This window comes from Pleurodeles waltl, chromosome 9, assembly GCF_031143425.1.
Source record: "Pleurodeles waltl isolate 20211129_DDA chromosome 9, aPleWal1.hap1.20221129, whole genome shotgun sequence".
Classification (NCBI taxonomy): domain Eukaryota; kingdom Metazoa; phylum Chordata; class Amphibia; order Caudata; family Salamandridae; genus Pleurodeles; species Pleurodeles waltl.
Genome location: NC_090448.1, coordinates 411,021,350 through 411,093,438, shown reverse-complemented (window position 1 = coordinate 411,093,438; position 72,089 = coordinate 411,021,350). Strand labels below are relative to the sequence as shown.

General features: G+C 44.0%; 1 long non-coding RNA gene across 1 annotated transcript; it reads right to left on the bottom strand.

Moving 5' to 3' along the window:
• Nucleotides 1-30,308: 30,308 nt before the first annotated feature.
• LOC138259428 (uncharacterized) lies at nt 30,309-63,366 on the bottom strand. Its single transcript, XR_011198728.1, has 4 exons — nt 63,099-63,366; nt 36,130-36,219; nt 35,720-35,806; nt 30,309-30,922 (listed from the first exon to the last, which is right to left on the bottom strand). It is a non-coding gene; the product is annotated as an uncharacterized lncRNA (long non-coding RNA).
• Nucleotides 63,367-72,089: the final 8,723 nt, after the last annotated feature.

Genomic DNA, 72,089 nt, shown 5'->3' with positions numbered 1-72,089 from the left:
GTCTAGTAATGGGCAGGCTAGGAAGTTTCTTTCCTGAATCTTTTCCTGGGGGAGTCCCTGGACCAGATTGGGAACCATTAGCTACTTTTTCAACAGATGGGGCACTTCTTGCCTTATCTTGTTCTCTAAGCATGTTAAGTAACAATTCCAAGGAAGGATTCTTCCCTACACTCAAACCTCTCTCTATGCAGAGACTCCTTGCTCCTTTCCAGCTAAGGTGATCATTTGCAAGTTTGGACAGATCAACATTTTGGCCTGTGCCAGACATTTTTAGAGAGAGTTAAAGTGATAGAAAAAGATAAAAAGTTTGTCAGAGCTTTAAGAAAGACAGAGAAAAAAAACTTTTAAAACTTTTTCGAACTTTTTAGAAAGTTAGAAGTACTTTTCAGCACTTAGAAAAGAGTGAAAAGAGGAAATGCAAAACTTTTTGGCTATGTGTATATACACTGACCTTGTTTTGTATATTTTTCTCTTATGAAAAGTACAATGACAAGAGTGGTAAGTAGTCTCAAAGCACTTATCCCACCGCTGCACAACCAATGTAGGAGGCTGGACTGGCTTGTAGTGAGTACCAAGGGGTACTTGCACCTTGCACCAGGCCCAGTTATCCCTTATTAGTGTATAGGGTGTCTAGCAGCTTAGGCTGATAGATAATGGTAGCTTAGCAGAGCAGCTTAGGCTGAACTAGGAGACGTGTGAAGCTACTACAGTACCACTTAGTGTCATATGCACAATATCATAAGAAAACACAATACACAGTTATACTAAAAATAAAGGTACTTTATTTTTATGACAATATGCCAAAGTATCTTAGAGTGTACCCTCAGTGAGAGGATAGGAAATATACACAAGATATATATATACACAATACCAAAAATATGCAGTAAAGTCTTAGAAAACAGTGCAAACAATGTATAGTTACAATAGGATGCAATGGGGAAACATAGGGATAGGGGCAACACAAACCATATACTCCAAAAGTGGAATGCGAACCACGAATGGACCCCAAACCTATGTGACCTTGTAGAGGGTCGCTGGGACTATTAGAAAATAGTGAGAGTTAGAAAATTAGCCCTCCCCAAGACCCTGAAAAGTGAGTGCAAAGTGCACTAAAGTTCCCCTAAAGACAAAGAAGTCGTGTTAGAGGAATAATGCAGGAAAGACACAAACCAACAATGCAACAATGCTGGATTTCCAATCTGGGGTACCTGTGGAACAAGGGGACCAAGTCCAAAAGTCACAAGCAAGTCGGGGGATGGGCAGATGCCCAGGAAATGCCAGCTGCGGGTGCAAAGAAGCTTCTACTGGACAGAAGAAGCTGCGGTTTCTGCAGGAATGCAAAGGGCTAGAGATTTTCCCTTTGGAGAACGGATCCCTCTCGCCTTGTGGAGTCGTGCAGAAGTGTTTTCCCGCCGAAAGAACGCCAACAAGCCTTGCTAGCTGCAAATCGTGCGGTTAGCGTTTTTGGACGCTGCTGTGGCCCAGGAGGGACCAGGAGGTCACAAATTGGACCAGGAGGTAGAGGGGACGTCGAGCAAGACAAGGAGCCCTCTTAGCAGCAGGTAGCTCCCGGAGAAGTGCCAGAAACAGGCACTACGAGGATGCGTGAAACGGTGCTCACCCGAAGTCGCACAAAGGAGTCCCACGTCGCCGGAGACCAACTTAGAAAGTCGTGCAATGCAGGTTAGAGTGCCGTGGACCCAGGCTTGGCTGTGCACAAAGGATTTCCGACGGAAGTGCACAGGGGCCAGAGTAGCTGCAAAAGTCGCGGTTCCCAGCAATGCAGTCTAGCGAGGTGAGGCAAGGACTTACCTCCACCAAACTTGGACTGAAGAGTCACTGGACTGTGGGGGTCACTTGGACAGAGTTGCTGGATTCGAGGGACCTCGCTCGTCATGCTGAGAGGAGACCCAAGGGACCGGTAATGCAGCTTTTTGGTGCCTGCGGTTGCAGGGGGAAGATTCCGTCGACCCACAGGAGATTTCTTCGGAGCTTCTAGTGCAGAGAGGAGGCAGACTACCCCCACAGCATGCACCACCAGGAAAACAGTCGAGAAGGCGGCAGGATCAGCGTTACAGAGTTGCAGTAGTCGTCTTTGCTACTTTGTTGCAGTGTTGCAGGCTTCCAGCGCGGTCAGCAGTCGATTCCTTGGCAGAAGGTGAAGAGAGAGATGCAGAGGAACTCTGATGAGCTCTTGCATTCGTTATCTAAAGTTTCCCCAGAGACAGAGGCCCTAAATAGCCAGAAAAGAGGGTTTGGCTACCTAGGAGAGAGGATAGGCTACTAACACCTGAAGGAGCCTATCAGAAGGAGTCTCTGACGTCACCTGGAGGCACTGGCCACTCAGAGCAGTCCAGTGTGCCAGCAGCACCTCTGTTTCAAAGATGGCAGAGGTCTGGAGCACACTGGAGGAGCTCTGGACACCTCCCAGGGGAGGTGCAGGTCAGGGGAGTGGTCACTCCCCTTTCCTTTGTCCAGTTTCGCGCCAGAGCAGGGCTAAGGGGTCCCCTGAACCGGTGTAGACTGGCTTATGCAGAATTGGGCACGTCTGTGCCCAAGAAAGCATTTCCAGAGGCTGGGGGAGGCTACTCCTCCCCTGCCTTCACACCATTTTCCAAAGGGAGAGGGTGTCACACCCTCTCTCACAGGAAGTTCTTTGTTCTGCCATCCTGGGCCAGGCCTGGCTGGACCCCAGGAGGGCAGATGCCTGTCTGAGGGGTTGGCAGCAGCAGCAGCTGCAGTGAAACCCCAGGAAGGGCAGTTTGGCAGTACCAGGGTCTGTGCTACAGACCACTGGGATCATGGGATTGTGCCAACTATGCCAGGATGGCATAGAGGGGGCAATTCCATGATCATAGACATGTTACATGGCCATATTCGGAGTTACCATTGTGAAGCTACATATAGGTAGTGACCTATATGTAGTGCACGCGTGTAATGGTGTCCCCACACTCACAAAGTTCAGGGAATTGGCTCTGAACAATGTGGGGGCACCTTGGCTAGTGCCAGGGTGCCCTCACACTAAGTAACTTTGCACCTAACCTTTACCATGTAAAGGTTAGACATATAGGTGACTTATAAGTTACTTAAGTGCAGTGTAAAATGGCTGTGAAATAACGTGGACGTTATTTCACTCAGGCTGCAGTGGCAGGCCTGTGTAAGAATTGTCAGAGCTCCCTATGGGTGGCAAAAGAAATGCTGCAGCCCATAGGGATCTCCTGGAACCCCAATACCCTGGGTACCTCAGTACCATATACTAGGGAATTATAAGGGTGTTCCAGTAAGCCAATGTAAATTGGTAAAAATGGTCACTAGCCTGTTAGTGACAATTTGGAAAGAAATGAGAGAGCATAACCACTGAGGTTCTGATTAGCAGAGCCTCAGTGAGACAGTTAGTAACTACACAGGTAACACATTCAGGCACACTTATGAGCACTGGGGCCCTGGTGAACAGGGTCCCAGTGACACATACAACTAAAATAACATATATACAGTGAAAAATGGGGGTAACATGCCAGGCAAGATGGTACTTTCCTACACAACCCCCCCCCAAACGAAGGACAATAAGACTAGCCATGACCTGATGAGTCTTCATTGTCTAAGTGGAAATATCTGGAGAGTCCATCTGCATTGGAGTGGCTACTCCCAGGTCTATGTTCCACTGTATAGTCCATTCCCTGTAGGGATATGGACCACTTCAACAATTTAGGATTTTCACCTTTCATTTGTTTTAGCCAAAGTAGAGGTTTGTGGTCTGTCTGAACAATGAAGTGAGTGCCAAACAGGTATGGCCTCAACTTCTTCAGTGCCCAGACCACAGCAAAGGCCTCCCTCTCAATGGCAGACCAACGCTTTTCTCTAGGGGTCAACCTCCTACTAATAAAAGCAACAGGTTGATCCTGGCCCTCAGAATTAAGTTGTGATAGGACTGCCCCTACTCCTAATTCAGATGCATCAGTTTGGACATAGAATTTTTTAGAGTAACAAGGGCTTTTCAGGACAGGTGCAGAGCACATGGCCTGCTTCAGCTCCTCAAAAGCTTTCTGACAGTTTGCTGTCCATAATACCTTTTTAGGCATTTTCTTGGATGTGAGGTCATTAAGAGGGGCTGCAATGGAGCCATAGTTCTTAATGAACCTCCTGTAATACCCAGTGAGGCCTAGGAAGGCTCTCACCTGAGTCTGAGTGGTAGGGGGAACCCAATGAATAATTGTTTGGATTTTCCCCTGAAGTGGTGCAATCTGTTCCCCACCAACAAGGTGTCCCAGATAAACCACCTTACCCTGCCCTATCAGGCACTTTGAAGCCTTGATAGTGAGGCCTGCCTTTTGCAGGGCCTCCAAAACTTTCCATAGGTGGACCAGGTGATCATCCCAGCTGGAGCTAAAGACAGCTATATCTTCCAAATATGCTGCACTGAAAGCTTCCAGCCCTTGCAGGACTGTGTTCACCAACCTCTGAAAAGTGGCAGGTGCATTTTTCAAACCAAAAGGCATTACAGTAAACTGGTAATGTCCTCCAATGGTTGAAAATGCAGACTTAGGTTTAGCATCTTCTGACAATTTGATCTGCCAATACCCTGCAGTCAAGTCAAAAGTGCTTAGATACTTGGCAGATGCCAGTGTATCTATGAGCTCATCTGCCCTGGGTATAGGGTGAGCATCAGTTTTGGTTACCAAGTTGAGACCTCTATAGTCTACACAAAACCGCATTTCCTTCTTTCCATCTTTGGAATGGGGTTTTGGTACCAGTACCACAGGAGAAGCCCATGGACTGTCAGAGTGCTCAACCACTCCTAGTTCTAACATTTTCTGGACCTCTTGCTTTATGCAGTCCCTGACATGGTCAGGCTGCCTATAGATCTTACTTTTGGCAGGCAAGCTGTCTCCAGTATCTATAGTGTGCTCACACCAAGAAGTGGTACCTGGCACAGTAGAGAAGAGTTCAGAGAATTGATCTAGGAGATTTATGCAATTGTCTTTTTGCTCAGCAGTAAGACAATCAGCCAAAACTACACCTTCCACCAGAGCATCTTGTTCTGTGGAAGAGAAGAGATCAGGTAGAGGATCACTGTCTTCTTCCTGTCCCTCATCAGTTGCCATGAGCAGGGTGAGATCAGCCCTGTCATAGTAGGGTTTCAGGCGGTTGACATGGAGCACCCTAAGGGGACTCCTGGCAGTGCCTAAGTCAACTAAATAGGTGACTTCTCCCTTCTTTTCAACAATTGTGTGGGGTCCACTCCATTTATCTTGGAGTGCTCTTGGGGCCACAGGCTCCAAGACCCACACTTTCTGCCCTGGTTGGTACTGAACCAAAACAGCCTTCTGATCATGCCATTGCTTCTGGAGCTCTTGGCTGGCCTGAAGGTTTTTACTGGCCTTTTTCATGTACTCAGCCATTCTTGATCTGAGGCCAAGTACATAATCCACAATATCCTGCTTAGGAGCTTTTAAAGGTTGTTCCCAACCCTCCTTTACAAGTGTGAGTGGACCCCTAACAGGGTGTCCAAAAAGAAGTTCAAAGGGGCTGAAGCCCACTCCTTTCTGGGGTACCTCCCTGTAGGCAAAAAGGAGGCATGGTAGAAGGATATCCCATATCCTGCGGAGTTTTTCAGGGAGACCCATAATCATGCCTTTGAGAGTTTTATTAAATCTCTCCACCAGTCCATTTGTTTGTGGATGATAGAGTGTTGTGAACTTGTAAGTTACACCACACTCCTTCCACATGGCCTTTAAGTATGCAGACATGAAATTGCTTCCCCTGTCTGATACTACTTCCTTTGGGAAGCCCACCCTGGAAAATATTCCCAGGAGGGCCTTTGCCACTGCAGGTGCTGTAGTGGTCCTTAAAGGAATAGCTTCAAGATATCTTGTGGCATGGTCCACTACCACTAAGATGAATCTATTGCCTGAAGCAGTAGGAGGGTCAAGGGGGCCAACTATGTCAACCCCTACCCTTTCAAAGGGAACCCCAACCACAGGCAGTGGAATAAGGGGTGCCTTTGGGGTGCCACCTGTCTTGCCACTGGCTTGACAGGTTTCACAGGACTTACAAAATTCCTTTGTGTCCTCGGACATTCTAGGCCAATGAAACAGGGGAACAAGCCTGTCCCAAGTTTTCATTTGTCCTAGATGCCCAGCTAGGGGAATGTCATGTGCCAGGGTTAGGAGGAACTTTCTGTACTCCTGAGGAATCACTAATCTCCTGGCAGCTCCAGGTTTAGGATCCCTATGCTCAGTGTACAAGAGGTTGTCCTCCCAGTAAACTCTGTGAGAGTCACTGACATCCCCATTAGCCTGTTTGACAGCTTGCTGTCTGAGACCCTCTAATGTGGGACAGGTTTGCTGTGCCACACTCAGCTCCTCCCTGGCAGGCCCCCCTTCACCCAAAAGCTCAGCAGTATCTGCTTCCAGCTCCTCTGGTGTAGGTTCTGCACAAGGAGGGAATTCTTCTTCCTCAGAAGTAGAATCCACTGTAGAGGGAGGGATAGTAGGAAGTGGTTTGCTTCTACTAGCCCTAGCTTTAGGGAGCACTTGGTCCATTGTTCCAGGATCCAAGCTTCCCTGTCCTTTTTGCTTTTTGGCCTGAGCCCTTGTCAAAGCAAAAATATGCCCTGGGATGCCCAGCATTGCTGTATGGGCCTCCAACTCCACATCTGACCAAGCTGATGTCTCCAAATCATTTCCTAGTAGACAGTCTACAGGTAAATCTGTGGCTACCACAACTTTCTTTGGACCAGTAACCCCCCCAGTTGAGATTAACAACAGCCATGGGGTGGCTAAGTGTGTTGTTGTGAGCATCGGTTACTTGGTACTGGTGACCAAGTAGGTGTTGTTCAGGGTGGACCAGTTTCTCTATGACCATAGTCACACTGGCTCCAGTGTCCCTGTAGGCCTGAACCTCAACACCATTTATTAGGGGTAGCTGCTTGTACTTATCCATATTAAGGAGACAAGCAACTAAGGTGGCTAAATCAATAGCCCCCTCAGAGACTAACACAGCCTCTGTGGCCTCCCTAACAAGGCCAACCCCAACTAAGTTACCAATAGTGAGCCCAGCTACTCCCTTGGATTGGCTATTAGTAGGTTTGCTCCCACCACCACTGCTATTAGTAGGGACACTAGGGGTAGCAGTAGGGGTTGTAGTGGTAGGAGCATTGGTGCTTTTCTTTGGACAACTGGGATCTGTTGTCCAATGGCCTTTTATTTTACATAAATAGCACCATGGTTTCTTTTCCTTGTTCTGATTAAAAGAGGATTTGGACCCACCACCCCCACCAGAGTGTTTTTGTGGACCTGATGAAGACTCATTTTTAGATTTGTCCCCACCCTTGTCAGAAGACTTACCATCCTTCTTTTTGTTGCCATCTTTGTCACCCCCTGTATGAACTTTTCTGTTCACCCTTGTTCTGACCCATTTGTCTGCCTTCTTTCCCAATTCTTGGGGAGAGGTCAGATCAGAGTCCACCAAGTACTGGTGCAACAAATCAGACACACAATTATTAAGAATATGCTCTCTCAGGATCAAGTTATACAGGCTGTCATAATCAGTAACTTTACTGCCATGTAACCACCCCTCCAAGGCCTTCACTGAATAGTCAATGAAATCAACCCAGTCTTGTGAAGACTCCTTTTTGGTCTCTCTGAACTTTATCCTGTATTGTTCAGTGGTTAAGCCATAACCGTCCAGGAGTGCATTCTTAAGAACTTTGTAATCATTAGCTTCATTTTCTTTTACAGTAAGGAGCCTATCCCTACCTTTTCCACTAAATGATAGCCATAGGATAGCAGCCCACTGCCTTTGAGGGACATCCTGTACAGCACAGGCCCTCTCAAGTGCAGCAAACCACTTGTTAATGTCATCCCCCTCCTTATAAGGGGGAACTATCTTGTGCAGATTCCTGGAATCATGCTCTTTTGCAGGATGACTATGGGGAATACTGCTGCTGCCACCATGGGTTTCTAAACCCAGTTTCTGTCTCTCCTTCTCTACTTCTAAAGTCTGTCTATCCAAATCCAGCTGTTGCTTCTTGAGCTTCAGTCTGGTTTGTTCCACTCTCAATCTATTGAGCTCCCTTTCTAACAATCTGTTATCAGGGTGGGTGGGAGGGACATGCCTTGAAACAGAAGTATGGTGTGAATGGACAGAAGGAGACCTGTCCCTTACAGAGGGCACCCTAACAGCTTGGCTAACAGAAACATCAGTACCACTGTGGTGAGAATAAATGCTTTTGCTATGATGTGAGACAACACTATTTGTATGGTGTGACTCCACATCATTACCAACTATGCTAGACTGTCTAGTAATGGGCAGGCTAGGAAGTTTCTTTCCTGAATCTTTTCCTGGGGGAGTCCCTGGACCAGATTGGGAACCATTAGCTACTTTTTCAACAGATGGGGTACTTCTTGCCTTATCTTGTTCTCTAAGCATGTTAAGTAACAATTCCAAGGAAGGATTCTTCCCTACACTCAAACCTCTCTCTATGCAGAGACGCCTTGCTCCTTTCCAGCTAAGGTGATCATTTGCAAGTTTGGACAGATCAACATTTTGGCCTGTGCCAGACATTTTTAGAGAGAGTTAAAGTGATAGAAAAAGATAAAAAGTTTGTCAGAGCTTTAAGAAAGACAGAGAAAAAAAACTTTTAAAACTTTTTCGAACTTTTTAGAAAGTTAGAAGTACTTTTCAGCACTTAGAAAAGAGTGAAAAGAGGAAATGCAAAACTTTTTGGCTATGTGTATATACACTGACCTTGTTTTGTATATTTTTCTCTTATGAAAAGTACAATGACAAGAGTGGTAAGTAGTCTCAAAGCACTTATCCCACCGCTGCACAACCAATGTAGGAGGCTGGACTGGCTTGTAGTGAGTACCAAGGGGTACTTGCACCTTGCACCAGGCCCAGTTATCCCTTATTAGTGTATAGGGTGTCTAGCAGCTTAGGCTGATAGATAATGGTAGCTTAGCAGAGCAGCTTAGGCTGAACTAGGAGACGTGTGAAGCTACTACAGTACCACTTAGTGTCATATGCACAATATCATAAGAAAACACAATACACAGTTATACTAAAAATAAAGGTACTTTATTTTTATGACAATATGCCAAAGTATCTTAGAGTGTACCCTCAGTGAGAGGATAGGAAATATACACAAGATATATATATACATAATACCAAAAATATGCAGTAAAGTCTTAGAAAACAGTGCAAACAATGTATAGTTACAATAGGATGCAATGGGGAAACATAGGGATAGGGGCAACACAAACCATATACTCCAAAAGTGGAATGCGAACCACGAATGGACCCCAAACCTATGTGACCTTGTAGAGGGTCGCTGGGACTATTAGAAAATAGTGAGAGTTAGAAAATTAGCCCTCCCCAAGACCCTGAAAAGTGAGTGCAAAGTGCACTAAAGTTCCCCTAAAGACAAAGAAGTCGTGTTAGAGGAATAATGCAGGAAAGACACAAACCAACAATGCAACAATGCTGGATTTCCAATCTGGGGTACCTGTGGAACAAGGAGACCAAGTCCAAAAGTCACAAGCAAGTCGGGGGATGGGCAGATGCCCAGGAAATGCCAGCTGCAGGTGCAAAGAAGCTTCTACTGGACAGAAGAAGCTGCGGCTTCTGCAGGAATGCAAAGGGCTAGAGATTTTCCCTTTGGAGAACGGATCCCTCTCGCCTTGTGGAGTTGTGCAGAAGTGTTTTCCCGCCGAAAGAACGCCAACAAGCCTTGCTAGCTGCAAATCGTATGGTTAGCGTTTTTGGACGCTGCTGCGGCCCAGGAGGGACCAGGAGGTCACAAATTGGACCAGGAGGTAGAGGGGACGTCGAGCAAGACAAGGAGCCCTCTTAGCAGCAGGTAGCTCCCGGAGAAGTGCCAGAAACAGGCACTACGAGGATGCGTGAAACGGTGCTCACCCGAAGTCGCACAAAGGAGTCCCACGTCGCCAGAGACCAACTTAGAAAGTCGTGCAATGCAGGTTAGAGTGCCGTGGACCCAGGCTTGGCTGTGCACAAAGGATTTCCGACGGAAGTGCACAGGGGCCAGAGTAGCTGCAAAAGTCGCGGTTCCCAGCAATGCAGTCTAGCGAGGTGAGGCAAGGACTTACCTCCACCAAACTTGGACTGAAGAGTCACTGGACTGTGGGGGTCACTTGGACAGAGTTGCTGGATTCGAGGGACCTCGCTCGTCGTGCTGAGAGGAGACCCAAGGGACCGGTAATGCAGCTTTTTGGTGCCTGTGGTTGCAGGGGGAAGATTCCGTCGACCCACAGGAGATTTCTTCGGAGCTTCTAGTGCAGAGAGGAGGCAGACTACCCCACAGCATGCACCACCAGGAAAACAGTCGAGAAGGCGGCAGGATCAGCGTTACAGAGTTGCAGTAGTCGTCTTTGCTACTTTGTTGCAGTGTTGCAGGCTTCCAGCGCGGTCAGCAGTCGATTCCTTGGCAGAAGGTGAAGAGAGAGATGCAGAGGAACTCTGATGAGCTCTTGCATTCGTTATCTAAAGTTTCCCCAGAGACAGAGACCCTAAATAGCCAGAAAAGAGGGTTTGGCTACCTAGGAGAGAGGATAGGCTACTAACACCTGAAGGAGCCTATCAGAAGGAGTCTCTGACGTCACCTGGTGGCACTGGCCACTCAGAGCAGTCCAGTGTGCCAGCAGCACCTCTGTTTCCAAGATGGCAGAGGTCTGGAGCACACTGGAGGAGCTCTGGACACCTCCCAGGGGAGGTGCAGGTCAGGGGAGTGGTCACTCCCCTTTCCTTTGTCCAGTTTCGCGCCAGAGCAGGGCTAAGGGGTCCCCTGAACCGGTGTAGACTGGCTTATGCAGAATTGGGCACGTCTGTGCCCAAGAAAGCATTTCCAGAGGCTGGGGGAGGCTACTCCTCCCCTGCCTTCACACCATTTTCCAAAGGGAGAGGGTGCCACACCCTCTCTCAGAGGAAGTTCTTTGTTCTGCCATCCTGGGCCAGGCCTGGCTGGACCCCAGGAGGGCAGATGCCTGTCTGAGGGGTTGGCAGCAGCAGCAGCTGCAGTGAAACCCCAGGAAGGGCAGTTTGGCAGTACCAGGGTCTGTGCTACAGACCACTGGGATCATGGGATTGTGCCAACTATGCCAGGATGGCATAGAGGGGGCAATTCCATGATCATAGACATGTTACATGGCCATATTCGGAGTTACCATTGTGAAGCTACATATAGGTAGTGACCTATATGTAGTGCACGCGTGTAATGGTGTCCCCGCACTCACAAAGTTCAGGGAATTGGCTCTGAACAATGTGGGGGCACCTTGGCTAGTGCCAGGGTGCCCTCACACTAAGTAACTTTGCACCTAACCTTTACCATGTAAAGGTTAGACATATAGGTGACTTATAAGTTACTTAAGTGCAGTGTAAAATGGCTGTGAAATAACGTGGACGTTATTTCACTCAGGCTGCAGTGGCAGGCCTGTGTAAGAATTGTCAGAGCTCCCTATGGGTGGCAAAAGAAATGCTGCAGCCCATAGGGATCTCCTGGAACCCCAATACCCTGGGTACCTCAGTACCATATACTAGGGAATTATAAGGGTGTTCCAGTAAGCCAATGTAAATTGGTAAAAATGGTCACTAGCCTGTTAGTGACAATTTGGAAAGAAATGAGAGAGCATAACCACTGAGGTTCTGATTAGCAGAGCCTCAGTGAGACAGTTAGTCACTACACAGGTAACACATTCAGGCACACTTATGAGCACTGGGGCCCTGGTGAACAGGGTCCCAGTGACACATACAACTAAAACAACATATATACAGTGAAAAATGGGGGTAACATGCCAGGCAAGATGGTACTTTCCTACACCCACCCACCCGCAGAGAAGATAAGGAGCAGCGATTGAGTACTCTAGGGGATAACTGTCGCAGAGGCATAGGAGACTTACAGGAGGTCCTTTTGGTGTACAGAACTGGCAGGTTGCTGGAGGGGAACAGGCCACAAACAGGTGACAGTCAGGACCCAGGGTGGTACTGACAGGCTACCACAATGGCCTTGTGTGTTAAACCGGAAGGAAACAATCAAGGGCAGAGCCTGTGGCCCGGAAGAAGTTGGTGTAGAGGTGACTAGGTCAACTGGCAAAGAAGGGTGGAAACGTTCACCCAGGATACCAATTCCTTCTTGGGCTGGAAGCTGAAGCTTGCCCTGATTGAAATGAATAGTGATACCGGAAGTGAAAGGTCACCCAGTGGGCTGGAAGCAGACGCTTGCCCGAAAGGAAGGTGTGGTGGTGCCTGAAGTGAAAGGTCACCCGGCTGGGTTGGAAGCAGACGCTTACCCGGAAGGAACTGAGTGGATGCACAGGAAGTGAAAGGTCACCCGGTGATAGGGCACCTGGGTCAGACTGGCCAGCGCTGAATGTAGGGCACAGTGCTTGGGGCCGTGACAAGGAGGGCACAGGCTCGTTCCGGTTGGGGCTGGAAGCAGACGCTTGCCCTGAATGCAAACAAATGGTTTCCGGTTGGGGCTGGAAGCAGACTCTTGCCCTGAATGCAAACGAATGGTTACACACCCCATGGTGATAAGGCACCTGGGGCAGACTGGCCGGCACTGAATGTAGGGCACAGTGCTTTGGAGGCCCATGAAAAGAAGGGCAATAGCTCTTTGAAGAAGTGAAAATGGTGGTTGAAGGATCGCTTGTAAGTTGAAAATTACCTAATAAACTGCGGCCTCAATTCTTCCACAAAAGCAAAAATTGGTGTGGTCTGAGTTTGTGGGATCCGGGTGGGAGACCAGGTGGGAGGTGCCACCGCTATGCAGAAAGCAGCCCAGAGATAACGCGTGTGCTGACACCGGAGGACTTTGCCCATATTTCTGCTTCCAAGACACACCATATCAGATGGCGACAAAAACAGCACAAAGTGTTCTTGAAGTCGTTCAACATCTGGGTCGTAAAATCACCATGATTTCCCAGGACAAAGTCTGTGCCTTAGCACAAACACGAAGACCTCCTACACCCACTAAACTGTTTCCTCCTTTTTTCATGGTTGTGTATAAGAGGGACTAAAAGAATCGGTGATACTAATAGACTGCAGAGTGCTAAACCATCCAGGAAAGGGTGAAAGTAATCTTATCAAAGGTTTGACCAAATCAGACATGAAATCAGGAACTAATATCCGCTCCTGTGTGTTTAAGAGAAGGCAGAGAGAGATGCCTTACGTGGCTAACTCTGGTAGGTCACTGAGGCAACTTTAGCTGGAACGGCATGGACACGTAATGCCAAAGATTGTGAGAAATGCTCTGAAATGAAAACGTTTCGATGATGTAAGCAACATAACAATCTAACACACCTTACATGCCTAGGAGGCAACCTGTCAAGCATAGACTTGCTAAACATCACAAAAAACATTCTAGCACTGGGGTGGGGATCGAGGGCAGCATACACTAATCCATTTTTGTGCGCAAACCTTGCGGTTCGCAAAATCCTATGGTTTGTGAGTGCAAAATGTTTTTGGTATGCACTAAACTCATTTTACAATTTGGCAAATGAGTTACCAAATGGCAAAATGGGTTTAGAAATGAATACCGAATCACAGTTTGGAAGGGACGTGTTAAGGGTATCTTTCCAAGTTGTACTTAACTATGCCATGTATAAATGTGTTGTGACCGCAATTCAAACCACAAACCATTGAAAAGTTTCAAATTAGTCAAAATACGTGGTGAGTCTTTGGCACACTGTCCCCTTTGTGAATGTTAGGAAAAGTTTATTTTGGAGTAGGCAGTGGTTCAAGGGACCACTACCACTCTTAAACAAACCTTTTAACCTTTAAGGAAAACACGATGCATTAAAAAAAATACTTTATTTAAAGGAAATCACAAGCATGATAGCCTGCTGACAAAAGCAGGTCATCGTCAATGTGAGAGCCTCCAATCGGTGGGCTGAAATTTGCATCCTACCTCATGCACATTGATGAGCAGGTCGAACTGCAACCCGTTTAGAATCCCTATTTTGAGAAATGATCTATTGGTACATGGGTCGGTTTGCAAAAACGGAGTTCATTTGCAAAAAGCTGGTATGCAAATGGTGACCACTTTTTGGAAGTGAAATGTTCGTATCTATAGGGCCTAGTTCTGTCCAGGAAGAATCTAAGCGCACTAATTGCAAGCAAATAGCATAGGGGGCTTTTCTTTCTCTGATAAATGAAGCATGGTAGGGATGTAGATTTCCTGTTTGTCTCGAAAACCTCACCAATATAGTTAAGCATGAGTGGTATGTTGTTAACAATCCTTTGTCCTTATACAACACAGTATATCGGTGTTTAGCTGTCTTTCCCAAATGACCATCCTTATGGTGAAAGAGATAATAGGTTGGAAAGGCAATAAGAACTACATTCAGTTCTGAGAAAGCTCTTATCTGTGGGAAAGCATGGAGGAAGCAGCCAAACTGGCATTCTGCCACTTTGTTTAGAAATGAGACACTTGCTGAGCTTCATAGGCCAAAGAGTCATTCAGATAGGCTCTGCAGAAGTCTACTTGAGTTGCAAAGCAAATGAGATAAGTGAAAGCTAAAAGAGATATAATTGCACCAATTGGGTCGTTCTCCGTGTTCCATGACTGCTCTGCGACCCCTGTATGGTAGGAGAGGGCAGCTAGAGACTGAGGTGAGAATAAAGTGCCATGCAGGCCTGGATGAACCCGTACGGATGCCACCACTGAGCAGCTGATACCACTGCTTAATCACTAGGACCTGTGACTGTCTTGGTGTGGGCGTTTGCACCAAGAAAGTCTGAGTCCATGTTGTCCAAGTACCCTGGCAACCCAGTATGCAGCACAAGCTACCGGAATATATATATATATATATATATATAAAAATTCACTGAAAAAAACAAAGGTTACAGGGACTATATAGTTAGGTACTGAATTTACTCATACAAAACCATAGAAATTAAGCAGTTATAGTTAAGAGCTCTTTTAAGTAACTATAACTCGCACCCTAAGGTAACTATCACTCGCGCCCTTGCCATGCACAGTTTTCTTACCAATAATTTTATTGCAAATGTTGCAGTGATAGTTTCAAAGATGCCATACAAGATCTCATCAATGATATATGGGGAGTAATTAGTTGTGCATGGTGAAGGCATGAGTTATAGTTACCATGGGGCGCAAGTTAAAGTAACTTAAAAAAAACTCTAGATATAACAGCTGAATTTCTCCGGTTTAGTAAATTCAGAACCTAACTATAACGTCCCTGTAACCTTTGTTTTTTTTCAGTGAATTTCTATGTTTTTTTAACATAAAGCAATTTTAATTACTATACGTTATTCCAACCCCCGCCGCTCACGGTCTTTGGCTGTGCACAGCAGGGGTTGGTCGCAAGGCCTGGTAACGGGCCAAGCCCTTATAACCACCCAGCCCTGCGCCACGCATGTCTGAAGGTCGTGGGCTTCACAGGTTGGCAACAGGGCCTGTCTCGGTCAGTGGATCTGTGAGTGGGAGCGTGAGTGTTGGAGTGGGTCTCAAAGTTGTTTTTTTGAGTCTGAGTGGGTGCATGAGTGTCTGAGTGAGTGTATGAGTGAGCGCATGGTCTTTGAGTGCATGTATGAGTGAATGAATTAGTGTATGAATGAGTCTTTTCTTTCAAATGTTCCCGTATTTGTGAATAATTAATGAAAATTTGCGATTTTTTTGCAAATATCTGCATTTTGACACAGCATTATTTTAAAACCATGATTTGCCCCTAAAACACACCTATATCACACCCCCAGGGGTCAGGGTACCTTCACCCTGACCGCTTATGCCACTTTCAATTTGGATTTCACCCCCGTGGACTATGTCCTGTTAAATAAAATTGCAGCTGTAAATTTTTAGTCAGGTTGCAGTCATCCGATTGCAACGCTAATTTTCGAAATGAATACTCACGAGAAATTTGCGAATTTCGTGAATCATTTGTGAAATATTTGCAAAGCCATTGCGGCCAGAGATATACAAATTTGTTTTCCCTTTAATTTTAATATCTCAAAAACTACTGAACAGATTTACACCAAATAAGCAAAAGCATGATCTGCATACCAAAAGCTTGCTTTCTGCCAAATTTGGTGTAATTCCATCCAGCAATTCAAGCTGGAGGCGTATCTAAAGGTCCTGTGGGAATTCACATGGGAAACATCACTTTTTTCACTCCCCCTTTTTCTTTGCCCCAGAATGACGGATCACCCCAAAAGTTTATGTGCACAACAATAATCACCAAGCATTTACATCTAAATCTAGTCAAAAAGTGTTTTTTGAGTGGATTTTTTTCTCCAGTGGACACTTCAAGTTGTTTTTTAGTGCGAAAAGCCTTTTTTTTCAAACAGGAATGAAGTGCCCCAGAGACTCCAAGTTCCTGTTCCTGTCCAGCAGGCTCTTCCCAATGCTTTTTCCATCTGCTGGTCACTTTTTGCTTGGATCTAAAGGTGGAAGGATCACTCTCTTTGTCTCTGGGATATACCTATGGATTTAAGGACTTTGTTTTTGTGAAATCACACGAGTAAGTTCAAAACCATTAAATAAGGGTATTGTTTGTTTGCCTGGGCATGCATTTCTTTGTACTTTAATTCGATTTAAAGAAATGTATAGTGGTGGGTGGGCTGGAGTTTAAGTATGGGCCTAGGTATTTCTTTTGCATTTCATTGATTGTCCATCTTTTCTAACAGAAAATTGTTGCACAGCTCAGTAATACCTGCCCTTTTCTACATGCTTGTAGCATCGGCAATAATATTTTACTATGTGGCGTAGATTTCCATAGGGACATCAAGCCAGTAGGCCCAGTACTAGTATTCATCAGTCCATGAAATAAATATTTCAGTGGTATATGTTTTTAAAACTTCATTTAGGGCAGGGATGCATTGGATTAAATACAAAGGGGGTCATTCTGACCCTGGCGGTCATGGACCGCCAGGGCCAACGACCGCGGGAGCACCGCCAACAGGCTGGTGGTGCTCCCATGGGCATTCTGACCGCGGCGGTACAGCCGCGGTCAGATACGGGAAACCGGCGGTGTACCGCCGGTTTCCTGCTGCCCAAGGGAATCCTCCATGGCGGCGCTGCAAGCAGCGCCGGCATGGGGATTCCGACCCCCTTACCGCCAGCCTGGTTCTGGCGGTTTTGACCGCCAGAACCTGGCTGGCGGTAACGGGTGTCGTGGGTCCCCCTAACAGGGCCCCACCAAGATTTTCAGTGTCTGCCACGCAGACACTGAAAATCGCGTCGGGTGCAACTGCACCCGTCGCACCCCTTCCACTCCGCCGGCTCCATTCGGAGCCTGCATCCTCATGGAAGGGGGTTTCCCGCTGGGCTGGCGTGCGGCCTTCTGGTGGGCGCCCGCCAGCCCAGCGGGAAACTCAGAATTACCGCGGCGGTCTTTTGACCGCGCAGCGGTATTCTGCCGGCGGGACTTTGGCGGGCGGCCTCCGCCGCACGTCAAAGTCAGAATGACCCCCAAAATGTTGGCTATTGTTTGCATTTCATTTTTTTTGCAAAAGGTGTATATTGTGTGTGGTAATATTTGATTGCACAGGAGGATGTGTGTACTGTTGTGAAATTTTTATAGTTCATTTGATTTTCGTGTTTTACATTGCTGAATAATGTTACCACCATGCCTCCTTATGAACATTGTGTGTGTATGTGCGTTTGTCATCGTCCATCGAGTGTCTTTGTTCTCCATGACGTGTGGCCAGGGGCCACTTTGTGTAGTTTAAGTCCAAAAGCTTGCATGTGTTCTTTGTTCACCATGCCTCCTTGTTTACAGTTGTTGTTTAACCATGTGGCTGGTGGCCATTTCCTGCATCTATCCAGTGTGTCTTTGCCAGAGGCTTGCATGTGTTCTTTTTTGTCCTCCTCGCTCCTTGTTGTTGTTGTTTGATCATGTGGCTGGCAGCCATTTTGTCCATCCAGCCAGCGTCCCTTTGCCATAGGCTTGCATGTGTTCTTTGTTTACCATGCCCCATTGGCTTCTTATTGATGTTTTACCTTGAGGCTGGCAGCCATTTTGTACGCTCAACCAGTGTGTCTTTGCCAATTGCCATAGGCGTACATACAAACATCATTAATTTATGATTTGTCTTCATTAAAATAGATGGAGGTACAGCAAAAAGCTATATTTGCATGTTGTGCTGCCTGATTTGAAATGAAATTTGATGGTGCCGTGGTGTAGTTTGACTTTACAATGTTTGATTAAATTGGTACTTATTACATGAGTAACCAACCCCACTAAGATTGCATTTGTCTGTACTATTTGAACCTGCAAGAATGTCACGTTTCACTAACTACATGTGTTTTTTTGCTTTGTTGCTTTTAGGTGCACAAGAGAAAAGATGTCACATCAACAGCAGTCCTGCCAAAGAGAAGACCTGTACAGTTACTTCGCTCCTCCAAACTCTTCTGCTGGTGCATCTTAGAGCCACTGCCAACTTAAAGCTTAAGATGACCCCAAAGAAAGTTGTTCCGAAGAAAGTGGTCAGTGAGAAGAAGCAGCTTTCCACCAGTGGTGTGCCAACTGCAATCTTTTTGGGAGACATGTGCCTGCCACACTGGCCTCCGGGGAGGAACCTGGCAGCAGCACTCCTGCATCAACAGCAACACTCCACCCAAAGCCCAAGAACATGTCTGTCAGCGAGGCAGCTACTGCAATCATGGGGACGCTGATGGGCAGTGATGTTGAATTGGAATTGTCCCTTTTGCAAAGTAGTATCCAATCATTTCAGGAAATAGAGCAAAGTGGACAGCAGCCGCAGCCAGCAATAGTAGATCTTCCCGAAGTAGGAGGAGAACAGGAGGTCGAGCTTCCTGCTGAGTAGAAACCTCCTCTTTTAGAACCAATGGCTCTCAGATCTTCTCCAAGCACCACTTCTTATGACGATGATAGGGGCATGAAGTAGACTCCAGCAGAGTCCGGGAAACACCAGCAAAGGCAAAGGAAGGAATGGTTTCTTACCTGTAACTCCAGTTCTCTCGTAGGGGTATTTCCATGATAGTCATAAGCACTGAATAGTTCCGCGCGCCTGCGGGGACCCCGGAGCACTGTTGTGTAGTATATTCTTAAGTGCAATCATCAGCTCCTTGACAAAAAAGGTCTGTGAAAAACACTTAAGAATAACAATGTGCAGCCTATGTGAACAGCTACACAGGCCAAATTGTTAGAAGAAAAAACAGTTGTAGTGTAAATTTCACGTTTAAACCTCTATTTATTCTATAAATACATAAATAAATACATTCTCATATTTTATTTACACCTCTCATGAGAATAAAACAATGTAGGGCAGTGTAGCCCATAGGCTGCCATTATACAGAATGAAAATAGAGCTGTGCCTTTAAGAAAGTAAAGTCTTCCTGTTTCCCATCATGCACAGCAAAAGGCAGTTGCCTCAGTTCTTTTTTGGAGGCTATTAACCTGACATGAAGAAAAACAAAACATTTGTTGGAGTACCAACCTCCATAATATTCATGTTCTATGTCAACTCCACCGGGGAGGAGGGAGGGTTGCTTATGACTATCATGGAAATACCCCTACGAGAGAACTGGAGTTACAGGTAAGAAACCATTCCTTCTCTCGTAGGGGATTTCCATGTATAGTCATAAGAACTGAATAGAGTAGCAAGCCCATCCCCATAACCGCTGTGGAGTAGATATAAGAATACTGAGAAAAACATGAATCATGCAAACAAATTCTTGAGCAAAGCCTGTCCAACCTGAGCATCTGCCCTAGCGTCTGTATCAAGGCAGTAATGCTTAGTAAAGGTATGGACCGACCTCCAAGTGGCAGCCTTACATATTTCTGCCAAAGGGACATTTCTCATCAAGGCTACAGTAGCTGCTTTCCCTCTGGTAGAGTGGGCTTTTGGCCTACCACCAAGGGATTTGTTTGCTAACTGATAACATAACATTATACATGAAACAATCCACCTGGATAAAGATTGTTTAGATGTGCCCAAACCTGTTCTGATTGGGCCATAGTTAATAAAAAGCTGTTGTGATTTTCGTAAGCTTTTTGTCCTGTCCAAGTAAAATTTCAAGACTCTCTTTACATCCAGAGAGTGCAGAGTTCTCTCAGCAGGAGTAGCTGGATTCTGAAAGAAAGTCGGTAATGAAATTGTTTGGTTCACATGGAAGTCGGAGACTACCTTAGGTAAAAATTTTGGATGAGTTCTCATTACCACTTTTGCAGAATGAAAAACCGTGTAGGGTTCCTGAGCGCAAAGGGCCTGGATTTCGCTGACCCTACGCGCTGAAGTGATTGCCACCAGAAAAGCAGCTTTCCATGTGAGATGTTGCAGCGATGCCTTATGTATCGGCTCGAATGGCGGCAGCATCAGACGTGATAAGACAACGTTCAGTTCCCATGGAGGAGAAGGCTTTCTAATGGGAGGAAAAACCTTCTTTAAACCTTCTAGGAAATCCTTAATAATCGGAATCCGAAAAAAGGAAGTTTGTGAAGGACTCTTTCTGTATGCCGTGACAGCCGCCAAGTGAACTTTTATTGACGACAGTTGTAAGCCCGATTTTGCCAAACTTAACAAGTATGGCATGATAGATTGTTCTCCACAGGAAACCGGGTCAATGTTGTTGTGTAAACACCAAATGCAGAATCTCTTCCACTTGCTTGCATAGGCTGATCGTGTGGAAGGGCGCTTTGCTTCCTTCAGAATTTCCATACAGTCCTGAGGTAGGTTCAAGTGTCCATATTGCACTAGCTCAGGAGCCATGCTGCCAAACTCAACGATGAGGGGTTGGGATGAGATATCTGCCCTCTGAACTTCGTGAGCAGGTCCGGACGATATGGTAGCCTGATGTGTGGTTTGAGTGACCGGTGAAGAAGGTCTGGGAACCACCACTGGCGTGGCCACTCCGGAGCAATTAGGATCATTTTGGTCTGAGCACTGGACAGCTTCTGGAGGACCGCCGGAATCAGGGGAAGCGGTGGAAAGGCGTAAAGAAATGCTCCTGACCAGCTTATCCATAGGGCATTCCCCAATGTCCCTGGATGGTAATATCTGGAGGCGAAGTTTTGGCATTTTTTGTTGTCTGGGGTTGCGAAAAGGTCTGTAGAGGGGGTACCCCAGAGTGCGAAAATGGAATGAACGACGTCGTCGTGTAGTACCCATTCGTGGTTCTCGTCCATTACCCGACTGAGGGCATCCGCTTGAACATTCTGGATGCCGGGCAGGTGAGTTGCCACTAGCGACAGGTTCCTGGCTAGAAGCCAATGCCAGATTGTCTGAGCCTCTCTGGATAAAATTCTGGACCTGGTGCCTCCTTGTTTGTTCACGTAGTACATAGTGGCCACGTTGTCTGTCTGGAGAAGGAGAGTTTCCGTTCTCAGAGAGGGAAGGAAGGCTTTGAGCGCAAGGTGGACTGCGCGAAGTTCCAGCAGGTTGATGTGATAGAGACTCTCTCTCTGTGACCACCCTCCTTGGACTCGAAGATGTTCCATGTGCGCCCCCCATCCGAGCAGTGACGCATCTGTTACGATGGTTTGAGATGGAGGCCGTTGTTGGAACGGAATCCCCACCAAGAGATTGCTGGGTAAACACCACCACTTGAGGGATTGTAGGGTGTGAGGAGAAAGAAGGACTTTGTTCTCCCAATCGTCCCTCAGTTGACACCACTGATCCTCCAGATTTTCCTGCAATGGTCTCATATGGAGGCGAGCATTGGGAACCAGATGGATACAAGACGCCATCGAGCCCAGTAGAGGAGCTATTATTCTTGCAGTGGCTTGAGGTCTTTCCTGCCGTTGTTTGCACTTTTGGAGAATCGATAACCGTCGTTCCTCCGAAGGAAACACCTTTCCTAGCCTGGTATCTACCATGGCCCCTAAGTAATGCAACCTCTGAACAGGTGTTGCTGTAGATTTCAGGAGATTGACTTGAAGACCAAGTTTTTGCAGCAGTTGTAGAGTCCATTCGAAATGCTGTTGTGCCTCGAGACAACTGGAGGCCTTTATGAGCCAATCGTCTAGATAGGGGTAGACGAATATTCACTGTTTCCTCAAGTGGGCGGCTACTACCGCCATGCATTTGGAAAAAGTTCTCGGCGCTGATTTTAGGCCGAAAGGTAGAACTGCAAATTGGTAATGGCGTTTTCCGACGGTGAACCTTAGGAATTTTCGATGTTTCTTGGTTATTGGGATATGAAAGTAAGCGTCGCAAAGATCTATCGCACAGAGCCAGTCGCCCTGACGTAGATGTGGGTAAATTTGGTGTAAGGCTAACATCCTGAATTTTTCTTTGCGAATCCATTTGTTTGCTGTCCTCAGATCTAAAATGGGACGAAACTCTTGTTTGTCTTTTTTCGGTACAAGGAAATATCTCGAATAAATCCCCTTCCCTTGCTGGCTGATGGGAACGGGTTCTATGGCTCTTTTTTGCAATAGAATATTGACCTCTAACTGAAGAGCTTCGAGATGGCGGTTGGCTGTTTTGGGTGGAACAGATGGTGGAGAACTGGTGAATCTGAGAGCGTAACCATGTCTCACAATATTCAATACCCAGGCGTCTGTTGTGATGCGTAGCCACTCGTCCAGATGATTTGAGATACTTCCCCCTACCGGAGTGGATAACGGAGGAGGGGGAAGCAAAGATTCAGGGCTTAGACGTGGGAGCCTGTCGAGTTGCCTGAGTTTGAGGTGTTGAACGACCCCTTGTCGACCTTCGCTGAGTGGAGAAACCCCTTTGATGCTGCTGTTGTTGCTGCTGCTGGGGGCGCGAAGACATCCAGTGTGGCGACTGATACCGGTGTGTGAAAAGTCGTCGTTGATATGGCCGGAAAACCTTTCTTTGTTCTTTCGGTCTTTCCATGCCTACCGCTTTCAGGGTATCTAGTTCAGCTTTCATTCTAGCCATCTCGTCATCGGCATGAGAACCGAACAAGGTGGAGCCCGAGAAAGGCAAGTTTTGTATTCGCTGCTGCGCTTCAGGTTTGAGTGATGTAAGTCTCAACCATGCATGCCTTCTGAGCGCTATCCCGTGTGCATAATTGTGTGCGGATAGCACCGAAGAGTCAGCTGCAGCACTTATAATTTGGTTAGAAACCATGGCTCCCTCACCCACGACCTCCAGGAAATCTTCCCTTTTATCCTTAGGAAGATGTTCCGCAAACTGCATTAAAGAGTCCCAGAGGGCACGGTCGTATCGCCCTAATAACGCAGTAGCGCTGGCTGCCTTCATCGTGACGGCTGCAGTAGAACATACTTTTCGTGCTGCAGCATCTATCTTTCTGCTCTCTTTATCTGGAGGCAAAGAAGAAGACGGTGAGGTTGAATGCAGTTTCTTTGCCGCTACTATGACCACCGAATCAGGTACTGGGTCCGACCTCAAGAATAGAGGATCTTGTTCTGGTGGACGATATTTTTTAATAAGTCTGGAAGGAGCAGACTTTGTTGCGGCCGGTGCAAGGAAAATATCCATTGCTGGTTCGAGGAGACCTGGAACCAGTAGAAGCAAAGGTCTGGAAGATGTCCTGTGATGCAAAGTCTCGAAGATCACTGACGTCGAAGGGGCAGGTATCGCCAGCGGGATGTTCAGCTTGGTCGCCCCTCGTACTAAGACCTCCTGGAACGTATTCACATCATCTATGGGGGACACTCTCGGGGACGGTGAGTCCGATAGGGTTGGAGAGTAGTCCCGTGTAGACGAAGAAGAACGCCTGTGATGTGAATGCTGAGATCTCTGTGATTCATGACGGTGCCGAGAGGAAGAAGAGCGTCTAGAGGAATGTCCAGAACGTCTTACAGACCGCGTTGGAGTCCTCAAAACAGACTCTGAAGGGGGAGCCGGAAGAGGCGCCGTAGGTGTTACCGGCGTCTGTGGCAATGGTGATTGTCGAGGAGAGAGTTGTGGAGACGCTGGAAGGAGGATGAGTGAGGCCGAGGATTCTGAGGTTGTATAAACCCTTCTAGGTCTTTTTGATTGTCTCGACGTCGACACACTCCTCGACATCGAAGTACGGTGACGGCGAGTGCTCTTCGACGTCGATTCTTCTCGCCGTTGAGAATCTCTCGACGACGACCCTCGACGTCGCCGTGATGACGGTGAACGCCTACGACGTTGAGCACCCCTCAACGTTGATCGCTCTCGCCGTGTCGACGGCGAGCCGGATTCAGATCTCCTCGACGTGGAACATCCTCGCCGTGTCGACGGCGACCCAGATCTCGACGGCGAAAGTCCACGCCGTCTCGGCGGCAAAATCGTCGTCGACGGCGAGCGATGTCTCTTTCTCGCCGGCGAACCACTCCTCGACGGCGAGCATGTTAGCGCCGTTCCTTGCCTCGACGTTGACGCCCTCGACGTCGTCGGAGACCTGTGCCGTTTTTGAGCCGGTCTGGTCGGAGTTATAGAGGAAACAGTGTGAGCCCTGGTAGAAGACTGACCTTCTCCTCGCTCTGTGGTAGAATGACCACTTTTCCTCCTGTCCTCTTTCGCCTGGAGTCGGATCTTCTCCCTGTCACGAAGGGTCCTTCTGGAGAAGGTTTTGCAGATGTCACACGACTCCGGTTTGTGGCTGGAAGGAAGGCAAATTATGCAGACCCGATGTGGATCTGTTTTGGCCTTTTTTCTGCCACAAGAAGGGCATTTGTCAAACAGTGAAGGCATTTCTGAAGTAGAAAAAACTCAAAATTCTGTCAGAATCTAACAGAAAACAATAGAAAATGATCACTCAATGTTAAAAACGTCGAGTGAAATTGAAATTCAAAAGATTTTAAATGAATTTCTGTCACAAAAGGATTTTGTGAGGTAGAGCTCAATGCTTCAGGGTGCTGTCAGAAAGGAGCCGGAAAAAAGAACTGAGGCAACTGCCTTTTGCTGTGCATGATGGGAAACAGGAAGACTTTACTTTCTTAAAGGCACAGCTCTATTTTCATTCTGTATAATGGCAGCCTATGGGCTACACTGCCCTACATTGTTTTATTCTCATGAGAGGTGTAAATAAAATATGAGAATGTATTTATTTATGTATTTATAGAATAAATAGAGGTTTAAACGTGAAATTTACACTACAACTGTTTTTTCTTCTAACAATTTGGCCTGTGTAGCTGTTCACATAGGCTGCACATTGATATTCTTAAGTGTTTTTCACAGACCTTTTTTGTGAAGGAGCTGATGATTGCACTTAAGAATATACTACACAACAGTGCTCCGGGGTCCCAGCAGGCGCGCGGAACTATTCAGTGCTTATGACTATACATGGAAATCCCCTACGAGAGAAAAGAAAGTTCCAGAAAGCCTTAGGATCATGGAAAGGGATGATGATGAGGAGGATGACAGCGGGCCAGTCATGGCGGGAGGTGGCACACAGGAGACCAACATTACTATCCCACCTGCTCCGAAGAATGTGGCAGAGGCAGCACCGCCAGTTCCCATATTTGTAAGGCCCCAGCACAGACCGGCACCAACCCGTACCTCAGCAGAAGTATGCACTGCAGAGAGGCAATTAACAGCACACACACCTACCTCCAGTTCTTTTCAGGCATTGGCAGTGGCCCAATAAGAAAGTATTCCTCCCCAGTTTGGGACTTTTTTAATAATAGCAAACAAGAGAAGAATGTTGCTATAAGCTCCATTTGCCACACAAGTGTATGTCAAGGAAAGCCATGTGGTTGCAGTGGTGAAGGTGAGGAGAGCTGGGAAACATCAGCTACAACTGGTCAAATTACAGTGGAAGGTGAGTAATAAAAGGGTGACATATTCACGCAAAGCAGCCCTGTCCCCAGCAGTGCACCATAATCACCCACCTCAGCGACCTCATAATGGCCAGGAAGACTCCGAGTCAGATGGAGACACCACGGCATACGGTGGCTGCACCACGACACACATTGTCTACCACCACCTACATCTCAAAACATGCCTGGGCAAGTGGCCCCTCAAAAGAAGAAAATCCAGGCTAATATCATGGGTATGTTTAGGCAGGAGGGACCCTACGACGCAGCCACCCAATAGCACGTTTGTACTATGGGTAACTGGAATTTTTTTAGTGCTGGACCTCCTTCCTTTTTCTTTTGTGGAAGGAGTGGGATTCTTTTGTGGCAGCCATCTGCCCGAAATGGAAGGTTCCAAGTTGGACCTATTTTGCAGAGTTGCTGTTCCAGTGCTGCATCACGATGTGCTTCAATTGGTTGGACAAGTTTTGAAGCAAACTGTTGTCTACACTATCCACCTGACGACAGACATGTGGACCAGTTGTCAGGCTACTGATTACATGGCCATCACTGCATACTGATTCTCTTTTGCGGGGGGTAAAGCAAAAACTAACTTCAGGTCTCATCCCTGAAGAAATGTTTAAGAGCTTACGTCACCATGTGACAGTAGTCATGCTTGCCATGGAGAAATCACATTCAGCTACAAACATATTGGACAAATTTAATAGCAAGGTGTCTGAACGGCTGCGACCCAGAGGTCTCGGAATTTGATTTGTTGCCATGGACAATGGCATTAATATAATGAAGGCCATGCAGACACTGGCGATTTCAGAGTCCTGTGTTTGGCGCACTGCAAACCTGGTTGTGCAAGACTTTCTAAAAAAAGAAGATAATGGGCCTCGTTACGAGTTTGGCGAAGGGGATTACTCCATTACAAATGTGACGGATATCCTGTCTGCCATATTACAAGTTCTATAGAATATAATGGACCTTGTAATACAGCAGACGGGATATCCATGATGTTTGTGATGGAGTAATCCCCTCTGACAAACTCGTAATGAGGCTGATAGTCAGCAACATACTGACCACCTGCAGAGGGAATCTGCACTCATTTCAGTCTTTCTTTTAAAGCCTGGCAGCATGGTAACAGAGTACCAGATATAGCCCTGATACAAGAAGTGCTAACGCGTTGTACCTCAACCTATTATATGTTGCAATGTCTGAGCAGTACAGACAGATCAATGACTATGTCATTCTAAGAGGGGATGCAATTGGGAAAGATTTGAGCATGGATGCGGTCAAATGGGGCCTAGTCAAATGCTTGACACAGTTGCTGATTCCTTTTGAGGTTTTCATGCGGGAGGTTTGCAAGTAGATCAGTACGATGGGCCAAGTTATCCCGTTGTTGCATCTGCTACAGGAGCAACTAAAGAAGGTGTCTTAAAGGTTTTCACTCAAAAGTGTGAACAGAAACCCAGGAGTGAGTGCCTTAGTTGAGAGCCTAATCCTTTGCCTGGCATGTAATGCTAAGCTGCAAGATAAGATTATCTCCTCCAAAGAGTACTTCTTTGCCACCCTACTTGATCAACGCTACAAAAACCTCTTCCCAATGTCGTTCCTTTTTCTAAAGGGTATGTTTCAAGATACAAGAGGGGGATTGTTGAGCAAGCCGGGGAACTGGAAGAAGAACGGCTGGACCTTAGAGTTCCCCTTCATCTTCCAGAGAGGGCAGTCTTGTCTCACAGCAGCCAAAACCAGCAAAAAAACACCGGCAACAACAGCATCAGAGGAATTGGACACAACCTCTGCATTGGCTTGGTTTCAAGTGGCAGGTCTTAAGTCCAGTGCAGAGGCAAAGGAAAAAGAGGTTGAGCAAGAGGCAGCACCATGACACTTCAGGGGATCTTCCAAGAGTGTATGGATGACCCAAAAGAGGTGTACGTGGATCAAAAACCCATTGGTATGTTGGTATGGAAAGATGGGCAGAGCTCAGTATGCTGACAATAAAGTATCTGGCTTGTCCTGTGGCCAGTGTGGCTGCTGAATGTGTTTTTAATGCAGCTGGTGCAGTTGTAACAGTGAGAAGGACAAGTCTCTCACCTCAAAACGTGTCGATATTAGCCATGACCAAAATGAACCAGCATTTTATACCACTGGATTACACCATTCCTGATACACCACAGGAGGAGGAAGAGAATGATTGGTCATAATAGAGTGTGTTTGTTGACCAACTTCTAGGTGAACCACCTGAGTTTGAGGACAAACCCTACTTCCCGGAATGCGTATGCCAGTGCTACCACAGAACTTTTTAATTATTTCTTGTTGAACCTCTTTCTTTATTTCCCCCCAAAAAAGCTAGTGGAATATTATGTTTGTGTCGGATTTATGGTGCCCCACCATTTTCCAGTCACATATTATATGGCCGGATTGGAGTTAGACCCGTGTACAGTGAAGAAGCCCCCACATTCCGTTCAGGAGTGGACATTGGAGATGATACCTGCCTTCCTCACATGCCATTGCCTATCCTTTTTTTTACATCACCTAGCAGGGCTGCCAAGAAGAACATTGATTAAAAGACTGCCAGTGACAATGCCAAATCCAAATGTGTTCCTACTTGCTACCAATGGAGGAGATAATTTTGTTTAACCACCATGCTTGGATTGGAAGGGGTAACTACTAACTATAGTAACAATGAGTAGTGTTATATTGAGTGATTGTGAGTGATGATTGATGAAGTATGTGATGGCTGACAGTGAGGGAGAGAGTTCAACAAATTTGTAAACTTAATTCTGATGATTTACAATGTTTGGGGGCTGATGGGTGATAATTTTTTGCCTGAAAGTGATTAGTCTTTCAAACCTTATTGTAAAATCTACCTGTAGGGTCTACTCCTTTTTCTGGTTCCTCAGACCAGACCAGTCATCTTAGTTACCAAACACAATTCTACACAAAATACTCCAGTTCTGTTTGTCATTCAACAGCTGTGCACTTGATTACACAGGTCTTCCTCACTCGGTTTGGGACTCAGACAGAGTTCCTCAGAATCAGGAAAAGGAGGATGGAAGGACCCAGGATGGGACTACCTTAACAGCTAGAAGGAGAAAGTTATCAACTTCAAAGAGAAACCATGATGATGCCGAAGACTCTGAGGCCTAGTACTCACTCAGCTCTCAGGACTGGAGAGAGGTGTGTTGTTGGGAAATGCTGCTGAGTATGTGTTCGCTGCATTGTTGGCTCAAAGGCCAAACTCCTCTTATGTTCTTGCTCTCCCTCTGAGTCTTATTGGTACACTCCTGACTCCTCATGAAGCTTACCTTGCTTCCTTTTGTCCTCCTTTCCTCTATACAGTTACTGTTTTTTCAATATGCAGGCCTCCTCCTAGTCCTCTCCTGCACGGACAAAAACTTGGTGAAAGCTCAAGACTCCAGCTTACCTACTGGACGGATTCAGCCAGGCACCCAAGATTGATGGATATTCCAAGAAGAATGGAGATGCACCGCCAAATTTGCAATACAGTATCATTTTCTTTTTAACAATCATCATTTTTAGATCTGGGTAGGTTAACTTCAATCCCCCATAATTTGTATTTTTCAAACCTAGAAGACATAACATTTAGAGATATACTATCTTAGGGCTCTCTGGTGCAGAAGGATTCATGCACTGCATTTAACAGAACTGTGTCATACTTATCCCTTCATCGTTTCCTCCCACAATAGATTGACGGTGTGCTTCTTAGCGCCCTGATGAATACTGTTGTGGTTTCTTTTGTGTAGTGTTTGTTTTTGTCACACCTTTCCCAAAATCCCTTTTACCATCCATCCATCGAGCCCCTAACCCTCTTCCCTGGGATGTGTGATTTATTGGGGTGTGACTTAATTTTACATCAGAAATGTATCACACACTTGCTGGGGCAGATGTGGTGAAAGCGACACCAACTCACTGCATGACCTATTACCCGAGCAATATTCCACACCGACCCCCATTAACATCATCATTCATGCCTTGTGTTGTGTAAACACTTAACGTTGTCCAACCACTCTTGAGCCCACTTCTCCTGACTCCATGATTTCCTTTCCTAAGTTTAGTTTGTAAATACTAGCTCCCCATCATTGTTCAGAAGAAGTTGACATTGCTAGTTTTTATTATCATATCAGGTCTTCTTTGTTGTGTGTCAAATACTGTCATTGTGGTAGTATGGTCTCAGTCTTCCTAAAGTTATGTTATAATATGAGCCACTAAACCTCTGTTTTCTTTCATTCTAGTTGACAGTGATGGATAACCCTTTGATTAATCCTGCAGTTGGAGTTTGCATAGGTGGAAGTGGCACCTTCTGTTTTCCCTGTTAGCATGCTAGACTGCTACTACTACCACCACCCCCTTAAAGAATAAAGATGCCAACTTGAGAAAAGCCCTGCAGTAAGAAGACTTCCTCACTTCATTTAGTCAGGTAAGAGAAGAACTATTGATGGAAGTTAACTTGTTTAGTTAGTAATTAACCCCTACTGAAGAAGATGTCGTCTCTAGGTTTTTGTAGGCAAAATAGATAATGACAATCATCACCTAGTGGTCAATACTACTGCAGAGGGCAGTGGAGCAAGGATATAAGTAATTGGCATACGCTTATTTAGCAGACTGCACGAAAAGACAGCAGTGCAAACTAAAAACCAAAATAAACATTTGAGGCATAAATGAAGTAAAATAAATTATCCCATTTATATTTTTAACAAATACAAAAACCCACCGTTTCTACTCTCAATAAGCCCACCGCCTCCCCAAACAAATATCCCTGCCCCCAAAACGCTCGATGAAAAGTCCAATGTGAAACCCGGTCCCAACTCCCTCCCGACTCCCTCCCTACCCACTCTCTCCACACACAAGTCCCTTCCACAAAAACAAAAAATCAAAAAGTGCTTAGAAGAGGGCACTGTCTATATGGGTCCAGAGCTGGTCCAGGCTCTGCTCGATCCTGCTGAGCCGGCTCATCATCTGTTCCATCCGTTACAGGATAAGGTGGAGCAATGTCCTGTGAGATTGGGAGAGGTGGCAGCAGGTGTAGTCAGGGACCCTGACAGCAGGCGGAAGCACTGGCAATGTAGTGGCTGAGAGGTTGGGGCTGGCGTGCTGCTGAGCCTGGTTCTGGGTCAGAGGCAGCTATTTCACTCTCTTCCTCCTCGAGGACCACCAACTGGCAATATTTGGCCTGGATGTTCTCCAGCCTCTGTCGCTGCAGGTGGGCCGCTATCTCCTGCCTTGTGGGTGGTGCTGGTCGACCAGCACAAGTTACTCTATCGAGAAAAACAAAAATAAAAAAGACAAATTGTAAACAATGCTCTGAACAAATACTTCTTCAAAAGCAGGTAGTGGGTGGCACAGTAACAGTACACTGCTGGTCCCCTAGGGACACTGGAATTTGATGTGATTTTTATGATTGGGAGAGTCACAGGGTCAATTTTGTTTTTCTACCACACATGCCTCACATAAAAAGCACTGACTGCCTGGTAGAAAAGAAGTAAGGCAGAGTAACACCAGATTAAAAAAACAATTATTTCATTTTTTTCATTAAAAGGCTTTTCTAGTAACTAAACACCACAGACACTTTAGGTGGAAAAATAAGAATTAATTTCCTCTCATTTATGAGTAAGGCATTATGCCCTATGGAGTACACATTGCTGTCAGGCTGCGGAAGGGGCAGGGCGGGGAGGCACGGGGCGGGGGAAGGGAATAAACATTTAATTTAATTAAATTTAAAAAAAACCACTTAAATCCTCTACAGCTCCTCTGTCCCTCGACGCTCCTCGCTTCAGGCACAGACTCCCAGCCTGCCCTGCACCAATCCTGACGCTCTCTGAGCAGCGCCAGGATTGTCTGGGAGTGACCAGCCAGGGTGACTGGGAGCCTGTGCAGGCTCTCTCCAGCCCAGCAACAGTGTTGCTCCTCCGCCCAAATGGAAGAGCCGCCACTGGTTGGTGTGCCAAATTAAGGAAGGCATGCAAGCCAGCACTTCGAGTGCTTTGCTACTGTCTGCAGCTGGGGCAGCTGTAGTTGACAATTATCTATCTTTAATGCCAATGGCCCTGCTTTCCCCAAATGCCTTTCAGTTAGATTCTACCCTGACTCCAGAGGGGCTGATAAATAAATAAAATATGTTACAGAGGTCACGTATAAAATGCGGATATATTATCCTGTCTGCGATAAGTAGACAGTGGAGAAAACAATGAACTGCACTACAGGGAAAGGAACAAGCTATATAGATTGTATTTTCCATGTGCGTCACAGAGTACCCTAACGTCACACTTGAAATCAAATCAGGCACTTACTATCCCACTTTACTCAAGGCCTCACCCACCACCACAAATTCTTTCCAACAAATTAATTTGCTGGGCAGTAAGGAAAGCAAACTTGACTTACTCCTCTACACAGTAAGGCAGAGGGATTAGGTGGGTAGGTTGAGCTTTTGCTATTGAACAGAGGGGTGCCAGCGATCATCAATTCACCATGTGCCTAAGCTTTGGCTTATTGAGTCACTATATAGACACACTTCACATCACCATAAAAATGAGGCACATGCCTAGAATAGATTTTTCAATTTGTTTGGTAGGCTGGGACGGAAGAATGTAGGAAAGATTGGAGGAGAAAGGAGTGAGGTGAAGCACTAAGAGGTGATGGAAAACAACACATCTTGTAGGTTCGGTTTTGAAAATGCTGCATTACCAGAAGCAGATGCACATTGCACACCGCAGACACTCACTGAACCATACTGAACTTCTTCGGTCACGGTTGGCGAACTCATATGCCATGGGCAGGGAGGGGGTTGATGAATGATGATGGGTGGGATACATATCTGCCTCGTTTAACAAATATAGTGAGTCAAGGGAATAGGACACAAATTAAAATACACCCCACTTTGAACCATAGCTTTGATAACCATAAAACACAAAGTAAACAAAGTAGACGAGCAGCATGCCCCACGCAAGAAGAGCTCCCTTGATTATTCATCCAAGCAATTATTCATCATCCTTTCATTCTTCTTACTATATTCACCCAAACCTGTAGGAGGCTGTCTGTCTATGAAGTGTGCAAAATCAGGCACACTGTGCAGACAGGCCGGCTACCTCACATTGGTTTACAAAGGTAAAAACTAGAACACCTAATGCTCTAATTTTTATGGTAGCTTGGTCGAGCAGTTAGGCCAATCTTGGAGAAGTGCAAAGCATTTGTTGGACTCACAGTATCAATAAATGAAGACACGCACTCAAAGGAATAACGCGAGACCAATTTACAAAAGATTTTAATAACATTTTTAGACCGAGATCATCAAATTTGGGTAAGTACTTTTTTAGTTATGAATTTTCAAAGTTTAGCAAAAATAGTCTTTTGAGCATAATTACGCACTGTGGGAATCAATGTGAGAAAACTTAAAAAATACATATGAAATCAGGCAATACGTTTACTAATGTCTCCTTTTGCTTTTAAATCATGGTCATCAAGCAATCCTGTGGGCCAGCCAGATGAGTTTGGGCGGTTCCCGGTTTTGGCGGAAAGAGCTGCTGAAAAGTACTTGGAGCTGGTGCCGGAGCACTGCAGGGGACCACTTGGAAAAGCAATGTACTTGCAGAATTCAAGGTGAGTCCTGTGGGTCCCCTGGAGTGTAGAGGTCGCAAGGGGTTTGGGACCCTTAGAGCACTGCTGGTTCTCTAGTGCAGGGCCCAGGGAGGCCTGGTGCAGAGCAGATAGATGAGCCAGGAGAGTGCTCAAAGGTCCCCTTGGAAGCAAAAGGCAGGTCACTTGGAGAGTGGATTGCAGGTCAGCAGGGCCCCTCTTGGGGGTGGTTGTTATATGCCCTGAAGACCCTCCACTGGGGCGTGCTCCTGGTCCTTTTGGAGTCCGGAGTGGACTTCTCTTCTTGGTGTCCAACGCTGAGAGACCGGTACACCAGGCTATTGCACATTTCAGCCACTGGAGGTAGCAGTGCCACCAAACTTGGCACGGTTCCAGAATTTTTTCTCCGGATCCATCGGGTGAAAGTTGGTCCGGCTGTGGTATCCGGTTCCTTGGTCAGCAGCCAGCCAGTGAACTTTTCTTTAGGTCTTTTGTTGCAGAAAGTGATGCATTCATTCTGGAGGGAGATCTTTGCTGATTATCAGAAAAGTGGAGGTCCTCTGGGGTTTTATAGAGGCCGTAGAATGTCCGTGCAACCCCTCAGAAGCTACTGTTGAGTCCTGGGTGCAGCAGGCAGGGTTTGGCTCCTTTTCTTTGTGCAACAGGAATGCAGTTCTTGAGCCTTGGGTATTCTTTATTGCAGGCCGTCTTGTGTCCTTGGAATCTGATCTGCAGGTCTAGGGGTGCCCACTAAATACTGCATTCAGTGGGTGTTTAGGGGAATACCCAGTAGTGACCAATGGTTCATCTACCTTAGATTAGCTATACCCACTACGGGACCATTTCCTGTGGGCAAATGTCACTTGGTTATCACTGATGGGCTATTTTCCTACCATGCAAGATGGAGGAAAATGAAATAGAGAGGTCATCTTGTATGCAACACCTTAGGGGTGGTGCAAGCTGAGGGTAGTCTGTTCTTTGTGCATTTTCCTGCTGTTGCTTTAGCCAAAAGTGGGGGTTTGTAATGTAGTCGGCTATCTGATGCTAGCAGCAGGCCTTGGGGGAGGGTGGGGGTCGAGTTTCAAGGTCAGTAAGCCCTTTGAAGGTCATAGGCAGGGCTGTGCACATTTCTGGGTGAAGAGGTGTAACATCTCTGCCCAGGAAGGGTTTTGTTCTCCCACCAAAAGTGGGGGTTTGCAATGGAGGCGGCCATCTGCTGCTAGCAGCAGGGCTGGGGTTCGAGTTTCAAGGGCGTAAAGCACTTTGAGGCTCATAGGCAGGGCTGTGCACATTCCTTGAAGGGGGGGGGGTAACACCTCTGCCCAGGAAGGGCTTTGTTCTCTGGACCCAGAGAGCACAGGCTTTCACCCCAGAGTTCCAGAATCCTGTGCGGTGGTGGCAGGCTGGTTGTGACCGGCCAGCAACCATGCCAGTGTAGTTAGCTTTTGCAGGGGGCACCTCTAAGACGGCCCCTGGGTACATTTTGCAATTATTCCAGTATTGGTACCAGTTTAGATTTATCAATATGAGTTGTTTGATACCAAACAACCCAGGGTGCAGGGTGGCCATCATGTAGCTATGGAACTCGTACTGACCAGTGTCCAGCACATGACTGTAAAATGGCTGTTCTGTTCACTTACTATGTCCTATGTTTGGCAGGATGCAGTAAGGGCATATTGCTCATGCATCCATTCCCACACATGCAGTATAGTACACCATACCTTAGGGCTGGAGGAGTGACTTATCTATATTTCATGCAGTGTGTAGTGAACAGGGCACACAGACTGTGTGTCATGTCAGTTTTGCATTTTAGGATTGCACCAGGACGCTCAGCCTGCAATGGCCATGCTAGGTGCTGTTGTCCCCAGGGGCCTTCTCTTAGTTCCTCGTGCCCATTACTAGGGACTTCTAGGGGCATTGAAAGGGGTTTCCAATTGTGACAATGCATCATAACAGTATTGGTAAAGAAATCTGGCCCAGGGAACTGGGTTAGCAGTGGTCCTGGGCACTAACAACTTTGAAAGTACATGAAATACCAGACAAAAAGCTGGAGCTAACCATGTCAAAAGAGGCCCTTTCTCACAATAGCTACCCTGATTTATGCTTTACGTTCTGTCATCCAGTCTTTCACCAAAATTCACAATCCAGTATCCTTCCATTCAGTATCTACTATCCATCCTTTCTTTCAATCATCCTTTAACTCATCCTTCCATTTTCCCAATACGCATCTCAGCATTCTTTCACCCACCCATGCATCATTACCTTTCACTCATTTCACCCATACTTTCTTTTAACTTTCTATTCTTTCCCATTTCCATCAAGGCATCATTTTAGAGTACATTATGTGTGCTTTTGCTGAACTACAGATAGAAGGGGTTATAAGTAACCCAACCACTGCTGTAGTTGGTAATAGGAGGTTCATGATTACAACCTTGTAGCTAGGGAGTAATAGTAATTGTCAATAAGCAAGCAATGTGACTTACCACCTCCCATCCCTGTGGTTGCTTCTCCCCCTGCTCCATGTACTCCTGCAGCGGAACTTGAGCTGGCTCCACTGGTAGTCAGTGTGGCTAGAAAAAACATTATACAGTTTTTAGATGCTAGGAACACCTCCCCATAATAAAAAATAATGAAGGGGCAGAGCTATTGCCTAAGATGATGATGACTCAGAATCATTGAAGTGCAATGAAGGGGTGGAATAAAAATGGCCAATGAAAGACAGAAAAAAAGATAGTGCAGGGATAACAGGTATTAAACAAAAATTGGATAGGGGAATTGAAAAAAAGGAGACCGTGTAAGAAAAGTAAACAGGGCAAAATTAAAAGTAGTATTATAGTGGACAGAGGTACAAGTTAGAGAAATAATAACAATAATAATAAATAACAGGACTTACCTGGATGAGCAGAGCCTTCAGTATTGGCGCTGGTGGTCAGCGCTTTTGCCAGCCCCGCCTCCATGGTGCCCCTATTTTTGCCGTCGGGTGCTGATGTAAGAAATAAAGAAGATAACAAAATAGATTAGCGATACAGTTAATCTCCACAAAATTATTATAACAGGCGAACACATTAACATATGTATCTAAATCAGATCCCCTTCGGTACTAGTATGATCGACTATTGTTGAGTTGGCTATACTCCTAAAATCCCTATTCCAAATTTCCTTAACAAAAACTACATTTGGACCTAATGCATTACAATGAATGAACTTTGATTATATTCTCATTTCTCAACCACCTGATAGACCAACACAATCTCCCTTTTTTGCAATGCATAGATGCATACTAGTACTACACATCACTGTGAAATTGCTTGGGACTGTACGAGCTACATAAAGAAAGTCACAGAGACCGCTAACTCACTGATATCACTAATTCACTATGTTGACAGGAGGCCAGAAGAGTCTGCATTGCAGTGGCTTCTTAAATATTCAGCCAAAGTGAGCACCAATGAGTACGACTAGGTAAAAAAAAAAAGAGTATGATTAGGTAGCGCCAAACACCTGCCTGGCACAAACTGGATCACATAATAATATTCCTAATAAAAACTAAGCAGGTCTTGCTTGCAGTCCATGATATTGACACTCCCACAGTGGGTAACCGCTGCCAGGCCTGCCGCCTTCTGCCAGCAAGGAGGGGGGGGGAGGCTGCACATAGAAAACCACTGCTGCCACCTCCACCTCACAAAAGATAGGTTGGGGCTGCACCCCTTGGTGGCAGCGCTGCCCACAAGGTAGACGGCTGATGGTTTGCTATCCGGGGGGCCTGCCACTGTCAGTGCCCTGTTCGCTGGCACTGCCCTGCTCTGCCATGGTGCTGGGTGGTGGGGTAAAGAAAAGAAACAGGAGGAGAAAGAAGAAAGAAGAAGAATTAAGGAAGTAAAGGGAAAAATATACAAAAAAACTCACAAGAAGCACGAAAAAAACATAAAAATACACAGACACAAAAAGAAACACTAATAAAATAAATAGCATGCATTTGCAATGCAATGGGTCTCACGTTTGCTCGAGTGAGATCTATTAACGTTGTAAATTCTGAACTAGACTTTCTTGCCACATAAATTGAAAATGAAAAGTAAAACAGTTGACATAAGCGAGCCAATTCAAAGCACCACGGCCGCTGTGAACATGAGCACAAAGGAGATACACAAAAGGAAAAAGAAGTTCGCTTGCAGTCAAACGTATCGGCAAAAATGCAATTATCCATGTAACAGGGCTGATGGCCAAGGCAGTAACAAAACTGCCACAAGGAGGGACAAACATAAAGCATTTACCAATGATAAAAAAGGATTTTTGAAAAGCAAGCCCATGAGCTAGTGATAGTGATGGGCGTGCGGTGGGCGTGGTTAAAAGCCCACTGATAGATTACAACACGTCAGAGCGCTTGCTCGCTCGACTTAAAAATGAGGGGAAGATTAATTAGGAGTAGAGGATTGAAAAGATCATTAAGGGATGAAAAAACAGGCCCTGCACCAAAAAACAAGATGGCCACGCCCATGCGAACCGTGTGGTGCTGTTCAAGTGCAATTCTGATTGCAAGAACGTATTTTGCATTGCGTATGATATACAATACAACGCGAACAGGCACACAGGGAAACTCTGCCCGACTGGAACTCCGCGTAGCGTGGGGAGTTTTTTTACCACTGTGGAGTTCTGCATAGCAGTACTCCGCGCAAGTTCCCCAGGCCTAATGCTAAAGGAAATCTATAAACAAACACATAACATACAGAGTACATCTTACGCTACATACGTTTTCTTTGCATGCTCTGTATATCATGAAATAAAACTGTGCCCAACATGCCAAATACAACCCATCTTCCTTATGTACTCCTGTGCACCGAAATGGAAAATTGTCTTAGTAGAGAGCTACATACAATACTGTATGGAGAACATGACAGTTGGCCATTAGAAACAAAAATAAAAATCTTAATTTTTAGAACAACAATGATTTGCTTTCATTCACTTTGAGCTCCACATGTAGCACAATCCTACTAAATTAGCAAAGGAAACCGAAAAAATAAACTAGACTACATATGTAAAGTTTCACATTAACTACATGAACAACTCAAAGACACATTTATGGTCACATGATTATTTAAACCATTAAATACATACATAACAAATACAATAAATAAAAAGAATGACATCTCAATAAATCTGATTGCCACTTTGTAGTTATAGTTAGTTATCCCAAATATATGAATTCCTAAAATATTAGATCCCTAATACCTTTCCACCCAATTGACCAATCACCACTAAACTTTCACAACCTATAGAATTTTTCTACATTTTGAGATGATATAATTTTTGTGGTGAATCCTTAAGGAAGTGCAAAGATAACAAGCATTTGCAATGCAATGGATCTCGCGTTTACTCAAGTTAAAGTTATTAGCTTTGTAAACTCCTAACCGGACTTTTCTTGTCACACAAACTGAAAAGTAAAACAGTTTATCATAAGCGAGCCGACGGCCACCATGAGTGCAAAGCAAATACACAAAAGGAAACAGAACTTTGCTCGCAGTGAAACATATCGGCAAAAGTGCAATTATCCATGTAACTGGCAAAAGAGCAATTATCCATGTTACCAGCAAAAGTGCAATTATCCATGTAACAGGGTTGATGTCAAGCAAAGCGCACAACTACTGCCCAGCGAGATCGCGCTACTTACAAAATAAAGAGATAAAGTAGTGCACAAACCATACTGAAAACACAGAGCCTGGTATGTTTTCAGTAGTTTACCGGTGTGCTTAAGGCAGGCTAAACACCAGAAAAGGCATGAAATAGGCATGCCTTTCACTAATTAAATCAAGCGAATTTTAAAAGGCAAGCCCACGAACCAACCAAACTGATGGGCTTGACCTGGGCGTGATTACAAGCCCACAGAGAGATTACACCAGGGACGGAGTGCTTTGAGCTTGACCCTAAAAAGGGGTCCCAAAATGCGTTTTTCCACCAATGCATTTTCCATAGACTATTGTATTTAATGTAGCACGAAAACAGCTGAATGGATTTACATAAAGTGTGGCAGGATTATATTTTATGGTGCAGAGATGATGGTTTTTGGGTACTGCAATTAATTAGGGTAAGTATTTTTAAACTTATAGGGCATTTAAACTTAATGATGTGTCACTGCAGTACTTTCATGAATTATGTTAAAATATATAAAAAATAAAATACATTTCCCCATCTATTACCACTTAATTCCAGTTCTAATAGTTAGGGACCTACTACTTACCTATAACTAAGGCCCTGACACTGAACACAGTCAAAGTGTTGTAAAAACAGTATGGCTGCCTTTTCATTCTCTAAAAACATTCATTACCCAATTATATACTGACTCGTCATCGCCATGCACCATGGTATACTGCAAACTACAGTATACCATAGCCCAAAATATAACTAAGGCCTAGATGTATTATTGGTTTGCAGTTCCCTCATGTCACTCATGGTGTCACGCGGACAATGAAATACTTAAGTCAGATTTATAAAGAAATGCAAGCCCACCATGCGTGGCCCTGCATTGATTGGTACATTTGGAGAAACGCAAGGTAGCACAATTCACTGTTTTACGTTACTCTGTTCACAATAATTTACATTGCTAAATTTAACATACATCCTTATGCCACGCCACTTTAGCCACTCCACTAAACACTATTCCATTCCCACCAACTCATCTCTATGCTTCTCCACTGTACGAGACTCCATTCTATGCCCTTACAGTCAATGGTATTACACTGTTCGCAACGCTACTTGACGCCACTCCAGTCTATGTCACTCCACTGTATGCCACTCCACTGGACGCTATTCTGCTATATTCTGTCCTACTCTACGCCATTCTACTTTATGTCTCTCCACTCTACTTTATTCCACTGTATGGCACTCCACTGTACAACACTCCACTGTACACTATTCCACTGTATGACACACCACTGTACGTTACTCCATACATACCAGTGTATGGCATGCCACTCTATGCCACTTAATTTGATGTTATTTGATTGGTCCCCACTCCAATGTATGCCACTCCAGTGTATGCTATTGTACTCTACCCCAAGCCACTGTACACCACTCCAGTCTCACCATCCATTATACTTCACTCCTCTGAACACTACTCCACCATACACTGTTACACTCTATGCCACTCTATGCCACTCCAATGTACAACACTCCGCTTTATGCTACTCCACCCTACACTATTACACTGTTCACATCTCCACTCTATGCCAGTCCACTGAACACTATTACACTGTATGCAGCTCCACTCTATGCCTCTTCAGTTTACGCTACTTCTCTGTATGCCACTCCACTAAATGCTACTCCAGTATGAGCTATTCCACTTTACACAATTCCACCATACGCTACTCCACAATATGCTATTTCATTGTATTTCACTGTATGCAACTCTACTGTATGCTTCTCCACTCTACGCCCCTCCACTCTACCCCACTCTTCTATCCTACTCCATTGGATGCCACTACACTGTACGCCACTCCACTGTATGCTATTACTCTCTACCCCATTCCAGTGTACACCACTCCAGTCTGCACCACCTTATTGTACACCACTGCACTGTATGCTACTCAACTATATGCTATTCCAGTCTGCGCCACTCTGCTGTATACCACTCTACTTTAACTTATTTCACTCTATGCCACTCCACTCTACGCCACTCCAGTGTACACCACCCCAATTTATGCCACTCCATTATAAGCTATTTCTCTATACTCCTCTCCACTGTTCTTTACTCCAGTCTATTCCACTCCACTGTATGCCACTCCACTCTACGTGATTGTACTCTACGCTATTCCGCTCTACACCACTACCCTGTACTCCACTCTACATTATTCCACCATGTGCCACTCCATTCCACACTACTACACTGTACTCAACTTCAATCTTTGCCCCTCTAGTGTATGGTATTCCACTCGACCCCACTGCAATGTATGTAACTATACCCCAACCCACAATACGCCACTCCAGTCTCAACCACTTCACTGTAGGCCACTCCACTGTATGCTACTATACTACACACTATTACACTTTATGCCACCCCACTGTAACCTACTACATTATATGCTATTACACTTTATATCACTCCACTGTATACCACTCCCTTCTACACTACTCCATTCAACTCTATTCCATTTTATGCAACTCCATGGTATGCTACTCCACTCTATGCCAGTCCAGTGTACTCTCCTCCACTCTATATAACTCCACTCTACAAAACTCTACTACAATATATGCCACTGAACTAGACTCTACTCCAGTGTCCAAATTTGCACTCACCTTTATGCCGTACACTCTATTATACAACACTCTACTCCACTCTATGACAGTTTTCAAAACTGTATGACACATCACTCCACTCTACTGGAGACACCACTCCAATTAATAACAGGTTTCTCAAGTATATGTTACATTACTTCAATGTATGCCACCCACTCCACACCAATTAATCCACTGTACCCTATTCCACTCAACGCCACTTCACTGTACACCACTTCATTCTACGCTATTCCACTATATGACACTCCACTCTTCTAAACTCCGCTAGACAGTATTCCACTGTATGCTATTCTACAGTATGTAATTCCACTTTACTGTAATCCACTCTATGTCACTACAGTGTATGCCACTCCCCTCCATGCCACTCCATTGTATGACACTCTCCTACACTCTACATAACTCCACTCTATCAAAGTCTACCAAATGTAATGGCACTCTACGGCATTCTACTCCACTCAATCCCCATTCACTCCATTGTCCAACTCTATACTCTGATCTATGCTGGTACACACCAATGTACAACACTCTATTACACTATATGACACTTTTCTAAAAGAAACAGTACTCCACTCTACTGCATGAAACCCCACTCCAGTTTATATCAGTTCATTACCTATGCAATGCCAGTACACTCCACGCCACTCTACTCTATAACGCACCAATACACTCTATTGTACTTTACACTATGTTACAGCATTCCACTCAATTCTACTCCACTGTACGAGACTTTACCTCACTCTACAATACAACAATCCAATCTACGCAGCCCCACTGTTTCATACACTACTGTACTATATGCAACTCCACTCTATTACATTGTATGCCCCTCTCCAACAATTTACTTCTGTCTATACCTCTTCACTCCACTGTACTATGCTGTATGCCACTGTAAAATACACTACTCCACTATACTCTACTATACTCTAGTCCACTACACAACACTGTATGCAACTCTTTGTATACTACTGTACCCAACTGTTACAGTATGAGGGCAAATAACAACGCAGGAGTCGGCCGCCAAGTAGGTAAGTGTGGTTTATTGTTTAAGAATTTTTAGTTTTCCTGCTGGTTTTCTTCTTTTTGTCATTCCGTCTTTAACTTTTGAGGTTACTGTAGTTCATGGTTCATAATTACTTCCTTGTTTCTCTCAGTTTCTTCAGGTCTCCCGGGAAGCACATGCAGAGAAAAGAAGAAGAATCTCGGTAAGTGTTTATGTTTTCTCCTTTCCTAACAGTTTCTGGCTTTCCCTCTTCTGATGTTTTTCCTTCTTTTCTCTTCTCACTCTTTCCGTTTTCTGGGCTTTCCTTCTCTATTAGCCTTTTCTTTCCTTTCCCTCTCTGTCAGGGTTTTCTTAGTTTCTCTCCTGTCTTCTTCTATTTTCCTGTTCTCTTTCTTCCATGGCTCTCTGGAATGCTGTTGTTTACGTTTTTCTCGTTACCTAATCACTGCTGTGAGCTTGTGCCTGTCGTACCTCCTATGTACTGATTTGAATATCCCTCACCTCACCCGTGCCGTATCATTTATCACAGTGCATGCCCGTATTTACCCTTTCCTTGTCTCCCTCCCCCTCGCTTGGTTCTTTAGGTCCGCTCCACCCGTCCTCCCTTCCCGTAATTATGGCGCTCCAACGCACCTGGATTTGCCACGCTTCTCCAGAAGCGTGGCGGACTGCTGCGCTCCGCTTCCCAGGACGTCGTCCTCCCTTCCCCAGTCGGGGACGAACCGCTCCCTGGTCTCTCTGGTCCTCCGGCCTGGGTTCTCTCCACGGTGTCCTCTATCGCTCCTCCGTCTCGCTCCTCGTTCGCCTTTCCTCCCGGCTCCTTCTCTCCCGGAACTCCTGATTCCTGCCCTCTTGTGCTTCCTTCTTCACGCGGTGACCTGGCTTCTCCTCCCTGATTGGTGGTGCTTCAGTTTTGGTTCCGGCTCACTAGCGGCAGCAGCAGCACATGTTGGGAAAATGTGCGGGCAGGCTCCGGCCAGCCTGTCACACCAACTTTACTCAACTCTACTTTGACACAGTACTCCACTCTACTCCACTACTCCACTGTATGTCACTCCACTGTACACCACTTAATGCCATTATACTCTGTAACACTATGCCAATCCACTGTACCACACTCTACAACACTGTACTGTACACCACTCCACTCCACTTTACAAAAATCAACTAGACTGTATGCCACTCTACTGTAGTCTACATATTTTTCCAATACTTTACAACACCTCACTCCACTGTACAACACGGTACTCCAATTTATGACACTTTACTCAACTGTATGCTACACCACTCCACTCTACTGCACTCCACTCACCTCTATGACACTTTACTCGACTCTAAGACACTTTATTCCACTCTACACTACCCCACTCCTGTGTACTCCACTCCATTATACTCCACTCCACTTTATTCCACTCTATGCCACTGAACTGTACTCTGCTCTACGCTACTCCACTGTCCGACACTCTACTCCACTGTATGCAACTCCACTCTACAACACTGTACTACACTCTATGCCACTCTACTTCACTCTCTGCCCAACCTCTCTATGCCACTGTACTACACTGTATAACAGTCGACAATACTCCACTCAACTTCTCTCTACGATACACCACTCCACTATATGACACAGCACTACACTGTACAACACTCTCCTCCACTGTACTCTACGACACACCACTTGACAATGCTCCACTCTATGGCATCTATCTCACCCTAATCCACTCTAAAACATTCTACTCCACTCTATGACAGTCTACAATACCCTACACTATTGTTCGACTTACCATTCCACTGTACAACTTGCTGCTCTAATATGCGATACTTGACCCCACTGTATGAGACACCATGCCACTATACAACACTTTACTACACTGTAAGATATGCTACTACATACTACTGCATTAATTTCCAATCTACAATACTTTAGTCTATGACAACAAACTTTACAACACTCTCCTCCACTGTGCTGTACGAGACTCCACATAACTTTCCAATTGTGATACTGTACTCTACGATTTGAAACACATTTTCATTAACAACTTTTTTTTAAAACCACTGAAATTCAATTTAAAAAAAAGTTACATCTTAGTTGTAGTTTGGAAAAAATATTTTCCCGATACAAACCAAGTTTGTACTAGACAAACTTTAAAAATTCTAAAGTTACAGTTATAACTTTCATTTAAATGTATCCACCACCTTCACATTATTAGAAGTAGCAAACCTTGTTACACACTCTGTTTTCAGCTCTCTAACCAGACAACACTAACTATAACTTGCCACACTAACATGCACTGTGTTCTCACAAATAATGATACTCCACTGTACAACACTACACTGCATGAGACTCTCCGCCACTGTACTGCACAGCACTACACTCAACAACGCTGAACTAAACAACACTCTTCTTCACTCAACTCCACTCTAGGCCACTACACTTTACAACACTTTGCTACATTCTAGGACACTCTACAACACTCTACTTGATGACACTCCACTCCACCACACTCTATTTCATGATACTCCAGATGACAACACTCCACTGTACAACACTCAGCTCTACTATTCAACACGCCATTACACTGCACAGCATGCTGCTCCACTCTACGATACTCCACAATATGACACACCACTCCACTGTATAACACTTTACTGTACACTGTCACTCCACTCTACTCAACTCCACTATAGTCCACTCTATATTACTCCACTTCCGACATTAGACTCGACAAGAATTTCTTTCACTGTACTGTACTACACTCCACTTTATGACACTCCAATCAATGGCACTCCACACTGTGATTTGAAACACATTTAAAAAATATAAACTATTAAGATACAATGAAAAAAACAAAGGTTAAGGATATTTTATAGTTAGAAATACTGTATGTGTTATTTCTATACAAGCCCACCTGAAAATACACAAACATTAAAAAATGTGAAGTTAGAAGTATAAAATAAATTTATAATTTATGCACCACCTTCAAATTACTATAAGTTATGCACCTCCAAACAGTCTTGTCACCTTACTCACAACACTACATTAACTATAACTCATGCCTTTTCCATGCACTGTTTATACCTTTGTATACTACATCACTTATAGCAAGCGAAATGAAAGCATTCATAACAATGTTTTCTAATTTCTCAAATTACATTATTTGCCACAACACAGAGCATGGTAGAGTGGCGAGTTATAGTTAGTGTTGTCTGTTTAGCGAACTGAACAGTGTGTCACAAGGTCCGCTACTTAAAAGAAGGTGGTGGATACATTTTAAATTAAAGTTATAACCATAACTAGAATTTTTTAAGTTTGTGTAGTTTAAACTTGGCTTGTACGGGGGAAATATGTTTTCCTAACTATAACTAAGCTTCAAACTGTGTTTTCTTTCATTGAAAATAAATAAATAAATACAACTTTATATTCACTTAAAAAAACAAAGGTTACAGGGAGGTTATAATTAGGCCCACATTTTAAATGCACAAAACCATTGAAATTCACCAGCTATAGTTAGAGTTACTTCAAGCAACTAAAACTTGTGTCCTAAGGTAACTATAACTTGCGCCCAGCTATACTCAGTTTTTTCATCAACAATGTTACTGCAAATATTACAATGATATTATCAAAGATGTTGTAATGCCGTAATTTGTGGGTTAATTAGCAGTGCATAGCGAGGATGTGAGTTACAGTTACCTTAGGATATGAGTTATAGATACTTGAGGTAACTATCTATAACTGGTGAATTTCTATGGTTCTATACATTTAAAATGTGAGCCTAAATATAACCCACCTTTAACCTTTGTTTTTTATTTTAATTTCTATGTTTTTTAAAAATTGTATTCCCTAACTATAATGTCCTTGTAATCAACAACAAAAGGCAACTCATTACTTGAAATAAATGCACATTCTAAACATGTAAAAATAAGCTTATGAGTGCTCATACACTGACACACATCGTTGCCTTGATGTGTAATTCCGGGTTTACAATAGTAGACCCGTTTTAATAATGAACAAACAATTCAGTGGGGCACATCAACAATCAATGTCTATACTTTTATAATATCATAATGAGATGACATGAGAGATCCTAGTATATTTTAACTGTATTGCTAATTAAAACATCACCCTTTCCTGAATGTGTAGACAAACAATAACTAACCAAAGAAAAAAACATGTACTCGTGTAAAATTAACCAAACCAAATATGTCCATGCAATTAGAAAATTTTAATACAAAAGAAAATATCATATTATACGCATAAACATATAAATATATAGAAACAACATATAAAATAAGAATGAAAAGCCATCAGCCGACACGTGTTTCGTCCTGACTAGACTTCTTCAAGGCTGAGAAAATCACAACAAATAACAAACAATTACAACAAATATATATGTACAATATATACAAACATTAAAATATATACACATCAAATGTTTTGTCCTTTCATTTTCCAAAATACAAAAACAAATAAATTCTTTGGTCAATTGAATACACAAGCTCTTATATATGCATATTATTTGTAATATTTCTCTTGATTTGAAGCTAAACAAAAGACTTCAAAGGAAAGGAAGAAAACCACCACCACACAACCTCAGTGATAAAGTGTTTATTTGAAATGTCCGACAATATAGTATAAAACATTTCCCATGTCCCCAAGAGTAGGTCTATTAAAGCCACAGCGATAGTTAACCATGCAACATGCAAGCCCAAGTATAAGTGAATTTCTTTTTCGTTGGCATTCGATCACCTTATATCTATAATTTCTCTTTTTTCAAAAATGAACTATTTAATGCCCAGAATAACCCCTCCTTATGTAATAGTGAGTAGAGAGAATCTAATAAGTATATACCTTTATTCACTTCTATATCCGTATGATCGTATTTCATTTATCATCCTCTAAAAAGGAGGGGGGGGAGATGATAATTTTGTTACTCCCCTTTCACTTGTCAGAATTAGTTTCAAGGCACGCCAATATAATGTATTGTGATGCAATTACTGACCTGTTTTAAATCACAGTCAGTCACTTCCTTGCTGTCTTCGAAATAAATCTAAGTTACGGGCATCGCAAACCTCATGCATTGAGGAACCAACTGAAATACAAATAATTAAAATAACTCTAGTGTCCTCTATCAAAAGACCTCCGTTCCTATGTAATCATCTTTGTACCAATATCTCCACACTATCCTGGTAGTGGAGCCAACATTCTAATAATGCTCCATTTTTCATTAGATTACATAAGATACATTTCACAGACTTCTGCCATACACCTACCTATATGCCTCTCTTTCTGTTCTTAAATTACATCCCACTTCTATATCCCGATGTATCTCGGCAAGAACCTCGAGGGCCCCTGTACCTCGCCTCACTCTCCCCGACTTTTCCCAGGTAAGTGCAAGTCCCTCGCCGGCATTTTGCGCGCCGCGTTAATGCTCAAACAAAGTTAATTAACAGCAAAAACGGACAACACGCCTGCCCACAGAACCGCGGCGGCCATTTTGAAGTGGTACATATTTAGTGAATGCTACCATAGAGTAAAGACGAAGTATCGTCTATAGCCTATGTAAACATTATGGAACGGCGATTTTAATATCTCATATCCTTCGCAGTCATTTTAAATGTCGCGTTAGAACTCAAACAGAGTTCATTAGCCGAAAAAGCGGACAAACACCTACCTATAAAAACGAGGCGGCCATTTTGAAGTGGTTCATATTTAGTCAGTACTACCACCTAATAAAGACGAATTATCGTTTATAGCCTGTGCAAACATTTGACAGCGGCGATTTCAATATCTCATATCCTTCAACTGGAACACCAGCCATATTTAACAACCTAAAGCAAACAATAAACACAAATTTACACCTAGTCATAATGACTACAGCGGCCATTATCAGGAGATTTCAGCTTACTCGAAATTATTGAACAACGCAGATGAAAATCTGTCTACTGCATATAACTACGGCGGCCATTTTTTAAATGGCAATCGCCATATGTCACATGTTACATTTCAGTAATAGACTTTACAGCAGTGAACTTTAAACTTTATAAGAGAGTACAAATTAGATCTATTTGCCAACCAAAGAAATACATGTTTAACCATCCAATATCATGATGGCAAAGTGATTTCCACCCCCAGTTTGTACAGAAATGTCACATTAGTAAATATATAAAGTGAAGCCGTAAACGGTCCTCCCAACATATAGAAAATTCGAATAAGAAAGGAAAAGACCCTCCCAATCTGTGAAGGATTACGATATAGAATGGATGTTAACAAAGTTAGTAACTCATATCCTTTTTGTATTGTTCTACATCCATAGTATGCCAAATAGATACATTCAGAGGAAATGGTACAGTTCATCATCCAAATTCATGCCCATTTCGATCGTTCTTAATTTAATAATCCATTTTGCTTCATTTTTTCGCAAGTCCAATGTTCTGTTGCCACCCCTAGCGTTCATCGGGATTTGATTTATACCCATGTATTTTACTAATGGAACCTCAGTTACTGGATGTTTATCTTTAACATGCCGTACTAGCGGTGATGCTATGTCATAATTTCTTAGGGCTCTGATATGTTCTTGAATACGTTCCTTCAAGGGCCTTATTGTACTGCCCACATATATCTGGCCACATATGCATTCCAATATATATACCACAAATTTCGTATTGCAGTTGATAAAGGTGGAGATTTTATATTTGTCACTACCATTGTAGCTGAATTCAGTAGTTTTATGCAATGCCATACTACACATATTGCAATTTCCACACCTATAGAAACCCGCAATTCTTTTAGGAAGCCATGTTCCTTTACTTTCCATTAAAGGTGGTAAAAAACTTCTACAGACTTCATTTCTAATAGTTTTACCTCTTTTGTGGATCATTTTAGGTTTCTTAGGAAGTAAAGCAGCAAGTGTCTCATCTGTCTGTAGAACATTCCAATGTTTACATAAAATGTGATATATGTTATGACTGTTTTGGCTATACGCCGTACAAAAACTCATTGTTCTGTATGATGAACTGTCTCGCATCTTTGTCTTTTGACCTAGTAGGGTAGTTCTACATGTTTGATCAATCTTTTTCCTTGCTGTTTTAATGATACGCTTGGAATAGCCTCTCTGTGCAAACCTGTCTTCCAATTTATTTAGTTCTATGTTACATACATTGGGATCACTACAATTTCTTTTCAGTCTGGTCATTTCCCCAAATGGGATGGCTGAAATTTGACTTTTAGGGTGCGCACTTTCCGCATGTAGTACCGAATTGCAGGCTGTTGGTTTGCGGTAAACTTTCGTATGGATCTTATTATCTGTGATGGATATCTCTAGATCTAAAAAGCAGACTTTATTCTTACTGAATTCATATGTCATTTGGATATTAAAAATGTTACAATTGATGTATTCATAGAATTCCATTAATAGTTGTTCCGATCCAGTCCAAATCATTAAAACATCATCAATATATCTTCCCCAGAAGAAAATATTGTCGGTAAATACAGAGGGGCCCTTCTTCCAAACATGTATTGCTTCAAAGAAGCCCATATATATATTCGCATATTCCTTCACAGATTGGGAGGGTCTTTTCCTTTCTTATTCGAATTTTCTATATGTTGGGAGGACCGTTTACGGCTTCACTTTATATATTTACTAATGTGACATTTCTGTACAAACTGGGGGTGGAAATCACTTTGCCATCATGATATTGGATGGTTAAAAATGTATTTCTTTGGTTGGCAAATAGATCTAATTTGTACTCTCTTATAAAGTTTAAAGTTTAAAGTTCACTGCTGTAAAGTCTATTACTGAAATGTAACATGTGACATATGGCGATTGCCATTTAAAAAATGGCCGCCGTAGTTATATGCAGTAGACAGATTTTCATCTGCGTTGTTCAATAATTTCGAGTAAGCTGAAATCTCCTGATAATGGCCACTGTAGTCATTATGACTAGGTGTAAATTTGTGTTTATTGTTTGCTTTAGGTTGTTAAATATGGCTGGTGTTCCAGTTGAAGGATATGAGATATTGAAATCGCCGCTGTCAAATGTTTGCACAGGCTATAAACGATAATTCGTCTTTATTAGGTGGTAGTACTGACTAAATATGAACCACTTCAAAATGGCCGCCTCGTTTTTATAGGTAGGTGTTTGTCCGCTTTTTCGGCTAATGAACTCTGTTTGAGTTCTAACGCGACATTTAAAATGACTGCGAAGGATATGAGATATTAAAATCGCCGTTCCATAATGTTTACATAGGCTATAGACGATACTTCGTCTTTACTCTATGGTAGCATTCACTAAATATGTACCACTTCAAAATGGCCGCCGCGGTTCTGTGGGCAGGCGTGTTGTCCGTTTTTGCTGTTAATTAACTTTGTTTGAGCATTAACGCGGCGCGCAAAATGCCGGCGAGGGACTTGCACTTACCTGGGAAAAGTCGGGGAGAGTGAGGCGAGGTACAGGGGCCCTCGAGGTTCTTGCCGAGATACATCGGGATATAGAAGTGGGATGTAATTTAAGAACAGAAAGAGAGGCATATAGGTAGGTGTATGGCAGAAGTCTGTGAAATGTATCTTATGTAATCTAATGAAAAATGGAGCATTATTAGAATGTTGGCTCCACTACCAGGATAGTGTGGAGATATTGGTACAAAGATGATTACATAGGAACGGAGGTCTTTTGATAGAGGACACTAGAGTTATTTTAATTATTTGTATTTCAGTTGGTTCCTCAATGCATGAGGTTTGCGATGCCCGTAACTTAGATTTATTTCGAAGACAGCAAGGAAGTGACTGACTGTGATTTAAAACAGGTCAGTAATTGCATCACAATACATTATATTGGCGTGCCTTGAAACTAATTCTGACAAGTGAAAGGGGAGTAACAAAATTATCATCTCCCCCCCTCCTTTTTAGAGGATGATAAATGAAATACGATCATACGGATATAGAAGTGAATAAAGGTATATACTTATTAGATTCTCTCTACTCACTATTACATAAGGAGGGGTTATTCTGGGCATTAAATAGTTCATTTTTGAAAAAAGAGAAATTATAGATATAAGGTGATCGAATGCCAACGAAAAAGAAATTCACTTATACTTGGGCTTGCATGTTGCATGGTTAACTATCGCTGTGGCTTTAATAGACCTACTCTTGGGGACATGGGAAATGTTTTATACTATATTGTCGGACATTTCAAATAAACACTTTATCACTGAGGTTGTGTGGTGGTGGTTTTCTTCCTTTCCTTTGAAGTCTTTTGTTTAGCTTCAAATCAAGAGAAATATTACAAATAATATGCATATATAAGAGCTTGTGTATTCAATTGACCAAAGAATTTATTTGTTTTTGTATTTTGGAAAATGAAAGGACAAAACATTTGATGTGTATATATTTTAATGTTTGTATATATTGTACATATATATTTGTTGTAATTGTTTGTTATTTGTTGTGATTTTCTCAGCCTTGAAGAAGTCCAGTCAGGACGAAACACGTGTCGGCTGATGGCTTTTCATTCTTATTTTATATGTTGTTTCTATATATTTATATGTTTATGCGTATAATATGATATTTTCTTTTGTATTAAAATTTTCTAATTGCATGGACATATTTGGTTTGGTTAATTTTACACGAGTACATGTTTTTTTCTTTGGTTAGTTATTGTTTGTCTACACATTCAGGAAAGGGTGATGTTTTAATTAGCAATACAGTTAAAATATACTAGGATCTCTCATGTCATCTCATTATGATATTATAAAAGTATAGACATTGATTGTTGATGTGCCCCACTGAATTGTTTGTTCATAATGTCCCTGTAACATTTGTTTTTTTCGGTGAATTTCTATGTTTTTTAACGTATATTAATTTTCATTATTATATGTTAATCCAACCACCACTGCAAGTGGCCTTTGGTTGTGCACGTTGGCAGTTGGCCACAGAAGCCAACCCTCTATATGCACCCTACCTTGCACTGTGTACAGCCTTCACCCGTGCACAGTGGTGTTGCCTGCAAGACCTGGCATGCAGCCAGACCCTGCAGCCAACCACCCTAATCACCAAACCCCTTGTTGTGCACAGCCCTTTGGCCATGTGCGGGTGGGGTTGGCCACAGCCTCTCTGAGTGTGAGAATAGATGTGAGAGGTTGTATCTGGGGGTGAGAGTGGCTGTGAGAGTGTGTGTCTGGGTGTGAGAGTGCGTACATCAGTGTTTTAGTGGGTGCGTCAGTGTGTGTGTGGGCTTGTTAGTGGGTGCATGAGGCTGTCAATGTGTCTGTGAGTGGGTGCTTATCTAGCTGAGTGGGTCTGTGAGAGGGTCTGTGAGGGTCTGACTGGGGCTGCGAGTGGGTACATGAGGGTCTGAGTGGGTCTATGACTGGGTGCTTGAGTGTCTCAGTGGGTCTGTGAGTGTGTGTGTGAGCGTCTGAGTGGGTGTGAGAGTGGGAGAAATTGATTGAAAGAGAGACCGAGAGAGAGAAAGTTAGAGGGAGAGAGATAGGGAGTTTTGTTGACTTTGATGTATGATATACTTAGAATGAGATATGTCTGCACAGATTAATATGAAAAATGTATCTGTCATTCTTTATTTTATTTTTTTCAAAAAAAGAGGGAAGCAAGTCCAGCTGGACTTGAACTCTCAGTGCTCAGTGTGAAGGTCTACAACCTTCACACTGAGCTGTTTTTTTTTGCTAGCCCTTTATGGGCTCTCTGGGACCGCAAGGGAGACCTCCTCAATGGCTTCCCCATGGTCCCTACACATTTTTTTTTTTTTTTATTATTTAAGAAAATGCCCTTTATGGGCTACCTGGCACTGCGTGGGAAGCCTTAAGGCTTTCCTCGCAGTGGTCTTGCCTCAGCAAGCAGGGAGCTGCTTCTTGAAATATTTCATCTCTGTCCCCTGCATTCATGCAGGGAAAAGAGATGAAAGCTTTACTGTTTCACAGTGTGACCTGCTTTACAGGTGCCCACTGTCAAACAGCAGAGTGTTTGCTGTGGCTTGGCTGCAGCTTCAGAGCCACAGTAAGCAACTATGTCCCGGGGTGGGAACCTGGGGGGTAGCAGTCACTAGGGCCATCTGTGGCTCCTCGAGGGGGCTGCATGGCCCCCCTCCAATGTGAAGATAGTACCGGGGAGGTGGTGTTCCCCGGGGCTAATGAGGGTCTGAAACTGACCCCTTTACTTATTTTTACTCTTTTCCCTGGGGAGGTGGTAGTCTCCGGGGTGGGGGGTGGAAGGCTGTCCCCCCCGGCATATATTATATTCAAAGACCCGGGGAGGTGGTGGTCCCCAGGGTGAGGGGGGGTATGTACCCCCAGCATATATTATATTCAAAGACCCGGGGAGGCAGTGGTCTCTGGGGTGCCGGGGGTCAACAAGCCCTCCTTTTTTACTATATTCAAAGCCCCGGGGAGGTGGTGGTCCATGGAGCTGAAGGGTTTCCGAAACTGACACGTGTTGCATTTTTATTATAGCCCCAGAGAGGTGGTGGTCCCCGAGGCTGCAGGGGAGGGGTCACACCCCCAGCTCATATTTCAGTATAGCCCTGGAAGATGGTGGTCCTTGGTGCTGTGGGGGAGCAAATTTGAGGTAACATTTAAAAAACAAATGCTTTTTAGCCCTGGGTTGGTCTGTTTGGGACCCCAGCACCAGGGCTAAGGGGTCAGGGTGAACCTTGCCCATTTTAATTCTTTTCACATTGATTTCTGGGACTCAGATGAGTCCCATGATGGCTGACAACACTTCCTTGCTTGAAGTGTTGTCAGCCAATCAGATCTCTGCATGGGATTGGCAGGGGTAGCAAATCCTTTGCGTCCCTATATATACAAATTTGGATTTCCTTACATTTCTCAAAAACTACTGAACGGATTTACACCAAATAACAAAAAGGGATCTTTCTGGGCCAAGAGCTACCTCTCTGCCACATTTGGTATTTCTGTCCAGTGATTTTTGCGCTATCATTGTTCAATTTTTCCTATGGGAATTAACTTTGGAAACGCTCTAAATTTCACCCCGCCCCTTTATCTCAGACCCCGCTTGACGAATCACCCCCAAATTTTCCAGACAGCAGCTCACATGACTTGAATTTTTGGGAGAAAATTTTGTGAAGATTCGTCAAGCAGCGCCAAAGATATAGGCAAGAAAAAACTGCTTTTTCTATAGAAACTAGATCCTAATCATATAGAAACCAGATCCTAACCATACCCACCTACTTTTGAGCACCAGAAGCCTTGACTGCTCAACCACAGCTACCACTGAGAGTCCTGTGCAGAAGGGGTACTAGACCCGGTTGCTCTGGATCCCTAGTTGGTCAGGCCCTGGTACATCAGGAATAAAAGGTCACAGCCACTACAGTTGGGCCCAGTAGCTCCTGCATACCCCATGGCCCTCTGAAAGGGGTTCTGACACTTATGATTTCTGTAGTTCATGGGCTGTGGTCGTGACTCGTAAATTACGGAAGGATGCACGTGTCTGTGGCTACAGTAATGAAAGAGGAAGTGATCTGCTGGGGACGTATAGAAGTTGACCAGTGAAAGGTTTTCTGTCAGTATGATTTTGATGCTCGTTTTTATAACTTAATGGAGTTGCTTTGTGTTTTTGTGTTAGATTTTGCTGTTAGGAGTTTGTTGTTGAATGGAATTATCTTGTGGTCAGACCAAATGACTGGTGTGGGTGGCAGCATGGCCACATCGACGCTAGAATGGTGGCTTATTTGGAGGCAGTTTTGAGAGTACTTCGAGGTTGAGCCTGTCACATATGTCTGGGAATGCTGAGGATAAACTGTATTTGGCCTCTAGCCAGAAAATAAAGTCTCTGGTGATTAGGAAATGATTGTGAGTAAACCTTCTGTAGGTAGTGAAGAGAAAACTGCGAATAAGGATTCGGCTGGGCCTGATGGAAGGAGAATTTGATAATTTTTTTAGCTAACGCTGAGGGAGACCTATAGGAACACTACTGTAATTTCACATGGAATGCTGAACTGGTAGTGAAATTCAGGCTGTGCTTTGCCCGTTCCTGTGCTTTATGGATAGCCCTCCTTTTTCCTGTTTGTCAATCGTGTGAGGGTGTAGTCCTGGAGAACGATATGCTCTTATTGTTTGTGCTGATACCTCTGTGAATCAAGATTTCCAAATCAGATGATTGGTAGGTTTGTTATCGATGATTAAGTAGTGGGCTTCGAATATATGCCTGATGGCAAGTCTGTTTTTCATACCACATCGACGAACGCGCTTATGCACTGCAATATATGTTTGTCTTTGTGGCAAGCTTTCATATGTTCTAATACATTATTGAATGCTTGCCCAGGATGCCATGGGAGTGTATTGTCAAGGTTCGCTTTAATGTAAATGTTGTAATTGTGGTAGGGCATGCAAGGAGTATTAGGTTGTTGCTGGTATAGTGTTCGCAGAGATAGGTGGACAGGCACCCTAGCGGTCCTTACTTTTCTGTGCAGGAGCAGTGTTTGTAGTACGGGTTCATTGCCCTTCCACGTGCTCACATCCATGACATTCATCCATGTGTCAGGCAACGGCATGGGTCACATGACTGCGGTGCAACTTTAGCCTCAGTCCTGGTAGAAAAATCGCTGCCGTGTGCCGGGGACCTAATTAATGAGTAACAGGACCTCCGGTGCAGGCTGGGGACTGAAACCTAGTAGGCCAATGGCTATTCATTAAACTCCGCATTGTCAGACACAATTAGGTAGTCAATACCAAATTAAGATAAAATGCATTTGATCCGTCTTTCACACATCTTCCTCCCACTGGATCACTGACGGGACCCAAAATATTGCGTTGACAGAATATCGTGTCACAAATATCGAGAAAGTAAGTGCACCTAGGTAAGTATTGATTTACTATTCTTAACTCCACATCTATATATATTGAAGAGATATATATTTTGAAGGCACATATGTGACGTTATATATAGTAAAACTTTGCTTGCCTATGGAAGCTTTCCTTCACAATATTTTTGCCTTTGATATTCTTGATACAATATTTTGTCCACACAGTATTTTTTCTTTGATATTTTGTCTAAATACCCTCCCATTACATGCCTATGTGCAGCCACCTCAGATAAGATAAGGGCATTGCTATGGCCACTCACGCGCAACACCGAAACGCTTCCCACAGGCCAAGGAGCAACACTCTCGTAAGCACTCCCTTGTGATATGGCATGCTATCCATCCTGTTCTTCGATGCCTAAAGAGCTACATAAATGCAAAATACAAAAAAAAATTAAAAGTGCTCCGTTGCAATATGGGTGCTCAGCTGATGACTGATTTCCATGGGTTGCTCTTTTCCCTATTCTTGCTTCTCCGCTGGGGAGTGGCATCTCTCAGGCTGTAATTCTGGGCCATTCAAATGTGTGATGCTGAAATAAGACGCCTGCTCCATGGGGGTTTTACGCTGCCATCTGGTAGAGTGCTGTTATCTATGAATTGCTTTTTCCCCTTCTGCCCAGATAGGACAATTACTTCCTTTGCCAGTGCATGGGTTCTCACAAGTGGGGGTGAGGGTGTCACTTTCCGCATCTGCATCTGTTGTTGCAATAGTGATTTAGTTATGATTTGCTGTGGTGCCATCTGTGGTTGCATCAAACCTTTCCAATCCGTTCTGCAACTGGCTATAGCAATTTCACTAAATGAGTAATCTGTAGAAGAAAGGTATTGATTAGAGCTCACCACTTTTCTCTGCCATCTTTCTCAAGAGTTGTGATCATGCCAGACTGAAAGTGACATGGAAGATGGTATAAGGGGGGAGTGTCGTCTGGTTGGCTCATACCAGGTCTCAGAATAATCTTTGCAAGGAAGGAGATATCTTTAATTGGTTAGGAGCCGTCAGTTAATTTGGGTCAGAATGAGTTTTTTTTTTTTAATCAATGTTTTTTGCTTCAGCCATATTGGACACTTAAATCTGATTTTGGTAAACACAACTTTACCATTTATAATTACACTATGAGATAATCTTGTAAAATGTAGATGTAATGTCCCAAAAATGAAGCACAGCTCTTCAAGTATTAACTCCTAGTTTATTCATTACACCTCAGCCACAGCAGCAGTCCCAACTGACATTTCATTTCTCAGTCACCTCAGAGAGGCTGCATCGAAATTCTCATGACACAAGAATTCCATACACACTGGACAATCCCCTGAGGCAGTGGACAGGATGACACACTTCTCCCTCTTTATACAATAACAAAGATATATGAACTAACAGAAAATATGAGGCCTATAGCCTATTGTAAACTAGCATCAAGAATCAGTAATAACAAAGAAAATACATTGGAGTATAGATGTGTCTACAACACTTACACAGAATTATCCAATGAATAAAAGCATTTACACAATGAACAATTCTCAAAGGAAAATGTATAAACATAGGAATATTGCTGGATAATACAAGGCTTTCAAGTAAAACCAGGTTGAAACAAAACTTCAAGAAATATGTGGAAATCAGTTGACCTTATAATCTTTAAAATATGTAGGGAGCCTTGTAAAACATGCCCACTCTTTCTGAGATCAATTTCCGATTTGTTGTTGTTTGACTTCACCAACTTATCACTGTTTGTGGTACTCCCTAAATTATGTTCATCTCTAATTTCTCTATCTGTCTTTCTCTGAACTGAGATTTTAATCCCACTATCATGTTGATCCGACTCCACACATTTGACCACTCTACACAAGTTCCATATTCTTCCATCCTGAGTTTTTACTGCATTGTGAAATAGTTTAATTATCTTCAATGGTTCTGTGAATTTAGATCCCTCTTTCTGACCTGTAGGCGATCTCACTTTAACCCATTCACCTACTCTGAAGTCAATTGCCTTGGTCTTGTGTGTCTTGTCAAAATGTTTCTTTTGTGTATGTTGTAAGTCAAGCTCTCTTCTCCTCCATGCTTGGTTCGTGTCTATCTTTACCCAGCCTTTATGCCACTTCATCCACCCAGGCACTAATCTAGAGTTAGGTCTCCTACCCTTTAGCAATTCAAAAGGTGTCCTGCCAGTGGTCTGATGTGGGGTGAGACGATAAACTTCCAATCTACACATTACTTCCTCTTTCCAACACAGTCCATTTACCTTAACCAGTTGAATGCTTTCCTTTATGGTTTTGTTAAACCTCTCTACTACTCCATTTGTTTCAGGATGATAAAGAGCACAAAGTTTGTGTTTTATTACACTGCATTTCAGAAACTCCTTTGTTTCTCTTGAGCAAAACTGTGTTCCATTGTCAGTCAACAACGTGTTGGGAAGACCTTCACGCATGAAAACTTCCAACAAAAATGTTATCACTGTGTTGGAACTAATGTCTGAACCCATTTTAATTTCTGGCCATCTTGAGTAGAGATCCACTAAAACTAAGATATATGGACATCCCTTTTCTTCAGACAATCGTCCCACTATATCCATGGCCACATCCATCTAAGGCCCTTCAGGTAACTGACGACACAACATAGGTGGAGTGTATAACTTTAACACCTTATCACTGGCTGCACATGGTATACAATCCCTGACTACTCATTCTACAGCTCCATCAATCCCCGGCCACCAAAAGTCTAGACGTAACCTCTGTTTAGTCTTGGTGATGCCAAAGTGACCATCGTGAGCCAGCTCAATCAACCTCATCCTTAAACTACTAGGCGGTATTAATTTGGTAAACCCAAATAGACACCCTTCCAACTCAGAAAATTCCTCTCTGACCATCCAATAGGGTTGCACCTGTTCCTCAATTTTCCCTTGTGATTCCCATCCCTTAACTAGATTTTCTCTAACTTTTATCAGAATGGGATCAACTTGCAATTCCTGTTTCCAACAACTCTCTTCAATGGCACCCTTGGTTATCATACAGACATCTTCTTTGGGTTCATCTACAGCCTCGCAACAGCTCATCTCACGGTCATGCTCAACACCTGTTTCTTTCACTAAACGTGAAAGACAATCAGCAGCACAATTGCTAACCCCTGGAACATACTCAACATCAAAACTGAACTCTTGGAGATTTACCACCCATCTTTTGATCCTACTTGAGATTGTCATCAAGCCTTTCTTGGTAAATACCTCCTTAGGTGGTTTATGGTCTGTTTTTACCTTAAATGTAGTTCCCCAGATGAAGGCTCTAAATTTATGAAGAGCCCAGTATACTGCTAATGCTTCCCTCTCAATCACAGAGTAATTGACTTCTACTTGTCTAAGAGCTCTGGAAGCAAAAGCTATGGTTTGTTCCCCTGTACTAACTTTTTGAAGAAGAACTGCATCTAGACCTTTTGAACTTACGACAGTTGCCACTATTGTTTCCTTTCCTGGTACAAAAGATTTAAGGGTGTGTTCGCTAGTGCCTTCTTAGGCCCGTATTTATACTTTTTTAGCGCTGCATTTGCGTAATTTTTTACGCAAAAGCGGCGCAAACTTACAAAATACAATTGTAGTTTGGAAGTTTGCGCTGCTTTTGCGTAAAAAAGCGGCGCAATTGCGGCATTAAAAAATTATAAATATGGGCCTTAATGTCTTCGAATTCATCTTTACACCCCATGTCCCAGGTGTAAATAACATTTTTTTTTTAGTAAGTTCCTCATCTGAAAAGTGCGACTTGCAAAGTTGATTATACATTTACTATAGAACTCTACCATTCCTAAGAACGATTTTAACTCATCTTTGTTTTCAGGAGAAGCTAAATTCATTATTGTGTTCACCAATTCAGGTTTGGGTTGTATGCCCTGAGATGAAATTGTGTGTCCTAGATAATTTATTTCTGTACATTTGATATTACATTTTTCTTTTTTGACAGTCATCCCATATTCTTTGAATTTCATAAGGACATGTCGAAGTCTTGTGTCATGTATTGTCTCGTCTTCACCAAAAATCAACACATCATCTTGATAAAAGAATATCCCTGGTACACCCGTTAGGATGGAGTTCATAGCCCTTTGGAAAACTGATGCCAAACGGCATTCTCTTGAACTTGTAAGACCCCATAGGAGTTATAAAAGCTGTAAGGTCCTGTGAATCAGCATGTAAACGAATTTGGTGATATGCTGAGGTTAAGTCCAATGTTGAAAAATACTTTGCTCCAGCTATCTTGGAAAAAATGTCTGTGATTTTGGGCATTGGGAGCTTGTCTACTACAACTCCTTTATTGAGTGCTCTAAGGTCTAGGCATAGGCGGATTTTTCCATCTGCTTTCCTAGCTACCACAATGGGAGCCAACCATTCTGTCGCCTCAACTGGCATGACCACATCCAACTTGCACAATTTTTCTAACTCAGCTCTGACTGTTTTATGTACACTAATGGGAGGACTTCTCGCTCTAGCTGAAACTGGGATGGCATTATATTTTTATTTTATTTTGTGTACAAAAGTTTTAAGACAGCCTAACTTATCAGAGAAAACTTCAGGAAATTCTTTTTCAATTTTGCATTTTCCATCCCCTGAATGAGATATCTTTTGCACTAATATTTGTGGGTTGGCGTTGGGGTTGAGAAACACACCTAAATTCTTCTGTACAGGCCTGCCCAGAATATTATCTCCTTGAACAGACACATATATTTTGCATACAGTATATTTATTTTTGTATTCTACTGTTCCTAGGAAGTAACCCTTCATCTTTATGGGTTGCCCGCCATACCCTCCTGGCGAAAAATAAATTTTTAGAAGTTTGACTTTTCCTTTGTACATTACATTGAAAACTCTCTCAGATATGATTGTCAACCTGGAACAAGACTCAAACATGACTTCTACATCTTTGTCATCTATTCTTATCCAGTCTTTAGGATTGCACAGCTCAGTATCTGACATTTGTAACACAATTTCTTCACAAATCTCACTTACATTCTTCTTATCCATTTTCTTCCCACTCTTGCAACACACCACGTAATGTCCCTTTTTCCCACATTTGTTGCAATGAGTTTTGATGGCAGGAAAAACTTTATTGTTTGCCAACTGTCCAGTGTGCTCACACCTGAAACAACACCCTTTGAATTCGTTGTCAGTTCTCTTTCCTTGTGTGAGTACATTACTTTTCACAACCTGAGCATTACTTTCTTCCATCTCTACTTGTTGTACATCCTCTTTTCTCAAGTTATCTTTTTTTATTTCTTGCACACATTTCAACATATGTTCCTCTTGTTTGGCTACAATTAACACTTCACTTAAGGGAGGGTCATCTTTAAGCCACAATTCTTCTCGAATTTCTTCCATATTGCAATTTAGTAAAAATGTATCTCTAATCCGTTCATCACAACTCGCTCCAAAGTTGCAAGTGGCTGCTAATTTCCTAAGTACTGACACATATTCTTCTACACTTTCACCCTCCTTCTGTGATCGTTCGCCAAAGTGGAAATGTTCTAAAATGTGTGCTGATTCTGGGGAGAAAATGATTATCCAATTTTTTTAAGTTAATTTCATATTCATTTAATCCTCCAGCTTCATTAACCCTTAAATCTGGAAGGTGTTCTACAATTTCCTGTACCTCTGCCCCTAAACAATGTAGTAATAAGGCTGTTTTCCTTTCTAAACCTAAATTCGGTCCACATACTACAGCATAATTATGGAAAACCTTTTTCCACTTATTCCATTTTAATGGCGGTTCACCAGGGCACGGTAAAAAGAAGGGTGGTGCTGTCACATTTTGCATGTTTATAAACTCGAACCCTGTGACTGGTTATGTTTTAAAACGAGATAACACCCTCAGGCTAAATATCACACACTGTCAAACATTGCAACCAGAGATTATGAATATTGTTATATGTATATATATAACAAACAGCATACCAGCAGTTCTCAGAAATGTCCACCAGATGGCAGTAGAGACTGCAGAAATGGTGTACACCAAGGAGCTAAACTGTCTGTGATCGGAAACTCTCATCTACTGAGAACAAACAATAGAACAGCCCCTTCCTCAAACCAACTGTCACTTCTCGGAGTTGAAAGCCAGGAGAGAGAGAGAGAGAGACCTCGCACACCACAGAATAACTGTTTTCAGGTAAATTTTAATTTCAGTAGAAATCCGGATTCCTCTACATGGAGATTGAATTAATGCTGACTCTGCAAGCAGATATGCCCCTCACAACACCATCTTGTGCGCAGATATTATCTGGCCTGTGGGAAATGTCATACAATTCATCAAGCATCTTTAATTAAAAGACATAGATGCTATGATACCCATAAATAACTGATTTGATGATTGTGGGTTTTGTTGATAGTGCACGCAGAACAAAAGTCAGTATTAGTGTGCGTGTCACTGTTATTTGGAATGAGACTCATTTTTTAAGATAATCCTGTTGTAAAGCTGGAGTGTGCACCTCTCTTAAGAAAATGAAAACTCCAATTTTAAAAGGCTCATATCATATTCTCGTAGCGTTAGACAAATCCCAATTTTAAAAGTCTCATTGCCTGTTTTCTAAAGCTGCACATGAGTATGCCTTCCGCAATCACCTTCTGGGCTTTGCTGGTCTATAACAATGTGTTCTCCACTTCTTTGTTGTCTGATATCCAGATTCTTTTAACAGCTTTAAAGTAATATTTAGACCAGATGCCCACTGACTCCTTCGCAATATCCTTATCGACGTTTGGTTTTAAAACATAGCTATTGTCACTCACCAAATTAAAGTTTGGCCCTGAGGACCCATGCAGGATGATTACCAACGAACAGTCATCTGTGCTGAAATTCTGGAGGTGAATCGTCTCCTTACTGTTTTGTCGCCTTCTTGCTGTGTTGAGGTGTATCCAGAGGTGAAAAGGTCTTCAGTCGTCGCCAGTGTAAAATGTAGATGAAATATCCCAAAAATGAAGCACAGCTCTTCAAGTATTAACTCTTAGTTTATTCTTTACACCTCAGCAACAGCAGCAGTCCCAACTGACATTTCATTTCTCAGTCACCTCAGAGAGGCTGCATCGGAATTCTCATGACACAAGAATTCCATAGACACTGGCCAATCCCCTGAGGCTGTGGGCAGGATGTCACAAATCTCTACGTGGGTTGTCTTACGGGGAAAACAGGAACAACAACCTTTCTTTCTAAAGCACAATTACATGCACATATTCAATATAGTATTTTTTGTATGTTTCTTATCGAACCATACACTTCTTAAACTAATATTGTTATGTGAGTGTCATGATGCTCTGGATTGTGAGTTACAAGAGCTTTAAGGGCAATTCCAGTATAGACTTCATGTGGCATCACTTCCTGTGTTATAGAACTGTAAAGAACTGCTGCCTTTTGGGGGTCCCACAAGATACAGTCAATCGTTCAGTCTGAAAACGCCATTACGTAATGTCAGCTCCCTGCCAAGTCATCGCTCTCTTATCTGACTATCAGTGGCATTGTTTAATTGCAACAGAGACCTGGTAAAGTGAGTCCACTGGGCTTGACACTATCCTAGCTGCCCCAATGGTTAGAAGATATGGTGCTGTGAATGAGCACATCGCTTTGGTGGGGGCAATTATTTTTAATTTACCTTTGGCCACAACCTTCATTACCTTTTAGAAGTTATTGCATTTTAGAGGAGGTTTTGATCTGTTGATGTACAACTTTTCCCGCATCAATGTAGCCTTAGTGTTGCTCTGGTGTACTAGCCTCCTTCCTTCCTGTGAGCCCATCGGGACCAACTCATGGTGGTCTTGGGAAGCCTTGCCTCTATTTCACTGATGCCGTCTACCTAGGTTTGACAATCTTTGGGGAATTCATCAGCTGATTAAAGGTGCTAATCACACCATGTCCATATCATAGACCTGGAATCTGCCCCTCCGGATCTAGTTATGGTACATCTTGTCGAATCTATGGTGTGGCTGGATAATATTCTGATCCAAGTTTATATTACATTGGTCTGTTCTCAACCTTCCTTCAGGTTGGGAAGCCGCTAAAACAAGCTTAACCTAGAGGATTCCACAGCAACATATTTGAATTATTGAAATAATATCATTCCAGGGCTTGGACCATATGCTGCTGGTTCCAGGATACAGAAGCCCTTCCAAAAGGTACTTCAACTAGTAATTCACCTTGAAGTAAGGAGCAAATAATTGGCAGCCAAGCAAGCTTAACACAAATGGCATGTTTCATACTCAATGAGTGTCGACCTGCCTACAGTTTGTAATTTGAAATGACACAAAATCTGTTTGAAGGCTGCCAAAACCACATTTTATAGAGATTAAATTGTTCAAACCACGAACTTTGTCAAGGTGTTATTCAAGGTGGCTAAGCTCCTCACCTTTCCCTGGTACACCCAATGTTTGACAAATTCACCTCTTTCTAATCAACAAATCATGTTTGCAAGCTATCATCTTATCTCGTTGAGTCTTGTAAGAGGTCAGATAGGTGAAAAACGACTATCCCACTGACTACTCCATCATCTTGAAAAGGCTGTTTCCTGGATATTTCTCAGATGGGTTTCTATTTGGGACAGGGATGGAGACCACCTTAATTATAATGCAGAATAATCTCACTGGTACTACAGACCCTGTTGGTCTTATTCTTTCAGGTCTTGTCACTGCTGTTGACACAGTAGATCAGTTTGTCTTTATCAATCTGTGGGTAAGAAATGGTCTTTGAAAGGCAGCATTGTCTAGTTTTTCCTCCATTTTCACCCTTCTTCTTTGAACAATTCCTGGTATCCTTTTAAGTTTACCACGACGCCTCTCTTTCTACAATCTTATTCAACATTTACATGCAACTGTGTGGGCAGTTATTAGATCTTTTGGTTTTGAGACTGTTTCCTATGCTGACAACACCCAGTTTCAATCAACCTCCTTCTGAACTTCAGCCAGTTCTTTACTTCTGTCCTCATTCCACCCAAGCATGGATGAGTACCAAGAATCTGAAACTCAATGCTAGCAAAAAGAAGGTCCTGATGTTCGCTCATCTGCAGTTTGTAGGACTATACCATCTGGTCCAGCAAAATAGGTTGCCTTCCTCATTTTATCCCAGTTCAAGAATCTTGGCTTCAGACTTGACAAGTTGTAATTGTTGGAGTAATGTAAATTGTAACTTTGTCAAGTAAGATTACTGAAGAAGATCTTTGGTCTTATTCTGTGTTATTTGTGGTCCTGTGACATGGGACCAACCATCCTATCCTGGCTAGGTTACCCAAATGGGTTCTACTTTGCATTCCAGTCCAATGCAGGTATGAAGCTCCAACTAGTCTACAATATGGCAGTTAGGCTGATTTACAATATTGGTAAATTTGATCACATATCTGATGTGCACCATTATTTGCACTAGCTACCTTTGAAACAGCATATTACCTTTGTTTATCCTTTTATGACTTAGGCCCTAAATGTATCCACAACAAACTAGTCATGGGTTCCCTCCCATGTCTCTGTGATCTAGTACCCTCCCTTGCTTAGTGACCCCCAACTTTCAGAGGTCCACAGTTGGCGGTAGGTCTTTCTACGTCCCCTCTCCCTATCTTTGAAACAACTTACTCTTGACCTTACACAAACCATGGCAAGTTCCATAGGACTTTAAAGTCCTATTGGTTCTATTAGCAATATCTGCTGCCTTTTTTTCTTTTCTCCTCCTTTTTCTAATGCCATGATGCTTTCAAGTGACTGCTTGTACACTACATGCATATTACTCTCATTCAGTTGCGTTCCCACTGTAGTTAATGTACAGATTTGAAGGTTGCAAAATCCTGCCCTACTACGATAAGCCGGACATGTCTTTTTGTGATTAAGGGCTTTTTTCTAACTCATAGTGTTGGGTACCATGCCCTGCCCTGGAACTTTAGCATTCTGTTACCTTCATAACAGAGATGTTCCTTGGTGATATTGATCACAAGTAAATTGTGTCTGTCTCTTAGGTTGGTAACATGGAATATCAAAGTCAGTTCAAAGCTATTGTCTCTGGAGTGCAGGAAGAGGGAGGGAAGTATACTCTTGATTCTCCAGCACTTGTCCACATAGACTGGATCATTCTCCCTGTCAAAATGCAAAGCAATGCAATAGCCAGCTGGCTACACAAACAGGGTTATTTGTCACCCCCGATCCCCTTTCTAGCAGCCCCAAAACCCTTATTTAGTTTAGTGGGGTGGTGTTAACCAAGATTCCTTAAAGCAAGGGCTGCATTCTCTTTTATTAGAAGCTGTGTTTTTTTCGTCAGCATTATAGAGTATGGATGATTCTCAAGTCTGCTGTTGGACTACACCTTTTATTGTACCCTCAATAACGTTTGTTTTGTTCTCCAGTGTTGTCCCTCTATGGTAAAGTGTGTTAAACATTCTCTCTAGCTGACACAAACTTCGCAGCAGCAGAATGTAACACCTTGCTAAATCCATTCTGATGCAACAACCTCAAGGTACAAAAAAACAGTGAGCCGCCAAAATCTTGTGGAAGGAAGCTGAGGTTTTGACGCTAGAGAGCATTTAGATGATGAGAGAAGAAAATGCTGACAACTATTTCAGTGATAAATACGATTAAGACAATAACTTGATTCTCAAACTTGGGACCCAGAAGGTGCACCATACCATGGGAGAGGTTGAGAACTGCTGAGAAAGGGATCAACAGTTACAGCACAATGATTTAGATCACAAAGGTACAGTTCAAATTATGATACTGCTGCATAATTACCCACCCAGCTGCCGAGGGTACCCTTGTTAGGAACAAACTGACATCATGCAATGCATCAAATGCCAATGTGCCCGCTAGAATCTAATTTTAGATAAGTCTTTCCAAACAAGAGTGCTTTTTTGCGAGTGTCCTTCTACTGAATGATCAAGTCCTGCCCTACTGCCTCTTTCCTCAGAGACCTGGGCGTGCAATTCAAGACTCAAACACTTATTGTTACTTCCCTCTGTGACAAGTGCAGAACGTTTCCTCAGGAGTACCGCTGTGGGAGTGCGGCAACCAATGTCTATCTATAGCCACAAAGTCTTACTGCACAACCCAAATCAATGGTCCTAATGTATTCACAATGTTATAGAGTAACAAAGGGACTAAAAGCTGCTGTAAATGCAAAAATCCAATTCCAGTTCCTTGAAGTTTCCAAAATCCAAGTCTCTAAGCCTAAGTAAAAGTTCTAAAGCAGATTCTCCACACACACGTAAAATCGCCGTCCTCCTCCAAATGCTGTTGTTTGCTGGTCAAAGGACTGAACTGCAATAATACAAAAGTCCTGGTTGAGAGCACTGATCAAGTACGCTCTCTGTTCAAGTCAATGGTGCATTAGGCCCTTTTACCAAAGAAACCTTCTTGAAGACACAGGGCCTGATTTAGATTTTGGTGGAGGGGTTACTTCATCACAACAGTGACAGATATCCCGCCTGCCGAAATCTAAATCCCATTGTTTCCTATGGGATTTATTGCCCCCCACCCCCTCACCTCTACACTCGGTTGGCAACTAGAGGCCTGTGAACTGGACTAACCCTGCCGATGGGGCCCAGACACCATTCCCCTTCTTGCCTACCTTTGCCAGCGCTTGTGTCAAGGAATGCGGTGGGCAGTGAACTGCTGTGATTACTGTGGGGGTACTGGCCAAGTTCATTGTGAGGTGCTCAGGGGACTCTAGAGCATGGTTGCTAAGCAGTGTCTGCGACTGCTGCTGCCTTCTGCTCTCCCTCTAAGAACTTTCCTCGTGGCTGGGCCCGGGGACTCCCCCTCCTCCTTGTCCGGGGCACGTCAGCTCCCCTGTCTCTGGCCAGCTGGCTCCCTCAAGCCTTGGCCGATTCTACCATCCAGGCCCACAACAGCATAGATGATGGGCACACTGCGTTCTGCTGCACCCACGCCAGCGATGATGGACCCACCTACCACCATACCAGACATACCAATGCTTAGCAACACCCCATCACTCTCAACATCGGACAAGTTGGACAGGGTGCTGGCAGCCATAGAGAACTTCTGGCACGGTTTCGGGCGGGTCTGATCAGGACTCTGGTTGGGGCACCTCTTGAGGTCACAGAATATCCCAAGAGGTAGTGTACTGAGGCAGAAGAGCAGCTAAAGGCATAGGAAGGAAAGGACAACTATGGACAGGCACAGGAAACTGGAAAGTAAAAGCAGAGCATTCTTAGTGTGAACAAACACGTAACGGATTACTAATGGACAAACACAATGGGGTTACCACTAAGGTTGTACACAGGGTAGGGCTCAGAACTTCCCACAGCAACAGGGAATGTCAATGCCTCTATGCAGATTGCTCTTACAGATAGTCACCCTGCAAGCCCCATAGAAAGGAGGCAGTAGAAGTGATTCTTTCTCTGGACAAACAAGGATTGTAGTTACATACACAAGACAACCCCTTGTGGGTCCAGCTGGAAACACAGTAGCAATTCCTGAAAAACAGCAATAGCACACTGTCACTGTTAAGCACTAAAGACTACGTATAACACTAGACAAAGGATGGGGTCTGGAATTGCCACCTGGAAACAAGGAGCCAACCCCAGTACAAAGGAAAACACTTGTACACAGGTGAAGACTGATAGTACACTTACCAGACATGAATACCCAAGAGGAAACAGAAACAGAAGGAACAAACTAGGAGGCAGAGGCAGGAACTGGGAACAGGCTCAGGCTGAAGCAAAGGCAGGAATAGGACTGGAAAACAGAGCCCAAGCTCTGGCTGGAACAAGCAAGAACAGGACTGGAATACAGGGAGTTGGAACAAGCAGCAAACAGGACTGGGAAACTGAGAGCAGGTTCAGGCTGAAACAAGGCAGGAGCAGGACTGAGAAACAGGGAGCAGGCTCTGGAAGAAACAAACAGGAACAAGGCTAGGAGACAGGGAGCAGACTCTGGCTTGAACAAGCAGAAACAGGGCAGAGAAACAGAAAGCAGGTTCAAGCTGAAACAGAACAGGAACAAGATTGGAACACCATCCGATAAAGGGACTGGAACACAAAGGAATCAAACTCCAATGCACGATGAGGATCTTGAGGAAATGGCTGCTTGAAGCAGTTCCAGGTTGCAGCAAACCCCAGGTGGAATCACATGACTGGGCTGCCCAGGAGCCGTCTCAGGTGTGTGTAGTTTCAGACAGTTGCAAGTCCTGGAGGAGAGAATCCAGTTAAAAGGAGCAACTGGACTTCTGAAAACAATATATAGTAGAATACAGGCTTTCCTGACTACCAGGCTGTGCAATATGGGATTTGCAGTCTCAGGAAGCAAATGTAATTCTACAAAAGCATCCCATGGTGCAAAGGGAAACAAACGGGAGTCAGAAAGGGACACTAGATGAGTGTTCAATGTGATTCCCAAGCTACAGACAGTCCCTTTATAGCGCCCTAGAGATGGGATGACAGAGACATAACAACTCCATGGTCTCGCTGGTTACTTTACAACTACTGGCAGCTGACAACCAGACAGTGATTTGAGACCTCCAGGAGAAGATCCAGCAGCTTGAGAGCAGAGCAGAGCAAGCGGAGGGCAACTCACGGAGGAGCACCATATAGATCTTAGGCCTATCAGAGGATGTTGAGGGTCTAGACCCCCTATCCTACCTGGAAACCTGGTTCAGATCATTTACCTTGCCATCGGATCTCATCCTCTTCTTCCCAATGGAGAGGGCCCATCAGATGCCGACCTACCGCTCTTCCCCATGGGCTCCCCAGTGCCCCATGCTTGCTAAGCTACTGCATTTTAAAGACCATGGTGCCATCCTGAGAGCTGCTACGTAGGCCAGCCCCCTCCAGGTAGAGGACAAAGTCATAATGCTGTTTCCAGACTACACCCGTGCCATCCAGTGCCATCGCTCCTCCTTCCTAGAGGTCAAGCGTTGCCTCTGCCAGTTGGGATTTCAGTACTCGTTGCTGTTCCTAGCCCACCTTAAGATCATATCAAACGGGGTCTCCATATTTTTCAAGAACCCTAAAGACACCTGGGACTGGGCAACCACTATCTTGATGAACCAACTGTGGAACGGGAAAGGCCCACATCGGATCCCCCCTCGGTCACACCAATGGCAACAGGGTAGGTCATGAGCAGAGTCCGCCCCTCGATTGACCCCAACAAAATTCCCTGACCTCAAACAGATTATTGAGGATCGCAGATGGGCCCTGCAGGTGGCAGCCAACCTGGAAACAGGTACTGAAGCCACAGTCAATGAGGAGAGCCCACACATTCTCACATCAGAAGACGACACTCTTCCCTCTAATGACTCTCGCCAAGGCTCAAAGACTTCTCTGTTGGTGACCCCTCAAACGGCAAACAACATCATCTAATCCCACCCTGCGCCCCTCAGAAATTGTTAGACACTGGTGAACAATGTCCATTCTTGTTACTTTGCTCTCATGTCCTAAGTCGTACAGAGGGCTCATTAACTCATACATGACCAGTGATGCAGGAGGCAATGGCTCCTGGCCCACTTCTACCAGCTCCTCTGCCCTGCCTTTTGTGCCTGCTGCTAGCGGACGTGTTACTTTCTGTTTGGCCCACTGAACTCACTCTGTTCCTACTTAGTATTAGACATATGACGGGGTCTGGGACCCTGGGCAGAGGACATATCATGTACCACATCTTGTTCCCGAACCAGGCCACACCCCACTATACACTAGTGCTCTTGAATATGCTCAGTTTGGGTGTGCTACTGGTTGTGGTCGGTTCTACATGTTGTACCCCCTTTAAAAAAAAAAAATTGTTTATACTACCCCACGCCCACTTCACCCACCTCTGGCCTTGGCAGGCAGGCACTATATATTCCATGTAAGCGTTGGTAGGGCACCATCCATACCACTACGTACTTCGCATATGGGTGTCATGGTCTGGATTAACCCTGGAGTCCCTATTCAGGAAGTGGACTCAGTTATAGTCAAGGACAGAAACTATGTGCTTCTCGAGGGCCGCCTAGATGGCTGGCCCATACTCATAGGAAGCATTTATGCCCCCAGTGTAGATCAGTGGGCCTTTTGGAACACTCTATCCACTGTGCTAGCATATAAGACAGGGATGCCCTGGGTGCATGGGGGTGACTATAACTGCATACTGAAACCAGTCTTAGACAGGTCCCACCCCTCTTGCCATGCCCCCCCTTATGCTCAGGCCGAACGCTTTCAGAACTGGGTACAACATTGGTCGTTAGCAGATGCATGGTGATCTCTTTATCCTAGGGCCAAACTTTATTCCTTCCACTCAGTACCCACAACCTTTGCGTACCCCTGGACCGCTTACTCTGCTCTGCTCCCTTGGTGGCCCTCATCCACCACTCACACAACCCGGGGCACATTCTCCCAGACCACAACATCCATGTTATGTACCTGTGGTGGGTGCCCCCCAACGCCAACTTGGCGTCTCCCATGGGAATGCCTGGAAGACCTGTCTTCCGCAAAGCGCAGGAGACCCACATTCAGCGATACTTTGCCAAAAACCATATTACGGCCTTCAATAGGACATTTAAATGGGACACTATCAAAAAGGTGCCAGCATGCAAGAAAATGTGGGTCTCTGCAAAACCCTGAATAGGGAGATAGTAGAAGCTAAACAGCTTCTTGCCTGGCTGGGGAAGACAGCGGACTGCCATCCAGCGACTGCCCCAATAATCGCTGATGTGAAAACAAAATACGTGGCCCTCCAGGAACACTTGAAGCATTTCAACTGTACAGCCTATGCGGCCAAGGTACATAGAGAAGGAGACAGATCATGCTGTCTCCTTGCCTGGCTAATTAG